At 39.5% G+C, this 72,089-nt stretch overlaps 3 protein-coding genes and 1 long non-coding RNA gene across 7 annotated transcripts; 3 read left to right on the forward strand and 1 right to left on the reverse strand.

Annotated features, from left to right (window-relative positions):
- Window positions 1–11,611: 11,611 nt before the first annotated feature.
- LOC107818711 (uncharacterized) lies at window positions 11,612–21,082 on the forward strand. Of its 4 annotated transcripts, none has more exons than XR_012703214.1 (6): window positions 11,612–12,166; window positions 13,758–13,853; window positions 16,329–16,791; window positions 18,349–19,986; window positions 20,092–20,446; window positions 20,586–21,082. XR_012703214.1 is itself a non-coding variant. In XM_075239707.1 (4 exons), the coding sequence occupies exon 4, from the start codon at window positions 18,745–18,747 to the stop codon at window positions 19,816–19,818; it is 1,074 nt and encodes a 357-aa protein (XP_075095808.1). In that variant the 5' UTR covers window positions 11,612–12,166; window positions 13,758–13,853; window positions 16,329–16,791; window positions 18,354–18,744; the 3' UTR covers window positions 19,819–21,082. The 4 variants fall into 4 exon arrangements, 1 of the variants encoding a protein (XP_075095808.1); XR_012703213.1 differs by having other exon boundaries at window positions 18,354–19,986; XR_012703212.1 differs by having other exon boundaries at window positions 18,354–19,986; window positions 20,092–21,082.
- On the forward strand, window positions 16,352–16,765 carry LOC142161602 (uncharacterized). Its single transcript, XM_075238977.1, has one exon. It carries the CDS (start codon window positions 16,352–16,354, stop codon window positions 16,763–16,765), a length of 414 nt encoding a protein of 137 aa, XP_075095078.1.
- A 16,027-nt stretch (window positions 21,083–37,109) lies between the features above and the next one.
- Window positions 37,110–39,694, forward strand: LOC142173349 (uncharacterized). Its single transcript, XR_012703114.1, has 2 exons — window positions 37,110–38,679; window positions 38,969–39,694. It is a non-coding gene; the product is annotated as an uncharacterized LOC142173349 (long non-coding RNA).
- A 3,356-nt stretch (window positions 39,695–43,050) lies between these two features.
- Window positions 43,051–45,203, reverse strand: LOC107818712 (putative E3 ubiquitin-protein ligase ARI8). The gene has a single exon (XM_016644745.2). It carries the CDS (start codon window positions 45,099–45,101, stop codon window positions 43,566–43,568), a length of 1,536 nt encoding a protein of 511 aa, XP_016500231.1. The 5' UTR covers window positions 45,102–45,203; the 3' UTR covers window positions 43,051–43,565.
- Between the last annotated feature and the right edge of the window lie 26,886 nt (window positions 45,204–72,089).

Here is a 72,089-nt window from a genome sequence, read left to right on the forward strand (position 1 = left end):
ACCCGGGGGTGAACCCACGTCACCCTATCCCACATAGGGCTTGACTACAAAATGCAACTGAAAATCATTAATTTAACCTTAGCCCATAAACCTTGGAGCTTAATTTTCAACCTTTAAAATTTCTTTCAAGACACAAATCTTACATTTACACATCGTAATAATCCGAACAAGTTGTATCAAGCTATAGCCATAACCCCAGATATAATCACATTGCATATTACACAACTCGCATGCTCGTAGCACCATTCCTGATCGCAGTGACTACTCCAAAACCAATCGCATACTAGTATAAACCTATATCGAACCAAACCTCATCCCAAAACCTTCGTACATTGTTGATAATAAAAGAAACACGCAAAATTTCATGACCGCTTACCAGATCAACAAGTCACGGAGCCCTCACACCCCAACCAGAACCATAATCCCCTTCTGAGCCGACTTTCAATATTATACTCCCGAATATACCGAAATCAAATCTGATAGTACCCCTTCTAGGTCCAATGACCTTATATTACTAAACACAATTGTTCCATAGACATGCCTCACCAATATAACTCAGAGCCACAACTCGTGCCATCTGTGCACCAATACGCAACAATTCAAATGTACCTAGTCATGGAAAAAATGACTCAAATGAGAGAACGATCCCGCCAGATTAACAAGTACCTCCACAACGAAAAGCTGAAAATTCATCATACACCGTAGAACTATCACCCGATTCTAACATAAGGTTCATGCCTTAACATAACTCCGCTGCAATGCGTGCCCCCATCCAAACATTGGTCCATATTATCTACCTCGAGTCACCCTGCTCAAAAACAATAACCACGCGCAATCCGACATTAAATACTCAAAGTGCATTACCATAACCATGTAGAAGCAAATGACACAATGCCACACAAACCCGAAAGAACATAATCCATACGCAATCAATCATGCAATACCCAAATGCTCATATTGTTCAAATTCCGCCATAGGCCCACCAATAGAACCGCACCATTTGTGCACATAACCAATGAATCACAACTCCTCGTAGCATAAAGGAGTAACTCATAGATCATTTGAGAACACGAATAAGTTCAACATCAACCGAATGACACATTCCTCAATAATAGCAGTATCGAGCCAACCATTTCGGCTCGGTGTAGAATACACATCTTAATTGGGCCTACCTATGGACCCCCAAATCAACTCGGGTTACCCACAAGTAGATAAAAATTCTTCCGAAAATCCATAATGAGTGAATCATAACACATTCTATCATCTGGCTAGCTCCGGCCACAATTTCACAGTCCACAACCATGAAATAATCTGCTCCTGGGAACTCCCAATCTCCGAATCCATAGAACACGCGAATCACCATATTTGATTCTATCTCCACCGCCCGAATGCCTAACACTTCTCTCATACACGATCATCCCACGAGAAATACTTTAAAAGTTCTTCCATGCCAATTGACAAAATTTGAATATTAGCAGTCTATCAACCATGTGAGTATCGCAATACTAATTTATACATCTGTAAGTAAAAATACAATGCATCTTCTGAAGTCCGCCCCTTTCTCATACAACACCAAGTAGTAATAGTATTTATCTAGTTATTTGAAACCGTCCATGTTGTCCAACATTCGTTACCTTCTCTTCAAGACTGTACTGCCACCTTGTACATGAAAATCTAGCTTTCGTACAACACGTAACATCTATATTGCCATCATGTGAAAAGTACAAGAATCTTATTATCAACTTTGAGTCACCAATAATTTACATACCATTTTAGTTAGAAACCTTTCTATTGCTTCTTTCCATGAGAAAATCACAATACACAACATGTTCTCCACACTGGTAGAAACCATTAAGAATAATTTAGAATCCATTTGCACATAGCCAAGCCCTTAAAACTAAATTCCTCTAACTCGACCAAGCCACGCAGGTCGCCAAGTCCAGGTGTATTTTCACAAAGCACCTGTAGAAAACCCCTATATCATATGCACCCAAGGAACCAATCTTATCCATTACCATACTGATCTAACCTACTACCCAGTTGTCCTATTTTTCTCCGAGTCCCTTCCAAATTTGTCTTCAGATTGATACATCTTCTTGATAAAATACCATGATCTTTAACCACAACTTACCCTACAAACCTTAGCATAGAACCACAACGCCCTACGACCCATAAGCAACCGTATTCTTCTTAAGCACCTTCAAAAATACCACAACTATAATACTCACTCTGAGAATACATTATGTGAATTTGAAATTGTTCTTCTTACCTTCCTTACACAAAAATGTAGAATCCATAGTCATATAGAATTTCTGCAAGTCCAGGCACCATCAAACGCAAATCTCGGACTTTATCCATACACAAGTCCTGAAACATTCTCAATTGCTATATATAATTCTCAAACCCACTGGAATTTTCTCGGGAGTCACCCACTTTGCTCAAATTTAATTGCACAGCCCAAATGGGCCAAAGGACATGTGCCTCATTAGCACAATAACACTCAAAGAAGTAACTCTACTTTAACATCACTTATCAAATTCATACTCCGTGCGCACTACTTCATTCACCCATAACAACTCACTCATCCCACGATTTTCATATACTCATAAGTGCAATATAACCCGTATCCAGAAATTTCCTTATTCGAGTCATTATCGATCCCAACTTCTGCAAGTCATAACTGACCCACCAGTATGCCTCGGCCCAAAACTAAACCTTTACATATAATCATGAAATTGAATTATCAATAGCAGGCTCCCTCACTTGGCTCAATGCCATAGATTAAAACATTCCATAACTCACAATACCAATACTCTATTACTGTCATAATTTCACAGTCAGTTCAACGAAACTTCTTCTCAAACTCATGCAACGCCAACCATAAAAATATCCCAAATCATCCACTAAGCTCGCATTTATTCTCTTGACACTCAAGTCAACTTTATCAGCCAGATTCAAATTCAAATCTCCACTCATACACCCCGTCGGCAGAAAAGAAACTCTCTACTCACATCATAAGGAATACACCTACGTAGATTACTTCGCAGGGGATAACCCACCTGCTTAGCCTCAATCTGGTATCTTGTTATACCCTTTCGCATTCATAATTACTATGCAATCACTTAGTCTATCTGAGTCCAAACTCATTAACTAGACGTGAGAATTTAGTTTTACCCCAAAATTTAACAATGTGAAAGATCCTTCAAAACATTCATACTGGAGAATGTATGCCATATCAATTCGAAAATCAAGCACCCAATGGCCTTTCCTTTACATTTCAAGGAAACACTTCTCGTCATATTCAAATCGTCTTAACACATCCCGCATTTACATCATACTCATCACAAAGCCATTCCGCCGCTCATCAAGCCATAACTTCCACTCATAGGGATATTACCAGACATATGAGTCCAAATGTACAGGTTACAACTGAAGCTACCAAGCCTAAGCTGCAGTCTAAACCTGGCCTCAAGTCCTCCAGACCGGCCTGTCACCAAAACACACAATACACATCTTGAACCTCGTTCATAAAATCATAAGCCGGCGATGCACAGCTGATACCGAGCGCTCATGTGTGCATACGAATACGTGGAAGGAATTCAAAAAGTTATATTTCAAGATGAATCAATTCCGCACGATAAGGAAGGAAAGATGGGAAGTATATATCCTAAATACCCTGTAGCCTCTCGAAGATAAGTATGGACGTTATCATACCGATCCGCAAGACTCTACTAGATACTTAATCATAACCTGTAGAACCTATGAACCTAGAGCTCTAATACCACCTTGTCACGACCCAAAATCCAACTAGTCGTGATGACACCTAACCCAACCCGCTAGGTAAGCCAACTTTCAATTATCCAATTCCAATAACAATTATTAAAGTAATTTAAGTGAATAAACATCTTAATCTTATACTTCCCCCAAGAACTGGTAGTACAAATCATGAGTTTCTAACAATAGAGTATACAAAGCGGAAATAAAATAAATACATAGTCTGTTTGAATAATACATAAACAGAGCTTTTATAAATCTAAGGCTACCCTGAACAAAAAGCAACTACAACAGGAACGCATGTACATCTTCAAGTCCCGCAACCATCGAGCACAACAACAACAACAACCAACATCTGCACGCAATGTGCAGAAGTGTAGTATCAGTACAACCGACCTCATGTACTGAGTAAGTAACAAACCTAGCAGTAGGTTGAAAGTAGTGACGAGCTTCCACCAAGGTAGGGTCCAAAACCAATAGTCCACAACACTCCATAACAACAATAAGCAAATAATACCAGAAGTAACTCAGAGATAAAATGCTCGGCCAAATCATGATTTTAAAAATAATAGTTCTTCATTTCAAATCCATAAGTGAAAACTCAAATCTTTTGCCGGAGTTGCCAAAAATGTGAATAGTTTGAAAACATTAAATTCCTCCCAAAATCTTGTCAAAAATAAATAAGATGTTTCATTTTCCTTCCGGATAACCCATGTAAAAACAAATGCATCACTATGCCTATCGGTAAAAAATGTGTGAAAAATCATGAATGATATGATGTTGTACAACATGATTAAAAATACATCTCTATGCATGTATGACATGTGTGCATGCCAATGTGATGCAACTCAGTGATAAAATCATAAACAGCCCCTCGGGCAGAACATCACTCATATACAGCCCGTCGGGCAAACCTCACAGTCACTCGTGCCACTCGGGCATACCTCACAATCACTCTTGCCGCTCGGGCATACCTCACAATCACTCTTGCTACTCGGGCATACTTCACAATCACTCATGCCTCCCAGTCACTCAGCACTCGGCACTCGCACTCAGTAGGTACCTGCGCTCACTGGGGTGTGTACAGACTCCGGAGGGGCTCCTTCAGCCCAAGCGCTATAATCTGCACGGACAATTCACGTGTTGCACGGACAACTCACGTGCTATAATAATAAAGTATGTTGCAGGCGGGCAGCCCCGATCCACACTTATCCTCATAATCAGGCCCTCGACCGATATCAAACATGCTGCGGCGTGCAGCCCGATCCCATAAATATGCAACATAAATCAGGCCCTCGGCCTTACTCGGTCATAAAACTCTCAAGCCACTCGGGTATCTCAGTAAAACAGGGCATTCGGCCCAAAATATTTATATGCATCAAAATAGAGTCATAAAACTGAGTTATGATATGCAATAAAATAAATATGACTTAGTATGAATTTTCAATTTAACATAATAATTCACAACAATATGACCTTTGTGGGTCCCAATAATAGTGGCACATAGCCTCAACATGATTTTTAATATGCTTTTCAGCTCAATTTCGTTAACACATAAAACCGCATAAAAAATGCCAAGGTTATTTAACTATAAAATTCCACAGAAATAATTATGTCACAATTTCTATATTGCGCTCCCACACGCTCGTCATTTAGCATGTGCGTCACCTCCCAACAATTCACAAAAATACATATATTCAGGATTTATACCCTCAACTCTAAGATTAGAAGAGTTACTTACCTCGAACAAGCCAAATCTAATGTCGAGCAAGCTAAACAATGCTCCAAAAATCCCATTATGCGCGTATCAACTCCCCGAATGGCTCAAATCTACCACAATTAATCTGATTCAGTCCACACAATTCATAGAAATTAATTCCATATTAAAATACTAATATTTTCCACAAAATCCGAAATTACGCCCCAAAAATCACTCGTGGAGCCCACATCTCGAAATCCAATAAAACTCACAAAACACGACAACCCATCCAATTACAAGTTCAACTATACTAATTTCACTCAAATCCGACTCCAAATCGGTATTCAAACTTGAAAAATTCATTTTGTGACATTATAGAAATTTCCTTCTATTTCTCTTGATGATTCAATAATCTTACACCAAAAATGGAGATGAATTCATGAAATATAATCACAAGGGAGTTAAGAACACGTACCCCAAGTTATGTGGAAAATTTTCTCTCCAAAATCGCCCAAACCGAGCTCCAAAATGTCCAAAATGAGAAAAAATCTCGGAACCCTCGTTTTTAAACACTGCCCAGGCATTTCCGCACCTGCGGTGCCTGGGCTCGCACCTACGCATTCGCATTTGCGGACAAAAATGCGCGCATGCGAAAAATAACCGGCCCTCTAAAATCTCGCATCTGCGGCGCTATTCTCGCATATGCGGGCTTCGCAGATGCGCATTCCCCTTCGCACCTGCGATCGCCTCACGCCAGCCTCAGTCCGCATCTGCGCCAACGCCTTCGCACCTGCGGCCTCGCATATGCGGCAAATTCCTCGCACCTGCGAGCACTGCCCAGTCCCACTCCTGGCCGCTTCTGCGGCTTATTTCACGCACATGCGGCTTCGCACATGCGATCAAAATCTCTGCAGGTGCGATCACACCAGTAGGCAGCAGTTCCAACATTTCCTTAAGTCCAAATTTGATCCGTTAACCGTCCGAAACTCACCCGAGGCCAGCGGGACCTCAACCAATTATATCAACAAGTCCCATAACATAACACGGACCTACTTGAGGCCTCAAATCACACCTAACAACATCGAAACGATGAATTATACCCCAATTCAAAATCATTGAACCTTGAAACTTCAAATTCTACAACTTGCACCGAAACACATCAAATCACGTCCGATTGACCTCAAATTTTGCACACAAGTCACATTTCACATTACAGACATATTCTAATTTCCAGAATTGGATTCCAACCCAGATATCAAAAAGTCAACCCCCCGGTCAAACTTCCCAAAAAATCAACTTTCGGCAATTCAAGCCAGATTCCACTACGGACCTCCAAATAATTTTTCGGATACGCTGCTAAGTACAAAATCACCATACGGAGCTATTGGAATTATCAAAACTCTATTCCGGGGTCGTTTACACATAAGTCGATATCCGGTTACTATTTTAACTTAAGCTTTAAACCTTGGAACTAAGTGTTCCAATTCATTCCAAAATCTCACTGGACCCGAATCATTTACCCCGGCAATTCACACAACATCTGTAAAGTATAATTTGAGCAGTAAAAGGGGAAGCTAGGCTGTAATACTCAAAATGACTTGTCGGGTCGTTACAACATACCTGAGCCGATTCTTTTGATAATCTATCTAATACACGTCAATTGCGATAATATGTAACGGTGGGTCGAAGTAGGGAGAAATCCGTATGATATTCTTGAGAAAGATTGTACCGTACTCCCTTAGAATTAAAATTTCACGTTGCGATAACATTAGGTAGACTTCGTATGAAATCTTTGAATCAATTTCGTTGCTATTGCAACATTAGCTTTGCTGAAGCTTTAAGAATGAGAATTCCATCTGTTAGCTAACTTGGCATCCAACTTGCTGGTCTAATTCTAAAGTGGCAAGCATGCCATAACTCATCATCGTTTGATTATTTAGCCAAACGTCTTCTCTAAATGCCACTTTATCAAATGCATTAAGAGTCATCAATTTTTGGAATTAGGGGGCTGCCACTTTAGGCCTTATCCAACTTTTAATTAATCTTCCACTAAAATCATTAATTACCCAATTATCCACCTAATTAAGAATTATCTCAAATTACTTAAAATAGTACTCACTTTTAACACACTTTATGTACTATACTATCATGGTCAGGTGGTACCATATAAAATCAATACATAAACTATTATTTCATTAAATATTATATTTTTTCAATTTCTAATTTTCCTAATCTCGTATAAAGAGTACAAATTTTCGTATGCTTAATTCTTAAAATGGTAAAAAGATAACCTTCTTTTCTAGTAAGAAAATAATTTCTATCTTTATAATAAAGAAAATTTCATAAACTTTCTTATATTATGTGTATAATTTAAAGCATATTCGAAATTAGTAATATTAATAACTATATTATCATATTTTTCAAACTTTTTACAAATATGTTCCACTCAAAATGCCACATCAAATGTATATAACGGTATCAATATTGTTAAACTTATGGGGTATTACAATAACATAGTCACAAATCCTTTATAATCTCATGAATGGTCTTAATCCCTTCAAGCTCATATGGATTACTACGACTTATCCTAATATTAAAGTACGGGATGCAACATCATACTATCCTGAGCCGAGGGTCTATTGGAAACAACATATCAATCCTTACAAGGTATAAGTAAGGTATGCGTACACACCACCCTCCCCAGACCCCACAATGTGGGATAATACTGGGTATGTTGTTGTTGTACTGTTCAGGAAGAACAAAGTCATCGGTGCTTCGATTTAAAATATTTGTATTATTCGATTACAAATTTTGGGAGATGAAATGAATATTTGTGAAATCGAATCTATATTTATTGGAATTTTTCTCTCTGATGAAACAAATTAGTAGTTAAATTAGCCATGGAATTCCTTGCCCCTACATAAATTGATTTAATTTTGTAAATTAGATGAAGGGTGGCCTTTTGTTATGCTGGTGGTTGGCGGTGGCAAGAGAGAAAATGAGGGGGAGGTTACGGGTTGGGTTTGCAGGGAAGGGACTGGAAAGCATTTTGGGAATGTGGGTAAAATATACTTAGTTTTTTTTTTATCTTTTGTTTTTAGTATTTGACACGTGTTAGGAAAATATTGGTGCATGCCCTCACTCCCTAAGGTGAAAGTGGAGTTGGCCTGAAAAACGTGTACCATTATACAAGGGGACTCCTGTATATCTAGTAAAGTGCAGCTTGAGTTTCGACATGCCTGTTTAGATGTATTTTAATTTTTGTTCAAGGATAATATGGACCTTTAACAACAGCTAATGAAACGTGTGCTTTAATCTCAAGATTGGATCGTCACCGCATCAGTTCTTCCACGGGTCCATCCAATTCACAAAACATGTGTCTGTGGTTTTTGTCTTCTGTGTAATTTGAGCTTAACCTAAAGCACGAACAGACTGTTGCAATTCATTCTACTTTCCCTCTCCGTAGTCTCTCTGTGTGCTCTGTTGCTTCTTGGCCACAAGCCCACCTTCATCCTCCCAAATCTTTTTGTTTATTTAAGAGTTAGGCTTCAAGGCAAAGCTTCTGTTCGCTACCAAGTCACGCAAGAAAGGAGGAGAAAAATTGTACGTGATTTGTGAGACAAGTTAACTCGCTACCAACTCATGTTACAAAGGAATCGTCGTAATCTTTGCTTGGGATTCAATCGAGGTAACTTAATTAAAGAACCAAGTTAATCTTTAGTTCTATTTGTGGATAATTGTATTTCTCTAACTGTAATATAGGAATTTTGTCTATGCGATTATCCTTTATTTTGTGTGTTATAAAGTACATTTTAGTGCGACGTTCGTGTTTTATTTACACTTTAGTTGGATCTATTTTTAGAAGTTCAATGTAGAAAAAATACATCATCCCGGGCGATATAAATATGACCTCTCAATAACTATGGGAGAAGGTTGAATCAAGTAGAACACTGGTACTAAACGAAGATGACATCACATGTTTTGATTTCGTGGTCGGGAAAGTTTGTGCCCGTTAAAATAGTAATAGTACTACTAAATGCTCCAAAATTTCTAATGAAATTAAAAAATAGACTAGGTTCAACAGCTCTGCTTTTTACTATATTGCGTTTAACCGTTGAACTTTTTGTGTTTATATCAAATTTGAGAATATTTAATAATAGCAAGCTTAAGGTTGGAATTTCTTGCCTTTTGCACCTTTCTGGAATTGTAAAGTTTTGATTTCTACATTGAAGTTTTGTTTGTGTATTAGTAAAACTGTTTGTAAGTTGTGTGGCGCCAGTACACGATAATTTTGACAGGACTGGTGCGGAGCAACACTGTCATAAAGATCCATTAAAGCCTCAAAAAAAGCAAGTGATGAGACTGCTCCAGCTTCAAGTACCCAAAGTAGAGTAACAACGTAGTAAATATAATTTGATCTTCCCTGCAAATATTGAACCAATTATGGCTAAATTATATCATGTTTACTCTAATTTGTATTTTATTTTCCTTTTTAGACATCATTTTGAGGTATGGTTAAGAATTTAGGTTTCTTGAATACAAGAGGTAGTGCATTGTGCTATGTAGTCCAAATACTCAGGTATTTGTGGAGGCGGCATATATTTATGCCAAATGGAAATGGAATTTCCTCGATTAACTCTTGAGCTTGAGGAAAGCTATATGTTTGAAAAAAACATATTGTTTCTAGATAAGACCTTATATTCTTCGTACTTATGCGAGAGGTAACTGCTAAAATGGTCGAAAATTCCTTTAACTATTCACCTAAAAGTTTTATCATTTCATTTAGCATCAAATATGGGAGTGAAAGAGCGTCTATCTAAAAGAGCAATGAAGAACACATGCATAGCATGCTGCAAATTAAGTAACTAGAGTAGAGAAGATGGACAAGTTGAAAAAAAAGGACAAGTATAAGAACAAACACTTTTGATTACAATCTGATTATGTTCCCTTGAAGGCTATTCCTAATTGTAAATTTTGCGGTGCAAAAAGATTTGAATATAAACCACATGTATTCTGCTGTAATAATGGTTCGATCAAGTTAGTTTCACATGAAATGCCGGTTGAACTGCAAAAATTATATTTAAGAACTACCGAAGAATGTAAACATTTTCAAACATATAGAACATACAATAATATTTTGCATTTACATCACTTGGTGTAAATTATGATAAAGAATTAGCAAAAAAAAATTGTGGTATTTATACATTTAGAGTTCAAGGGAAGATGTACCATTTTATAAATGATTTAGTCCCTCCGAGTGGAATAACAAGAAATTTATAATTATACTTCTATGACAACGATAACGAATTAGCTAACAGAATGGCTTGCTCATAAAAAAAAAAAAATCATGAATCAATAGTCAAAAAAATTGAAAGTCACTACATCAAAGGATAATATATCGAGAAAGTTTTCTGGGGTCATACAACATTTCAATAACTTCTCACTTAAACACAAGGTATCTAAGTGTGAATAAATGATCGTTGTAATGGGATAGAAATATACAAATACAATCATCAAATCAAGGCAATAATGTTACATAACACTTTAACAAAATTAAGACTTGTGAGCACGTAATTTTTGTCTGACGTATAAAATTGTTCCTAAAAAGTCAAAAAATAGTTTTCTACTTGTTTTAGATTTTTATAGGATTGTCAAAGAATTTTTCTTTATTTATTTTTTCTGCAATATATTGCATTTTTGCATTTTTCTTTAGCCTAATTAGGAATAGCTTAAATCACAAAACGTCAAAAAAATATTTTTTTATGTTTTGTCTTGTTGCATTCTAACACTTTAGTTGCATTTTTAGGATTTAATTTCATCGTTAGATGCATTAGTTAAATACATAAAATCACAAATTGTATTCTTAGATTAGTTAATTAGTTGCATTAGTCCATCATTAGGTAAAATAGATAAATAGGCTAGCCATACAAAAATGGGATTTAATTAGATTGTTGAGTCTAAAGTGGTTAATTGTGCAAAGCCTAATAAAGAAGGAAAAGAGTGGCTCTTTAGAGGTTAAATTCGAACGCGGGCCAGTTTTTGGGCCCAGCTCTTACCCAATTTCCCTCCATCTGCCCCAACCCCGATTGCCCAGCCTGCCCGGTCCTTCAAAATGATGCCGTGGAAAACCTAAACGGCGTCATTCCCTTCCCCTCACTCATTATAACTCCATCTTCCCCAAATCCCTTAGAGAGACGGACACCCCCCCCCCCCCCCCAATTACCTAACCCTAGCCGCCCCCCAATTCCCCTTCTCTCTCAAACAAAGTTTAACATATTTGCAAAAAAAAACCCTACTAGCAGCCGCCTCCCCTAACGCCATTTCCTCTGAAGAACCGGATCCCCTCGCTCAAAAAACCATGGGAGCCGCCACCTTCACACACACAATTCCTCACTTTCTTCTCATTTTCTCATACCAAAATCTAGATTCAATCTCTGATTTTCAGATTTGAAAACAAAAACAAAGAACCCCCAAAACAAGAAGAAAAACTAAAACTAAAATAAAATAAAAACAGAATCTAAAGCTGGTTTCGGATTTCATTCAATTGCTGCACGTTTTCTGGGATTTCTCTAAGTGGTTTGAGCTGTTGAAGTTGTTGAATTTGTTGGATCTGCTTGTTTCTGGAGTTTCTGAACTTCATCCTCTACTTTCAAACCATCGTTTAGTCATTTTGGTTATTTTCTTGCAAGCTAGGTATGTTTATACCTCCATGTTACTCTTGTTTGCTCTCTTTTTATGTCATAATTCTGTCCAAATTGCATAGACTTATTATGTGCAATTGTTGAGTTGCGTTTTGAATAGTTTCTTCTGTTAAAATTGTGATACTATTTGTCTTATAATTATGTTTTGTTGTTGGATCTGGCGTATATAGTTGCTGAATTGGTTTGAGACTCTCCCTTTGTTGAACTTTGAAAGTATCAGTGGGTTAGAAAATGAAATATTCAACTGGTTATGGATAGTTTAATGCTTACTGTCATAGCCATTTAAGCTCTAAGATGGGTACTCACTATTTCAAGCAATCAGTATTCATTTTCCATCTTCATGTTACGGTTCATTGTAATTAAATTATGAATGTAGCCAATCTGGTAACTTTGAAATGAACGTGTTGAGCTAACTTTGTGAAAACTGTTGGTGTTATGTGTGTATTGGGCCTGGCCACTTTTACGCCGCGACTGTCCAACCCTGTTAACTGGAGTCCCTTGACTCCAATGCTAAGGCAGTGTTGCTCAAGTGTGGGCATTGCCTGAAATCCACGCGAACTAACCCCATTCGGCCCATTTGTTCTTATCACTATTTTGATCAAAGTCAGTAGTAGCCCACATTAATTAACCAACATCCTTTATACAGATTTTTAATTTCTATTTCAATTCAGGACCCTTTGAAAAAGCCGAGGTTCTATTTGAGTACTAGGTAGGGATAGCCCGTGCCAGCACGGGCCCAATATATTTGATATTTAGCCTTTTTCTTTTTCAATTGCAGCAATGATAGTAAACAAATCGAAATAGATAATCATAATCAAAAGAGTTTTCCATACAACATGAGCATAATCTCATTTTTTTATTTACAATATGTGCAAAAAGGACATAAGAACAATGCCTTTCAACAACCAAGTTTACTGTGTTTTATAGCTTCAATAATACTTCTATTATGTTCGTAACTTAAATCCAAAATCAGCATAAACCAAAGCCCTTGGGAAAGTTTACTGTGTTTTAAGTGTTAGAACAAAATTTTCAAAGGGTCCTGAATTGAAATAGAAATTAAAAATCTGAAAAGCTATAAATAAATAGCCCTCAATTCCTAAGCCCCTCGCCTCGCTGCCAGTGTACACTGCTGCCTCTTATATCTTTGCTCTCTATATGATTATGTGCGGTTTCTTCAATTAAGAAAAATCCTCACCACTTAAAATTGATTGTACTTACAGTTGGTTTTGGGTATTTCACTGTTTGGTTCGTTTCTAGTTTGAGAATCCGGACCATCCCTTGCTTGTGCTTAAGAGTTCTTATTACTGACTGAACTTTGCCTTACTTGACAATTAGCTTGATTTCCTGTAAGAAATTGGGTCCGTCCTTTTAGTTTATGTTGATAAATTAGAATTTTTTCCTTGTTTACCTTCAATTTCCATCAGTTTGTGTTCTTAGATTATTCTTACTGACTTAACTTTGTCTTTTTTTGCCAATTACTAGCTGTATGTTTCAGTTTCCGAATTTGCTTTGGCCTTTTTGACACTAGGGAAGCAAAACGAAATTAACAAAAGCTAGGATTCTTACTTTGTTGTTCACTTCAGTTTCAGACTTCAGTTTTATCGTGACTCCCTATCCTCGTCGTCATTGACTAGTCGTCTAGCGGTCCCAGCCGTGTCTCTTTCTAATCACTCGTCCAGGTAAGATTATGTATTTCACTATTTTTATTTCTTTCGTTTCATCTTTAAAAGGAAGCTTTGTTTATTGTTTACTTTACTGGAAGTTTCGTTCTTTAATTGAAAGAGTTTTGTTTGCTTTCACTCGTGTTGTTTGATTTTTAATCTGCTAAGTTGCTGCTGCTTCTTACTGTTTTTAATGCCTGTTTGTTTATTCTCTTGTTTTATGTTTCTCTGAATAAAAACTCGTATTGTTTTGGCCATTTTCATTTCACGTGCTTTTGTGATTGAATTCTGATTCTACATCGTTTTAAATGAATAATTTTGATGATATTTTTATGGTTGCTAGTTGTTTTCTTTCTTGATCGTTTTAAAAAAAAATGTAACCAAGCCAGGTGTATGTTCTGTCATGTTGCTAAGGACTAAGGTACTAACAGGATATTCCAAGAATTACCTAATACTACTTTTTTTAGAATCAGTAAAATAAAGAATTAAAATATTTTAAAAAATCCAGGTAGAAATATAAGGAACCAGAGCTGGTGTAGTGGTTGATAGGAGTTCTGCCAAACCCAGTAACATTGGCTCGGACTTGTATATATGTTCAAAAATTCACTAAATGAGTACATATACTAGATTTCGAACTTAGTAAATTAAATGGGCTGTGGTAGAATTGCGTACTCGAACCCATAATGTTTAAATACTAGATCCGCCTCCTAAAGGAACACTGTTTTCATGCTCGTCCTCCACCTTGTCACCAGACACTTCCAATAGTAAAAACGTAGTTTTACCCAAGTTGGAGCAGGATCAAAATTTGGGGGAAAAGGATTGGAGATTTGAAAGAATCAAATCTTTTTAATCAAACCTAACTTTACAAACCAAACCGAACTAGTTATTGTTTGGTTCGGGTTTGCAATTTTACGAAATCTGGCAAACAAGCTATCCAATTTTTCTAGAAATGGAACTGAAGATATCGATGAATGCCCCTAACTTCACCTATATCAAGGCATCATCTGCGGGCTATCTTTTTATTTTTATTTTTATAAGTTATAAAATTAGAGTTTTACCGCAAGAAGTAGGCATATGTGAAATTTGTGATAACCTATATTTCTTTGATTTGTGAAGAAACCAAAACCTGGAGAAAAGAGAGAAACACAAAATGGGAGGGATCAGAAATGATCTAACTAACCAGCTTATATGATATATCACACACAATAAAAGTTGATTAGCTTCGATTCAACTATTTTAGATTTAAGCATGGAGCAAAATCATTCTTATACAAATAATTTTAACATAAAGAAAGTGATAGTAGCACAAATCCTTCTTATTATCGAGATCTTTAGTTTAACATGATGATACATTACTTTGATTTGTGATAACCTATATTTCTTTGATTTGTGAAGAAGAAACCAAAACCTGGAGAAAAGAGAGAAACACAAAATGGGAGGGATCAGAAATGATCTAACTAACCAGCTTATATGATATATCACACACAATAAAAGTTGATTAGCTTCGATTCAACTATTTTAGTTTTAAGCATGGAGCAAAATCATTCTTATGCAAATAATTTTAACATAAAGAAAGTGATAGTAGCACAAATCCTTCTTATTATCGAGATCTTTAGTTTAACATGATGATACATTAGGTATTTCTAACTAAAGTTTCTGAAAATTTTCCCAAGGGCTTTGGTTTGTAGTAAGAGCGTCGAGCGTGATGTGCTAGGGTCACGTCATGGCACGTCACGAGTTCAAACTCTGCGGCAAACAAAAAGCTTAGTGTTTAAGTGGAGAATGGTAGAGGGACAGACCCATTATCCACCGAGTTTCATACTGTGCGCCACTAGCACTTGAAGATTTCTTGGTTATTATAACACTTATGTTTAATCCAGCTTTAGAAATGATCCATATAAATTCAGTGATGTCTGGGAAAGCAGAGATAATGCTAGTTTCTAGAGACATTCTTAAAGAACAAATAATAATGAAAAAGACAGAAAAATAATGTAAGTCTCTTGAAAAAGACAGAAAAATATTGTTAGTCTCTTGACTAATCCATGTCAAATTTTGGTCTATGGTAGCCTGGTAGGTGTGTGTGTTGAAACTCAAAACTTAAGGGGTGTATCTAATTTTAGAACATGAGTAAGGTATTTGGAATTTTGGCAAATCTAGAGGGTTGTCCTTGTATTCTGATCTAAATTTGCTAAAGGAGAAAAACGTAATCAGACATTTGGCCATAACTTGCATGGAAAGATGGGAAGGGGCTGTGTTATATTCTTAAACTGAAAACGATAGAAGAGTGACATGCAAACAGATAAGATGTACCTTCTTTAGGGATTCTAAGTATTATCTATTATGCAGTTATCATAGTGAGAGAAATGATAAAATAAAACAAAAACTACATTTACCATTTTTCTTGATTGGGAAAAAAGAGCGCACGAGAAAGTTTACTTTCCTAGATTTTCTTTGTGTCTGGTTATTAGGGCAGTTTGGAAATCTTTGGTTGCAGATATTGTGTCGTAGTGCAAAAGGATGCAGTCTCTGAAAGACATTGTACCGGCTGCATTGAACAATATAAACACAAAATTCATTGTCTTGGAAAAAGGGAGGATAGCTTTGGAAGGGCAACAAAAGATGTGTTTGGCACTGGTGGCGGATGAGACAGCTGCAGTTCACTTTCAGATGTGGGGTGATGAGTGTTATGCTTTTGAGCCTGGGGACATTATCCGGTTAGAAAATGGCATCTTCTCTTATAACCGCAACAACCTACTGATAAGGGCAGGTAAGCGAGGCAAGGCTGAAAAGGTGGGAGAGTTTACCATGGCCTACGTGGAGACACCAAACATGAGTGAGATACGTTGGGCCCCTGATCCCAGCAACTCTAAAATATATGTGCCAGAGGCTGTTATTTCTCCCTTTTCACGAGTGTTTCCACCAATGAGTTGAGTATCGGGCAATCTTCTTTCTAACAGGTGCCCTCCTTTAAACTCTCTTACTAGATGGTCGCATTTTTTCTAACTTGAGCAAAAAAGCATCTCAAAGGTCATATGGCTATAATCAACACCGAAGTAGGGAGTTACCCATTCGATGATTTCATTGGATATGATTTTAATGTGTTAGTCTATTGAGCGCAGATTCTTTTGAAGGGTTTTATGATGCAGTGTACTGATGATTGCGGGGATTGATTTCCAAAGTGTAAAACCTTTAGTTTTTTTCTGATATACCCTGCGCATTATAGAAAGTAATGCCTCTTTTTCTCTATTTGGATTGACCTGAGCCTCAGCCTCTTTTTCTCTGGATTGACCTGAGTCTCATCTTGTGTGTGGTTGTTTGGTTATCAGCTTACTCTGCTTCAATGTTCAAATGAATGAGAAAACATCCTTAAGGGTGTATTTGGTATAACGGAAAATGTTTTCTTGGAAAACAAGTAGTAATCTTATTCATTTTTCGGTGTTTGGTTTCGCAAATTAAGGAAAATAACTTCTCAAGAGTATTCATAAATAATTTAGATACAATATTCATGAAGCCATAAACTTTCGAACCACCTACCTTCCTAACCCATAAATTTGATAAACTTCTGAACCACTAAACTTTCGAACCCGCAAACTTTTGAACCCGTAACCTCTATAATTTCTAAACCTGCAAACTTCCAAACACGTAGACCTATGAACTCATAACTTTGGAACTCGCAAAATTTTGAACCTGTAAACTGAAAAAATGAAAAAACCAGCACTGAAAATATAAGAAAAAAATTGCCGTGGGGTGGGGTGGGGGGTAGCGGTGACGGAAAAGAAAAAAAACTGAAATCTGAAAAAAAACTTTTTGGGGAGGGGGCGGGGTAGGCGAGAGAAGGGGGAGGGATGGGGTTGGGGTTAGATGTGAGAGTAGGTGGAGTAAACTATTTTATGCAACCAAAAAGTGAAAAATGGGAAAATATTTTCCGTCATACCAAACACACCCCAAGCCTGGTAAAGTTTTCCTACCTAGCCCAAAAATGTGAAACATCTAATTTAATGAATTAATGTCACAGCTTTACCTAGATTCACTTCATCGAGCAACATAATGTGAAAATGGAGCCTCAAAAGTTAACTTGTTATATAGCTTGATACTTTGATAGTACTACTATATTTTTTTGCATTATTATTTTTGTACTGATCCATTCAGGTTAATGGATGACTTAAAAGAGTTTTCTATCTTTGATTTATTTCCTTCTTCTCTTATATCTTCTGCGTTATTCCTTTGGCGTTCCCACCCCACTTATTTTCTAGTAAAACCTTCTTTTCCAATTCCCCTCCCCCCCCAAAAAAAATCCGTACAAAGGGAAATGCAAATACACCCCCTCGTCATTGAAACAGATTCACTTGTTCTAAAAAAAATAATTAAAGGAGAGAGTGGGAGGTACCTTGGAGTATTGGGAAAGAAATGAAGAAGATCAAGGACATGAAGGACCATTTCAATGTGACATTTCAGCATGTTCTAAGAGAGGGGAACTCAGTAGCAGATTACTTAGCTAACATTGCCTTTTCTAGTGCAGGTACATTAGAATTCCAACCATTCAATGAATTACCTAGTGCTTGAAAGACACTGATTAATCAAGACAAGAGTCAAATACCTAATCTAAGGATTAGGGTCGCAAGAAACAGAAATACTTTCCATGATTGACAATATTAAACTGGGGCCTAACATGATTAAGGACAGTTTTTACCTCAGCTATCAAATCATTGACCTGCTACACATCCCCACACATCAACATTTGGCTCTGAGGCTCACAAGCTGCAACAGATTGGAAGTTTGGACAAACAGTTGACTCCTTGGCAGTTGTTTTCTGTATTCTGCTATACATATTCAAGGGATGGTGGTCACATGATTTTTCTTTTTTCTTCTATAAAACACTTGGGCTGCTGGTGGTCAACTGCTCGAGGAAGATGGTTAGTTCTACAGCTGCAAGGAATGTTTGCAGCACGGGTTATCATTTTGCAGTTGATACATCAGTAAACAGGATGATACTGTCCAGCTTTGACACGAGGAGTACATCAGGCAATTCTTGGTTGGTTGTGAATGCTTCTGCACAAAACAAATGCTATGGATTTTGGCTAATAAATCTTCTTGGCTGCTGTGGCTACATCACCCAATTGACAACAAGACAGCAGCCACAACATTCATCCAATAATCAAATCCCAAGATTAGCCACTCCTTTCAGAAAAACCAAGAAGCTAAAATCAGAATTTTTAATCATAACATGTTTGCTAATGTCTGCACGTTCTATAGATAGGTTAATGCATCTGCTTGCAATGGATCCATTGGACATCTTGCTACACAATAGGGATTTCTCAGAAAAGATACATAGTGCAGCTGTGATTCTCACCTTCATCATCAACACAGGATATTTCCGCCGAAAAATCATGAAGCACACGAGCAGCAGTTGTTTGACAAACAGAATTTTAAAAATGGGAATCTATCATAATTGGTTCGAATGGCAGCATACACTGGCAATAACAGAACTGGAGATCAACTGGAGAGCATTCAAAATTGGTTCGATCAGGAATTTCTGGAATCCTTCAGCTAGTAATACAGCAGTAACTGGAAAGATACTATACAGCAGTTCAATCAGGAATGCACCAGGGCTTTATTGGTTTACTACAGCTGATCGTGCACAAAATCATCCCAATGTATCTTGTCAACTGATACTTCAATGCTACTGTGATTACATCATCTTCATGACCATCAACATGACAACCAAATCATACAATAAAAGCTGCATTACTGATCCTGTGGTTTGGAAGATACTACATAGCTTCTCAGTGGTATTAGCATGGTATCATGTTCATTCTGGGGGTGGTTTGATGACATACAACGATGACATACCAACAAGGCTGAACCCACAGCATTCCATCGACAATCAACAACCAATATTACTCACTGCTACCAGAACACAAAAGAACCTGGTAGCAGAATTTGTCCTACTAACTTGTTTGCTACTTTTTGCAGGTGGCAGATAGCTTCAGTTGGTTACTGCTTCTGCATGGAATGGATACAATTGACATTGTGCTACAAGTTATTTTTTCTCCAGCAAGAATACATAAGTATTTGCAATTGAGCATCTCCCAATACCAGTGGCGAAGCCAGGAAATTCAACAAGGGTGTTCAAACCTTTGCATTTGGGCTATGTAAGGGTGTTCAAAGTCTATTTTTAATCAATAACAAATAATATTTTACCTTATACGGAGTATAATTTTCTGGCGACCCTTGGTTGCACCCCAATACATCAACAGACAAAATTTCCTTAGAAATATCAGGCTGGAATCGAGCAGGAGCTGTTGGAGAACAGAGAATTCCCAGCAACATGGAACAATACAGTTAAAGCACAACACATTTGGTTTTGGAGTTGTTGAATGTCTGTCTCTGGTTGTGTCAATTCACAGTTGGTATAAATATAATAACATGCACATTGTGGGGGCTGATATATAAATTACAACATCAATACTTCAACATGGTTTCAGTACAAATCGATAAGTACTCATTGAGGCTGCAACTGCATGTATGCTTCTGCGACTACTTCAACAGAGCAATATTACACAGGAAGAACAAGTACTACTGTTTCTGCCCAACACCTCTCAACTGCTTAAGGTATTTTGAAGATATTAACTGTATGTATCTTTTCGAATCAATTCCTAGAGGTATTAGCATGTTACCATACTCATTCTGGGTTTGGTTAGAGAAATTACATCAACAATACTTTAACAAGGCAGCATTCAATACACAACAGGAAGCTCATTGGTCAGAGGCACTTAAATATGGGTTGTTGGTAGAATGTACCACTGAAAAAAGGATCTACAGCAACGAAATCTCAAACACATGAGTCCTGTATCAACAATACTGCTGGAAGTATTCAGCCACAAACTGAAGATGTCCGAAATGCTTTGCTTTGCAAATAGTGTATTTATACATATATACTCCTTTGTATTGCAACAAATGGCGTCTGGTGAGAGCTTTGAAGGCGCTACAACAAATTGTTTGCAATTGGTGTGCTAATTCATTGGCGTTGTCAACATTTGGATATTTCAAATTACTACCTTTGTATTTTAATTTATCTTTAGGCTACTGCTACATTTATTTGGTAGCAATAGCCGTTGGATTTATTTTTCGTATTTTTGGTTGTTTTACTTGAACATTTTGTAACTTTGACCTGATTTGGGATTTATTAAATAATAACGACTACTAGGTGAATAACCTAGTAGTATATTTGCAAAAAAAAAATAAAAATCTAGGGAAATGGTAATGGTGGACAAACTCAACTTTTAGCTACTCGAGCTAGTGTATTTGAAAATGGATCATTGTTATTGTCCTCCAATATTGCCTCTTCTGCCATTGGAGTTCTTTAATTTACTCCAAGAAATCCTTCGTTTCTAAGGGAGTAGTAAGGTGTTATGAAATTTGTATTTCAGTGCGATTACAGGAACTAGCCGAAATAATAAAAAATCTTGGATGAAACATGTCTCCTAGAATCTTACTTATACATGCCAAGTTTACTGTGTTTTATAGCTTCAATAATACTTATATTATGTTCATAACTTAAAATCCAAAATCAGCAGCTTTGGGAACCAATTGTCCCAAAACTAAATTGGATTTTTACATTCCTATATATTATTTGAAACCTTATTACCCTCCCTGCTCAAGTTTCAATTTAATTACAGTCATATACAATTTACCAATTATATACAAATAAAATTTAAATGAGTATCCATTTATATTAGGAATTGAATAAGGAATACCAATTATTTTCTTATTCCTTTATACTTGTTCACTCTCTCTCTTCGTGTCTCTGTCTGCTTTTTCCAGTGTACCCATCGTATAGCTTTCTTTCCAGTAGTGTGATCTTAATAAAAGAATATGATTTCTGGCAGTGAAACTTTCACACTTAATTGGTTATTATAAAATTTAGAGTTCACATAACAAAGATTGCAACTCAAAAGTGTGGATTACAAACATTGAAAAGAATTACTAAATTCAAGATGAAGATATTGTAGTAATTCATCAATGGATTTCTTGCTATATAGAGTTTCCACCATTGACAGTCATTAAACATCTTTGAAGTTTTGAAATTGAATTTGGGTTTTCAAAAATCATTATTTTTTGGATTGAGTGTTTTTGCAAACAATTGGGAATATTGTTTGGAGTTTATATTTCAATTTTGAGGGTGTTTTGGTGAAGATTAGACTTGATTTTGGTTGAATTTCAGATTGAAATTCGAAAAAGAAGAAAGAAGACATGACATTCAATATACTTACGAAATTGTAGTAAAGTTGTAGGTAAATTGTATTTTGTTGTAGTTCTATATATTTTTTTATTTAAATATTGTATGAAAGTTAAAAAATAGTTGTATTATGTATGAATCGTTGTATAAAATTTGTACTTAAGTTATCAATACTATCTTTTTACATAAAGTTGTTGATATGTATCAAAATTGTATTAAGAGAGTGAGTTTTGATTGTAATTTTAGAGAGGAAGAAGCACACACCATACACAAAATATATACAAATCAGATACAAAATATACAAAAGACACATTGTATAAAATTTGTATAATAATTGTATTTAAGTTGTATGATATTGTAGTTGTATTTAACTGGGTAAAAATAATGTATAAAAATTGTAGATAAATTGTAGATTAGTTGTAAATAAGTGTATACTGTATAGTTAGTTGTAATTCAATATTCAAAATGAAATGCAATGTGACTAATTCAATATTACATTCCAAGTCACAATTGACTATAATTTCATTGAGGGTAAAATTTGATTATGTAATTTGATCATATAACTTGTGACTATAATTGTCAAAAATGTCGATAAGTTCAAAATATTTCTGTGCCAATTCTCAGTACTTGTACTGAGTATTGTCATTTGTCTAAGTAATAAGGAGCACTATTTTCAAGTTGGTTACGTGATAGACTTGCATGCTTTCGATGCTTATGATGTAATTTTGATTTCCTCCGCGTTACGAAAGTAATGCATGTTTAAGGAAATAGAAGACACAAAGTGATTCTTCACCTATTCTTTCAAGGGCCCAGTAGAATGCTCCAGTATAAATTTCCTATTATAAGAATAAGGTTTGAAATCAACATGTGTGTGGTGTCCTTTTGGATTATGATGAGTCAAGTAAAACATAAACTAGTCAATTTTAGAAAAATCCCTATTGCAAAGATAAAATAAATTAATTCTTCTTCTGATGTACCAATAGTTGAAAGGTATTAATTGAAGTGGGAATGTCAAAAATTATATTATGCAAAGTACTAACTATGTTTACTCCGCGTACGGCGAAGTTGCTATACTACCATCAACAGAGAATACAACAACAATAACAACATAATATAATTTTATTAGTGGGGTCTGGCGATGAATAGTATATACGCAGACCTTATCCGTACTCTTGATTGAAAGTGGAGGGGGCTCACCGCTGGAGCAACCCACTCTTGTCAAGAAAATCATAAGCAAAAGGGGTATCCGTACAATGTCAAACTGCACCTCTTATTTGGTTTTTAGTTATGAATGTCACTTATATACAGTGGCAATATAAAGTATTCTTACACTATTAATGTAATTTTATGTGCTGTAATAGCTAGGCCACTCGACATGTTTCGCAAATTACTAATCCAGCCATCCAGGCTTATTATAAAATTTACCTTTAATTGAAGTTTAAGCGATTTGATAGGGTAAATTTTTTATATTGCCGTTGCATAATAGTTAAACTCTTTGACGGGTCAGAAATGAATTACGAGCCTGACCAAGCAGCGAGTCGAGCGAGCTTCCCGTGCATGCAATAATGTATAATAAATCTCTCATTTTAATTCAACGCTCTCCAATCGTGCGGGAAGGTTGCGGAAGCTCCACATACAGTTTTGACGCCGAGCATTTTCAGCAATGGGGCTTAGGGATCGATATGATAATTGGTTCAGGTAGGGTGGCTGGCCTAAAACGAAACCTGTAAAAATTAGTGTGTGAGACCGCGATCTACAAACTGGCGCATGAATTGATTATTTAACAAGTTTGTTTTCCTATAGATACAAAATTAGGATAATATTTACCCGCTTTAGCTAGGTTATTCTATGTACAAAAAGTAGTAGAATTGTTTTTATAAAATATATATAAATGCGGTAAAAAATATATAATTTATATATAACTTGTATTCAACTTTTTATTGTACAGAATTCGGTTAAAATGTATAACTTGTATACAATTTTTTATTGTACAAAATTTAGTCAAATACATATAACTTGCATATACTTATTCAAGTTGTATGCATTTTCTATGTCGTTTGTACACTAGACATACAAAATATATATAATTTATTTATGTTTTTCTCGTCGAATTTAATATGAAATTCATATCAAAACCAATTCGAATCTTCATCAAATTCCTTCAAAATTGAGATATAAATTCCAAAGAAAATTCTCGGTCATTTAGAACAATATCCAATCAAAAAAATAAATAAATTCGCAAACCCCAATTTTCAAATTTAAAGCTTCAAAGTTGTTTACCACTAGTTATTAATGTGTGTATATCTTGGGTGCTATCCTCAGTACCCAGTACCCGATAAAGCACCCAAAATTCAATGCCATCCTCAGTGCCTCACACCCAAGATTATGCTTCGAAGCCACTTTTGTTGTAAATATGGTATTAGTAATATTCTGTAATTAGTTAACCTAATTTAGGGTTGCTCCTTATTGCCCTGTATATATAGGACATAACGTAATAATCTCAGAGCCTACCTAAATAATCTCCAATAATCACTCATGGCCGAAGATACATCAATTGAAGGCTGATCTTGCAGAATGCAAACAAAAAGGTATGACTATAGTTGATTACTGTGGAAAAAGCTTGTGAGAGCTTGCAAGTGCGGAACCTGCACTAGTGATCTTGGTACAGTTTTGGAGAAGAAAAGTCAAAAAGGAGAAGGTGCATCTTTTCCTGTTGGGATTGGATGAGACGATGTAAGGGATGTTGCAATCAAACTTATTTTCCCAGGATCCACTGCCAACATTGAATCGAGATTACCTCAAAGATGATTCAGGAAGAATGATCAAAGATATGGCTCGAAGAAGGGATAAGCGTAATGACATGATGGTTTTTCAAGTACAAAGTGCATCATTGTATAAAAATCGGGATGAAGAAAGGATAAGAGTACAATTTCCTCTTCTTGCAAACGACCAAAATACGATGTAGAAAATAATTTTTTGCTTATTGGTGGGAAGACTAACGGTCGCGGTAAGAGACAACATCAGCCACAAAAAGGTAACCCCAATGGAGGATGCGATCGCGGAGGTGTTGTACGGGCAAACGCAGTGCAAGCTGCAGGAGACGGACTAAGTGCACTGACAATGGACGTGGTGAAAATCGGGCTTTAGTAGGAAATAGTGGCAGATTTTGTTTGCAATATTACCAATAGCTAAATTCAAGTGAGAAGATGACAGGTAAGTGTGAAAATACATCTTGGATCATTGATTTAGGGGCATCGAATCATACGACAAGTAGTTTAAAACTTTTAAGTAACTTGCAAAAAATGCCAAGATGCCCCCTAACTTTGCGGAATGGAAACAACGCGGTAGCAATTATAAAGGAACCGCAGGCTTGAAGACAATTTGGTTCTTACAAATATTCTCTATGTTCGAGGCCTATAATGCAACTTAATATATATATCCAAAAATAAAAGTTGAATTTGACAGAAATATAAGACTTAGCTGTAAAATTGAAATAAACGGAAGATATCTTGGTTTCGGGCGCAGAACTACCGGGAGCAATAAGAACAATGCAAATAAGCAAGAAAGTAAAATATTATTTGAGCTTTAGATGAAGTATATTATATGCTTGTCAGAATATCATCTCTTTTCAATGATGATAGAGCTCACTATTTATAGTTACACTAAGGAACAAGGTCCTAGGATCAAGCTCCTCTTTAATGACAATTATGAGGGCCATTGAAGAATGTGTAATGATGGGTAGTAAATACCATATTATTTGTAACAGATCATGCACTTAATGCTATAGAATATCTTCATTGAATATTACCGGATGACAACATTTATTTTATCTTTATGAATATCATTCTCTCCGATGACAAACGAGATCATTGCTTTCGGGTTTAGCTATCTTCTGTCTTCGGTTCCACGTTCACTTTCTCATGCGATCATTAAATATGAATATATTTTACCCCATATAGATAATCCCCCTGCTTTTCGGTGGCATAACTTTGTGTCACCAGGAAGTTAGTACAAATATCTTTTTTGGCGGGAAACTTTCTAACGCCCTCTGAAAAGTTTCTAGCGGTTGATTAGATGCACGTCTCTCTGTATTTAATACCCCGAACACGCGTCATCTCACAATTCAGCATCACTTTTGCCGGTTATCGAGGTAATTATGGCCACGATTTTAGCAGCTTATTCCTTTACTTATACGCATCAAACTTCTTCATTTACATTTCTTAATTCTCCAAACTTTCTCAAAATCTCTTTATTTGACTCGTAATTTATCTCCAGCTTTTCTTTAACCTTCTTCTTTAGCGAAACCTTTACTCCCTTTCTTTCTTGTTGAATTCAGGTCTACCACAGAGCTCAGTTGTCGTCCCCGAGGAGGATGTTTTGGCTAATCCTGGTGACGCGGCAAGGCTGCCGTATGAGGCTTTTACATGAAAAGGTATCTCCGAGTCTGCTTCCGGTGCAAGTGCTTCTTCTCGGAGTCCCCTGTCGGAGAACAAGCAACCAAAAAGAAGGCGTTCCTCCGCGACCGAGGGAAAGAATAAAAAGGCAAAGAGTGCCGCTCCCGAATCGTCCCCGAAAGTTGTGGTGATGAGCTCTCCGCCCGAGCATGCCATAGACACAGTGATGATTGGCGATGATGGAGAAGCTAGCAAGGAGGGGGCTTCTTTACATAGAAGACGATGACCTTTCTCAGCTCAACAGACTGCTCAATCTGTTGAGTTAGTTATACTAACCGAAGATGATGCCTCAGCACTCTCGGGGGAGTATGAGATGGTGGAAAATGCCAACTCCTGCTTCCGAATCCCAATCATCGTGCCCGGTATCGTGAGGCTGAGTACATGGTCTCTACCGTCTTTGGTTGATGAACAAGCAACGACCAGCACTGCGCTTACCGTGTTTTCATCCTTCAACGCCATCAGTTTCATCTCCCTCTACTCCAACTCTGCCTTCACCACCAGCAGCTGCTTCATTATTTCCGTCGGCTGCAACTGCCCGAGAGGAATATGTCCCTTTTCCCCAGTCCCCAGTTTATGGGAACCTAGGGCAAAATTATGCTGCCCCCTCAGAAGATCCCCAAAGGAGGAGGAGCGCCACCCTCTCGATTTCCACTGGATGCAATATGTTGTCCCGGCAGGTGGAACTTGCTAACTACCTGAAGCCCCTCGCTTCAGAGAAAGATTGGGAAAAGATATAAACTCTCTCTCGAGAGTGCTTGTTGAACAATGCCATGTACAACGCGACAACGGTATATTCTTTGTTCCCTACATTATTTCTTCTATCTTTGATATGTAGGATCTTGAACTTGCGTTTTTATTTTGTAGGCCAGCTTCCTTGCTTCTGAGGGTCTTCAGAGGCTGGTTCATGAAAAGGAGGTACTTACCTCTGAGCGGGATCAAACTATTGTTTGCTTCTCAGAACTAGAAGCTCGAGCTGCTGAGGCTGTTGAGTTGGAGTCTCGGTTGCAGCAAAGCGAGCAAGAAGTAATGACCCTTAGCCAGGAGGTTTCCCCATTGTGGGCCAAATTTGAAGAGGCTAGGGCCAAATATGTTGAAATTCATAATGTCATTCTTGCTGCATCCGATCGTGAGGTTGCCTTCGCTGAAAGATTGAATAATTTGGAGGCGACCTTAAACTCCAAAGTTGAAGAGCTTGCTGCTGCTGGGGCGAAGTATGCGCAATTGGAAGAGAAGCATAAGAGGACCATTGAACATAACTAAATTTTTAGCTCCACTATCCGTGATCTTGATGTCAGCCTTCGGTCCATTAGGTATGCGCGGGAAAATCTTTCTGCTGAGGTCAACTAGCTTAAGGAAAAACTTCAGCACCGAGCGGCTTCCCTCATTGTTGAAAAAACATATGCTATGTACAACATGAGGAGAAAAACTTTGTAAGAGGCCAAAATGGGCGTCATTGACTTTGATGCGAAATAGCTAAGGCTCGTGTGCTGGAGTTAGTTGCGAAAATGGGTCTTTCGGCTCGGCCTGATGCTACCGATTCTTCTAGTTCCGGTTCTGAGTTCTCAGGAATTGAAGAGGAACCATAAGGTGATGATGTCGAAGGCCAAAATATCGAGTTGGCACCATATCTACCTGATTCTCCTAGAGGTGTAGATGCTTCTCTTCCTCTGGGTTCCGGAGATGAAGCAACTTAGCTTTTGCTTTCAAACTTTTGTACTTGTGCTGTTTGGCACATTTTTTGTAAATAAAATCACTTTTTCGTTCAAGTATCATATAAGTTTCCCTTTCTACATATTTTCATTTAAATATTTGTGCAACTCTGCTCTTTGCATCTTTTTTTGTTTAAGCATTTGCGTCTAATTGTGCTAGGCTTTGGGTGTATTTCCCCCGAAAGCGTTTGGATTTTATGCACAAGTTCTTCTGAAATCAACCCTTTAACATGAGGCTTTTCATAAGAGAGGGGCCTCTTATGTTTACTATACTCTTGAAGAGGATGTCTCCTGTTCATTACGGCACTAACATTTGAAGTACTTCTTTAACTTTCAAATGATAAAATCAATTCATCGTTCAGACAAGAAACAAGACAGAAATAAAATGACTTTATTTTATTCCTTCAATTTTCAAAAGTACATAAGCATTCGTTGTGCTAAAAAGAAAGAAATTTCTATTTATTGTGGCTAACTTGTACAACTTATTTCTTCGGGGCTGGCTGCGCAGCCCCCAGTCTCGATGATATAATTATATTTTCGGTTTTTGTATTCCGAGTAACGTGGAAGTCATTGTTGCCGTATCCTCGTATCATTCCCCCAGTATTCGAAAGCGAAGAATGCGAATTTGAACACTGGAAGTTTTACATCTTCGAGGATTCCACTAGTGAATTACTAGATAATCTTCAGTTCGATAGCAATTTTCACTCCCCCTTAGGAATTTATGCTATCGAGCCAAAGATTAACTAACAATACCCCGGTGGATTTCACTTGTGAACGATCAGGTAATCTCTGTTCTACACCGAAATTTTACTTCCTGATAGGAACTTTGCTATTGAGCAAATGGCTAGCTATCCGCTTCGTAGTGGTTCTTCGCTTGTGTGCCTTTCCATTTAAAGGTCTTATTGCTGTTGATGAAGCTTCCTTTGTATTATGCTTTCCGTTGCTGTCTTGTTAAAAAACTTGCAAGAAAAACCCAATTGGGACAAAAACTGGACGAAGAAAAAAAGAGTGAAGCACATACTTTCAGTATAAGTGATGTTCACCAGTAATAGTATCTCTTGAGGTGTGCCACGTTCCAGTTTCTTGGCAACTTTTCTCCATCTTGATTCTATAACTTGTATGATCCTTTCTCGGTAACAGCTGAAATCCAGAAGGGGCCTTCCCATGTTGGACCTAGCTTCCTTGCATTGAGCTCCCGGGTGTTCTGAGTTACCTTCCTTAAAACCAAGTCTCCCATATCCTTACGTGCTTCCCTGCATTGTAATATCTTTCTATTCACTGCTTTTGGGCTGCCATCCCTGCGTGCGCCACGTCCATGCGTTCATCGAGCAACTCCAAATTGACTAACATTGTTTCATTGTTTGCTTCTTCGTTTGCCTGGAAATATCTCAAGGTAGGCTCCCATACTTCCACCGGGATAAGGGCTTCTTCTCTGTATACAAGAGAGAAAGGAGTATCCCCCGTACTCGACTTGGCTATTGTTCGGTACCCCTATAGTACACCTGGCAGCTCTTCGGGCCATTTACCTTTAGCTGCTTCCAGTCTCTTTTTGAGACTTTGTATAATCACTTTGTTCGTTGATTCTGCTTCGCTGTTTACGCTCGGATGATAGGGTGATGATGTGATCCTCTTGATTTTCAAGTCTTCGAGGAATTTTGTGACTTTTGTGCCTATAAATTGTGGCCCGTGTCGCAGGCTATTTCTTTTGGTATCCCAAATCTACAAATAATGTTCTCCCACAAGAAATCTACCACCTCACATTCGCCGATGTTCTGGTAAGGACATGCTTCAACCCACTTAAAGAAATAGTCAGTTAAAATCAAAAGAAATCTTACCTTATCGGGGGCCGCTGGTAGTGGTCCGACAATATCCATTTCCCACTTCATGAACGACCATGGTGACAAAACTGAGTGCAATGGCTCTACTGGTTGATGTACCAACGGTGCGTAGCATTGATATTTATCACATCTTTGAACATAAATTTTGGCGTCTTGTTCCATCCGGGGCGAATAATATCCTGCCCTTATTAATTTTAGTACTAAGGAATCTGCGCCTGAATGATTTCCACAAATCCCTTCGTGGATTTCTCGCATAACATAATTAGCTTCGGAGGCTCCCAAACATTGGGCCAATGGGCCTTGGAAAGATTTTTTGTACAATTGACCTCCCTTGAAGCTGTATCGAGCTGCTTTAATATGTAGTGCTCGAGATGCTTTGGGATCTTCAGGCACTTTCCGTGCTCGAGAGAGTCAATAATCTAGTTTCTTCAGTACCAGATTAGATTGGTCGCATTTACCTCATAATAACTATCTGCGTTTAGCACCGAGTGCATAAGCTGCACGATCGTCTTGGAGTCTGATCCTTTCATTTTCATAGACGAACCAAGGTCGGCTAGTGCATCTATTTCTGCATTCTCTTCCCTTGGGATGTGCGTAATTGGCCACTCTTGGAACCGAGCGAGTAGAGCCTGAACCTTTATAATATATTGTTGCATGCATTCTTCTTTGGCTTTGTAGATCCCGCATACCTGATTTACTACCAATTGAGAATCGCACTTGATTTCGATGACCTTAGAATCTAGTCCCCGAGCTAGCTTGAGTCCTGCAATCGAAGCTTCATACTCCGCTTCATTTTTAGTTAAAGGAACGGTTCTTATGGCTTGCCTCAGGGTTTCTCCCGAGGGTGTGATTAATACTATGCTGAGCCCAATCCCTTTCACATTGGAAGCTCCGTCCGCGAACAAGGTCCAAACTCCTAATGTCGATTCCGATACCATTACTGCTTCTTTGGTAGCCAAAGGTAAATGTCTTGGACTGAAATCGGCCACAAAGTCGGCCAAAACCTATGACTTAATTGCAGTCCTGGGTTTGTATTCTATGTCAAATTCACTCATTTCGACGGCACATTTGGCCAGCCTACCTGAGAGTTCAGGTTTATGAAGAATATTCCACAGGGGAAAAGTGGTCACCACAGCTATCAGGTGACATTGGAAATAATCCCTTAGCTTTCGAGCGGCTACTACGAGGCTAAGGCCAATTTTCCAGATGTGGGTAGCGAGTTTCTACTCCCATTAAAATTTTACTAACGTAGGAAATAGGAGATTGCGTACCTTCATTCTCACGGACTAAAACAATACTTACCGCAACCTCCGAGACCATTAAGTATATCGGTAGTTGTTCACCTTCCTCCGATTTTGACAATAACGGAGGACTTGACAAATACCTTTTCAAATCCCTCAAAGCCTGCTGGCACTCCGGGATCCATTCGAAGTTGTTCTTCCTTTTGAGCAACGAGAAGAAGTGATGACATTTCTCTGAAGACCGTGAAATGAATCTGCCCAAAGCAGCCAGTCTCCCTGGAAACCTTTGGACCTCCTTCATGCTCGACAACTGGTCCGGGATGTCTTCGATGGCTTTAATTTTATCGGGATTCACCTCGATCCCCCTTTGTGACACCAGGAATCCCAGAAACTTAAAGAAGCTGACCTCAAACGCACACTTCTCAGGGTTAAGCTTCATATTGTGCTTCCTTAAGATGTCAATAGTCTCTTGCAAATGTTTAAGATGATCACCTGCGTTCAAAGACTTAACAATCATATCATCTATGTAAACTTCCATGGTTTTTCTTATTTGCTTTTCAAACATCTTGTTCACGAGCCGTTGATAAGTGGATCCGGCGTTCTTTAGCCCGAAGGGCATCACATTGTAATAATATATGCCAAAATTCATGATAAAAAAAGTTTTTTCCTGATCCTCCGGATTCATTTTGATTTGGTTGTACCCGGAGTAGTCATCGAGGAAACTTATTAACTCGTGTCCGACCATTGCATCAATCATTTGATCAATGTTTGGCAATGGGAACGAATCTTTTGGGCATACCTTATTTAAGTTCATATAATCTACGCATATGCAAAATTTATTATTCTTCTTAGGAACTACTACTACGTTAGCTAGCCAATCAGGATACTTTACCTCTTGGATTGAACTGATATCAAGCAAGCGGTTTACCTTTTCTTTGATAAATTTGTTTCTGACCTCGGCAACAAGATGTTTTTTCTGTCTTACCGGAGGACGCTGGGATCCAAGCTTAGTTTGTGTACGACCACTTCTGGAAGTATACCTATCATATCAACATGTGACCATGCAAAACAATCGACATTAAATTTAAGGAATTCAATAAAACCAGACCTTAGATCGGGGTGCAGTCCTGTCCCCAAGTGGAACTTCCTTTCTAAGAACTTTTCGAATAATGAGACTTGTTCAAGTTCCTCTGCTATAGATTTTGTTGCGTCCCTCTCTTCTAGTACCTGAAAATACCTTGGTACCTGATAGGATTCTGATGACTTTTCCCGTGGTTGACTTCGCTCGGCTCGGGAGCAGGTGCCGGTTCCCGTAATTGCTATGCCACAGGCTTTTTACCTTTGCTACTGAAGACCAAGATTACATTCATCTCCCTTGCTGCCGGTTGGTTACCTCTTATTTCTTTAACTCCATGGGAGTTGGGGAATTTCAGCAACTGATGATATGTTGATAGTACAACCTTCATCTCGTGAAACCATGGTCTACCCAAGATAATATTGTAGCCCATATAGCCGTCCACTACCTCAAAAAGGGTCGTCTTCATCACCCCCTCGGCATTCGTGGGCAGCATGATCTCTTCTCGGGTTGTTACACTTGCTAGGTTGAACCCGACGATGAGCTTTGTGGCCGAAATGATGCTTCCGGTGAGCTTGGCTTGCTCCAACACCCTCCATTGTATGATGTTGGCCGAACTTCCTGGATCCACCAGAACACGTTTAATTTTAAAATTTAAGGCATTTAGAGAGATTACCAGGGCATCGTTATGCGAAAGCAGTAGTCCATTCGCATCTTTCTCCGTAAAGGTAATGTCATCTTCAGCGACTTCTCGGAGTCTCTTGCTGTGGGTCACTGACGTTTTTTTTGTCGCCGTAAATGTCACCATGTTAATCTCGTTCCCCCCTCCCCCCAAAAACAATCATGTTGATCGTCAGGCACGAGGGATCTTTTCCTGCTTTCGAAGGCTCCGGATTATCACGATTGCGACTGTAGTTGTTTTTAGCCCGATCACTTAAGAATTCCCTAAGATGGCTGTTTTTCAGCAAGGTCGCCACCTCTTCGCGCAGATGCCGACAGTCCCTACTCCGGTGACATTTGTCCTGTAGTATTCACACCACAAGTTAGGATCCCTTTGGTTGGGATCATATCTCATTGGCTTCCGGAACCATGCTTCTTTAATGTTCCTCATAACCGACACCAGCTCCAGTATGCTGACGTTAATGTTGTACTCAGAAAAATTGATATTTCCTTGTCCTGTAATGACTTGTTATTTTGGCCGCGATCAACTCTCTTGTCGGTGGTGAATCTATCTGCCGATCAACAACCTATACAGCGTCCTTCGGCCCGTTCATAGGGTAAAAACTGACCCATTGAAGACTGTCGATCCGAGTCGAAACTGTCTCTTGACTTCTCTTTATTCTTTTCCTAGTCACGACCCTTGGTTGAAGTTGGGAAACCGAGCTGATCATCCTCGATTCTTATCTTGGATTCATATTAGTTGTGAGCATCTACCCTTGTCTTCGCTTGAAATTCGATTAGACTTTCCTTCAGTTTTCGTGAAGCATCAGAGCTTCTCGGAGTCAAACCTTTGGTGAATGCTTTGGCCGCCCATTCGTCCGGTACGAATGATAATAACATCCATTACTTCTGGAATATGGTTACAAACTCCCGCAACAACTCGGACTCTCTTTGCGCAATCCTGAATATATCGGCCTTTCCGGCCTGTACCTTTCTAGTCCCGGCATGAGTCTTGATGAAAGCGTCCGCGAGAATCTCAAAAGAGCCTATGGAATGCTCGGACAAAAGCGAATACCACGTCAGGGCTCCCTTCGTAAGAGTTTTCCCAAATTTCTTTAGCAAAACTGATTCAATCTCGTGGGGAGCTAAATCGTTCCCCTTCACCGCCGATGTATAGGTGGTGATATGCTCCTGAGGATCTAAAGTCCCATCATACTTCGGCATGGCTGACATTTTAAACTACTTCGGGATCAATTCTGGTGCCGCGCTTAGTTTGTATGGCAATTGCGTGCACTTCTTTGTGTCTGGGCCTTTCAACATTGGTGGTGCGCCCGAAATTTGATTCATTTAGGCGTTTACTTCCCTCATAAACAACATGCGTTCGATTTTAAAGGGATCATTCTCGTTGTGGTGACCGGATCCACTCCCCCCAACCCTATTACAGCCGATCTCGCCTCTCGGGGTGTTATTGTCGATCCTCTGCGCTGTTTGATTTGCGGGAGCAACAAGAAGAACTGGACCTCATCCATTCGCGTTGTTGGAAGCGCCAGACAACGCTTGCTTTAGCTCCGTCATGACCTTATCTTGTCATGTGATATGGTCTATAATGGCCTCCTGTTGCTCCTTCAAGATCCTGATTTCTTCAACGACGTGCTCTCCTTCAGCATCATCAGGAGTCGCCTCCCGAGCGTGTCGCGGATATCGGCTACTATGGACCGGCGTGGCATCCTTCCCCTCGTTGCGGGTATCGCTGGTTGAATCCTTGTGCTGAGGCTGATTTCGTTGGGCCTCAATGTTGTGCTGTTGTTAACACCGTTATCTGCCATTTTTAATGATTTTTGCTAAAGACAAAAATTAATTTTGCTAAAGAATGAGGTGAGATAGACGGGATTGCAATGCCTAATGCCAATAATTTTGATGTTTAAGCTCTAACGTTCCAGGAAAATGGAGATAATTGACATTGATGTTTCATATAGAATAACAATAGGATGGTTGACAAGGAAAAGTGTTAACCAAAGTATTATGTGTACCAAAATAAAGGCAGCGCTGATTGACAATGTTATGTAGGAGCAAATATTGTACTGCAAAAGACTAACATAAGCACAACATGAGTGTCGCAGGGAAGCGAATATTGAGATGGTTGTGCGTTCATATAAAATTAGAGAAGATTAGAAATGATCGAATTTGATAGGAGGTGCACCTAATACATTAAGGATAAAATGGGAGAAGATCGCTTAAGATGGTTTTGGTCCTATCCTACGCCAACCTCTAAATGCACCAGTCTATGAATACTAAATCATGATGAATGGAAGTACTAGAAAAGGAAGAGGTAGACCCAAAGATCACATAGTGAGAACTTGGCTAAAACAAACTAACACGCTCGGAACACATTCAGAGATAAACTGAAATGTTTTTTTTTAGGCAATACATATTAGTTGAGATTAATTTTGAGTCATATAGTACGTTTATGTTAGGTCTTAAATTGAATTGAATGGTCATTATTAAAGTTTGAAACTTATTTAATGATTTGGTTTTCAACTTCTTAAATTGTTTTCCAAGTGTTAAAGCGTTAACGATGTATCGAAGCCAAATAGGTTACAGTGAATTGAAAGAAATATATTGAGACCACAAGTGCCATTTTCACTTGGAATTGACTATGGAATTTTTACCGATTTATACTACATTATAGACTTATTTATCGTTCATAGTAAGGTTATTACTTAATTATATTAGCATATATAATTTATCATTTATATATAAAATAATATATTAGACTCCCATATTACCCATTTTAGGCTTCATTCTTCTCTATGTTTCTTCTATGTATAGATATTCTCTCTCAGTTCCTCTTCGATTCGGTTTTGCAGATGAACATACTCGGATCTTTGAAGAACGGTGAAGAAAAATGATCCAACTGATTCAAAGCCATAGAATACATATGTGAAGCACCAACATAAATGGGTTACCAGAAGTTTTTTTGATGAATAAACAAGACATTGTCTACACGAGTGACGTTTGGAACTAATTTGAAGCTGATTGACGGTATAATTGAAACTAAACTGAATTATACCGTGCATACATGAGCTTAAACTTTATTGATAACCATTAGAAAGCTTAAAAGCTTTGAATTCAAAAATCGAAATTTGCGAATGATTGATTTATATCCTTTGTTTGGATGGGGTGATTGATTTATATCCTTTGTTTGGATGGGGTGTTGTTGCAAATGATTGAAAATATTCTTAATTTTGAAAGAATTTGGTGAAGATTCGAGGTAGTTTTGGTTAGAATTTCAGATTGAAACTCGAAGAAGAAAGACATTAACAAATTGTATATATTTTGTATGTCGGATGTAGAAACGCCATACGAAATATATACAACTAACATACTTGTATACAACTTGCATATAAATTATATGTAAATTATAGTTTTTGACCGAATTTTATACAAAACATTTGTAATTAATACTTTGGAAAACCTTATCTATTTGGTTAAATGATTATCCAACGCTTTTATGGAAAATGATATTGCATTGCTCTTGAATGGGTAGAATGTTATTGTGATTTGCTCGATATTAGTTTAAGGCATTGGGTGCCGATCACACATGCAACAAAAGTGGACAGAAAAAAGGAAAAGAAGGGGTGGGGGGGTGAGGTTCTTGTCAAGCGGTGCTATTTTTTATTGGCTATCTGTTTAACCCAAAACTAATATCAGGACAAAAAAATTTAATATTTATTTTTAGTGAGGTCACTAACAAGCGGTTTAAATCAGAGCTAAGTTGAATAACCCATTTTGCTAGGCCAAATAAGCAATAAAAATCTATAATAATGCGAATAAAGCAAATAAGCAACGGAAAAAATGATCTTATTGAGATTGTTTATGAGCCACAATGCTTCAAAGTAAAGATTAATTTCCTAGCTTGACAAGAGCGAAATACAATAGATTATAATAATGAGTAAGTAGAGCGGAGTTAGCCTCAATTACAAGTGAGGGAAGTGAATGTATTTATATCCTAAACCTAACATTCATATCCCTAATTAAACTCCCACACGTTGCTTTAGGTGGCTATTGGTTACCGAAATACTCGTCGGTTGTGGGATAAGCGTCAGGTATAATGGATATAAATAGATTCTGAATATTTCAGAGATGGTTGAAGACCAAGCAAGACTCCGGATCACAGCTGCACCAATGTATCCCCGGGGTCATCCTCTAGTGCTTCACTGGGGCACTGGTTCCGTTTCCCCGAAAGGAGTTGTCGGTCGAAGATACATCTCACGGGGGCAGATTTTCACTGTTCAATCATCCCCGGGGTGACAATGATCCTAGGCAACATCGTGTCTCCATGTAAATTATCCACGTATCAAAGCCAGATTTTACCAATATAAATCATCCCTATTTTCTGCACCATCCTCGAGAATTGTCTAAGAAGTGGTGTGATCTTTTGGCGTATTTCAGAAGAACTTTTAGGCGGGATTTATCACGCAACTGTGATTGTTTTTGAATTTGAAAGGACGTCCAGTCACTTCCATTTAAGGCTTCGGACACATGGATCTCTTCAACGGGTTCTAACACCACAACGGTTACCAAGGTCATGATGATCGTGTCTATAAGTGCCGACCCTTTCCTTTGTCTTTACTACTTTTTGCTTGAATTTCTTTTATGAAAATTCTCTTGCAACTCCATTGTCGTTTCTAAGAAACCTTCGACATTTCGATTTCTTATTTTCCCTTACCTTTTCATCATCACTTCCAATGACTTCTCAAAATACTTTAGTCTGAGCTCATTAGGTGGCCTCCATTATCGAGACTACAATAATTTCTTCTTTATCGACGATTACTGTGGCGGTGGAGGATACGATGGTGGAAGAGTCATTCGCCTTTACTAGGAAAGGCAGGGCTACAAAATCTACTAGGATAGCGAGAGTGGGGTCATCAGCCCTGGTCGACGAAGGTGGACTTCTCCAGGCTGCTACTGCCGCAACAGAGTTGATGTCGGTCCTTTCCAAGAAAGGCAAGGTCGCCAGAAGATCTAGCGAAGGCAATAAAGAGCACAACAAGCCAAAAAATGGCTGAGGTTCTCCCGAAAACGATCAATTTTATTGATCCCTGCATTCCTTAGAGCAGTTCTCCGGAAAAAGGATTGAGACTTTACCGCTGGATTTACAGGAAAAGCACCTTACGACAATTTTGAAAGGTTGTGCCTGGGAAGTTAAGATTCGGGTCTTCCTGCTTGAAGCAAATGAGGACATAACCACCTACCCGAAGGGTTTCACGTTTGTGTTCACCTACCCATTCACCCTCATATTTAAGCCGTCCATGGATCCGATGGTAAAGGACCTCTATAAGGCATACAATATTTGCTTGGGTCAACTAGGACCAGCTCTGTGGAGATAAGTGGAATGCCTGAGGTTTCTTGTCGAAACGGTGCGAGAAGTTTTACTTTCAAGCATCTCATCCAAATTTAGTGCCACAAGCTTTACAAGGGGTCGATGATAACGTTGGGGCACCCGCGCCCTTCTTGTTAATACAGAGGATGATTTCAACCACAAATAGTATGGGAGATTTGTTAAAGTACCAACCTGGGACATTTTGAGCGAAGGGACCTCCCCTTCCCCGAAAGTGGAATATCAAACGTAAGTTCTTCCTCTTTTTCTTATTTTTTATTTCATCTTTTTAGATTAAGATCTTCTAGCCTTTATAATAGATAGCATCTCGGAATTTTGTCACTGGCCCTCTACCATATATAAAGGAGTGGGTCGACAAAATTTTGAAGTCAGCGACCATGGAAGTGAGAACATGGAAAGCGATCTCTATCATCAAAGGATAGGAATAAAAGAATCATGGTGCAGATATTTCAACCACAAAGTACTCTAAATTCTCTTTTTCGTTGAGATATCTGACACTCTCATTTTGCTTTTGCAGGTACCGAGCATAGAAGATCATCAGTACGGATTGAGGTCCTGGATCTTGAGATCCCCCAGGATTTTGTCCAATAGTCATCCTTGCCGAAGAGAAAAGCCGGAAAAGAGGGGCCTTATGCCCCTAAACCCAAGAAGCAGAAGAAAAAGAAGAGTTCTAAATAGGGGACTTAGGAGAAAAATAATCCTCGGGTCCTGCCTTCAATTACACTTTCCTGACTCCGAGATGAGCCCGAGGCAAATGAACTTCTCTCTCATTTTGATCCTTGTACCATTCTCGTCGAGGATGATGACAAGTTGTAGTCACTCCCAAAGCAAAGAGTTAGAAAAGAGCAAATGGTGCTAGAAGGAGAAGCTACGACACCCATGCACGAAAGATTTGGTGAGTTGGTTGAAGCCCTTCTAGATGGGCTACAACTTCTGAAACATAATTCTGCTGTGTTCGAGGTAGACTCATACTGCGTTTCCTGACCTAATTTACCCCCATGCCCCGAACCTAAATATTTTACTACCCCGAAGAGGCAGGTGTTGGTAGAAATACCTTCAAATGTAAATGTCTTCCGGAGACCCAAGAAGATTTACCCCATGGTTCAAAGGTTTTATTGGTCCTATGGAACAATAATACATAGATAGGGCTTCGATGGAAAATCTAGCAAAGCATGTGTGTACTCGGTGTCCAAGATATAGTCCCAAACACCTTCTTTCTTATTGATTATAGTTTTTTCTCGTTTTTCTAACATCCCATTTTTTTAAAAATCAACTCGGAAGCAACAAAGCAAGGCTATCTCCGAGAGAAAGGCCATGGAGGACCGCTGTTAGGAGCTATTTGAGGAAGTAAACGAGCTAATGGGGACTCTGGAAACTGAGGTAGAGAAGAACAAATTCAAGGACTAGTGGTCCTATGTTTATTCGGAGTTGAAGACGACTTCAATCATTTTTTCGTTGCATGGGTCTGGAATAGGTTCACACTAGATCCTAGAGTCTCGGCGCTTGGGCTCATCTCGCCTATGAACTACTTTGGTCTGACGATTGTATTTGGTCATCTCCTTTCCTTCAAAAGTATTGATATATCATCTTCTATTTGAAGCTTAGTGTTGTACCTGTGGTACACATCATTCCATATTTTGGTCAAAAATTCCCGTAGGCTCTCTTTCAAGTTCTTTGAGATCGGTTTCAAGTTTCTTGTGAAAGCTACGACGATCCAATTATCAGAACCTCATGAAGTAGCATATTCTCCCTTTGAGATCGATCTATAAAGTCTCTGAGTGACTCCGTTCTTCCTTGTAGGACTTTGAAGATGTCTTCCGCTTGCTTCTCTACTTTTGCGATCCGGAGTGTGCTTTGATGAAGGCATATGCAAGTTCAGCAAAAGAACTAATGGAATTTTTAGGTACACTAATCCGATTTCTTCCTTCGTGAGGTCATTCCTTAATTTTGACCACGGTCGTGCAATCCATGACGTGGTCGCGCACATCGTAGGTTTCATCGTATTTCAGGATGTCTAGCATTTTGAACTTCTTAAGTATTAGCAACAGGGTCACGCTTGGTTTCCACGGTTGTTGAGAGTACTGGTTTATATCGATTCCCTTGATTATAGGTGGAACTCCTGTTCTCGGCCCTCTCATTCTATTCCTTAACTTGTTGATGCATATTTAGTGTTAAACTCTGTAATTCAACATTTTTAGATGTACCCGACTCTCGGACCTCAGAATTATCAGGAATATCAGAAGCCTTCAATAATAAGTTAGGAGTATTCGTGGCCGGAGCCGCTCCTATTTGCGGGATTGGTGTGATATTACTGTTATTACTCCCAGTAAATTTATTAAATATTACACCTATTGAGCATTCAAACTCTGTAGTTGAGCCATAAAAGACATTAAGGTTTCTTCTAAATTGGGTTGATACAAGGAATTCCTTCGAGGTGACGCCCCTCGGGAATCTTGTAGTGAGATTTCGCCACTTTGTTCGGTGAAGTTGTGGGTTGACTAGTCCATATGGGAGGGCAAGCCTTTATGTTGTAGCACGTTTGTTGAGTGGAGCTCCTTTACTGAATGTTGCATCTTTACTAACCAACATCTCCTTACCCGTAGGGGGGCCTGCTTTCATTGGGGATTTACGGAGTCCCCAGATTGTTCACTAAGTTGAGGTGCCTTGCTTTGATTAGTTGGCTGAGAACTTTCTTCTATCATTCTGATTTACAAAATAGAAAGGAAATTGATAAATGAGTGAGAGACAAGCCTTTTAATAAGAACAAACAACTAGAGCTTTGGATCAAACGCTCAATTGCTAGGGCCCTATGACGGACACCAAACTGTTTAACTCAAAAATAATTTCAGGATAAAATAATTAAATTTATTTTCAATGAGGTCACTAACAATCGATTTAAATCAGAGGTAAGTTGTATAACTCATTTTGTTAGGCTAAATAAGCAATAAACGACGATAATAATGCGACTAAAGTAAATAAGCAAAGGAAAGAATAATCTTATTGAGATTGTTTAGAAGCCACAATACTGAAAAGTAAAGATTGATTATCCAGCTTGACAAGAGCGAAATACAGTAGCTTATAACAAGAGCGGAATCAACTTCAATTATAAGTGAAGAAAGTGAAGATATTTATAGCCTAAGCCTAACGTTCATATCCCTAATTTAACTTTCACATGTTGCTATGGGTGGTTATTAGTTACCGAGATACTCGTTAGTTGTGAGATTAGCATTAGGTATAGTGAATATGAGAGGATCCCGAATATTACGGCGACATTTAAAAACCAAGCAAGACACCGGATCATAGCTGCACCAATGGATGCCCGAGGTCGTCCTCGTAGTGCTTCACCGGGGCACTGCTTCTGTCTCCCTGCAAAGAAGCTATCGATCAAAGATACTTCTCATGAGTGCAGACTTCTGATGTTCATTCATCCCCGGAGTGACACTTATCCCGTGCACTGTCGCGTCGCCATGTAAACTATACACGTGTCAAAGCCAGATTTTATCAATACACTATAGGTTGCAAGTTTAGTTTTAGGGATAATAGATGCAAATTTGACTGAAAAACTGTATATGTGTTTCCTAAATTTTAAAAAAACAATTGCTATGCATTGTCAGCCCCTGTTCTTTAATCTTTGTGTACTGAAAAATAAATGTTTTTGAAAAAAGAAGCTGTTGGACTAAAATCATTGATAACTTTTCGCGGACGTCAAAGATCTACTAGGCCACATGAGTGATGAGACTTTCTAGTTGCCCCAAATGTTACGCCCATAGGAATAACATTGTGAATGTTACACTTGTTACCCATTAAATTTGAGTAAACTTCAAATATAAATGTACACTGCCCCACGATTGAACGACGATCCTAGCTCAGTCTTTGAGAATTTCCTTTTGGTTATCAATACAAAATGTTTATTAGATGTAAGAAATAGATTAGAAAAACAAAACTAAAAGATAATAGAAAAATATGAAAAACACATTGTCAGTATTGGTTCTATAATGAGTCATCTTGGTAAATTTCATTTAACTTCTTTTTCTTTTTGGTTCGGGAAATAGTACGCACTTCATCTTTAAATAGGATAATGAATCCCCTTGAACGTTAAAATCAACGACAAAAATAAGATGGGTCATTACATGTATTTTCAAGAATGTTAAAAAACGACATTAATTATGGCACTATTATACATTCTTCTCGAAAATTTTAAAAAAAGAGAAGTATTCAAAGATACCAAAAAACCAACGGCAAACAATGACATAGATCATTACAAATATTTTCAAATGTTAAAGAAACTACCTTCAACTATGATGGCCTATTATACATTCTTCTCGAAATTGTTAAACATTATTCAAAGATACTTAATATGACTAAATTTCTTTTACTTTCCTACTATTTTTAGGTAAGAAACTAGTACATCATTCATCTTTTGCATGGAATAACCCTCTGATTTTTTTTTTTTTTTTGAAATTTCATATTATCACCTATAGACTACAACTGACATTTGAAATTGTAACCTTTATTTTCAATAATTATCCAATCCATTTTAGCGTTGATTTAAGACAAATGGATTCACTATCACATTTCAAACCTTAAAGGTTAAGGTAATTAAGTGAAATCAACTCAAACTTTTATTCACACAATGTAATAATCTTAAATTTATAAATTTAGATTATCACATCGGGATAGACTGCTTATATCACACTCACTTGGGGATGTGGCCCTTCCCCGCTCTTATGTAAACATGGAATACTTTGTGCAACGAGGTGCCCTGAATTATCTTAGATGCTAACACAAAATAACTTCCTTTGTACTTTAAGGAAAATAAAAAAAGGAGTGAGACCTCAAAACAACAATTTGAGGCTACAATATGAACCAAAAAGAGCAACACGAGAGAATCCACCTGCCATGTCCAACGTAGCCTGACTTTGCCTTAATTGTCTGTCGGCCTCACAATTCTGCCTCCTGTATCCTGCTGAGTAGTTAGTTTGCACACACCTTAATTAATTCATCAGTTATATGCATTTTTTATTAGCATGTAGACCTCAATTCATAGAATAATTTTGCCCACCAAAACTGGTATTCACTACTCCATCTCTTTGGTTTAGGCACAAAAGACAATCTTATTTTGCATTAAGAGAATCCACATCTTCAAGACCATTCTCAAGTGCTCTAACTAAATTCTCAAAGTAATTCTTAGTCACACTAGTCAAACCCGTAAGCTTTCTACGGAAATCATAAAATGCTTTGGAATCACTTTCTTCAACATTCAAATAAATCTCCAGTTCCTTCTCTGCACAATGGTGAAGTCTCTCCAAACCAGTTTCTGCCTGTCCTTGCAAGTACTCGAAAAACCGCCTTTTCGTTTGCTCCTCATTAGGAAAGTAAAATCCATAAGCATAAGTCCATTTTAACACTCTCCTACACTCAACAATCTGATTCCAAGCATCTAAAATGAACTTCAATTGTGTCTCTGGGATTCTCTGCAATTTACTCAGCTCCTTAACATTCACTTCATCCATTCTCCTCAAATCCTCTACAGCTTTTCGCCTCGACTTCTCATTTGCAGCCCATCTCTCGTAATAATGCGTGTATTTCACAATAGATTGCCTTGCCATTTCTTTCTTTTTCTCATCTTCAGTCTCCGGCTTGTACTTGTTACACGGATTATAGCCATGAGTTGACCAAGAATTAAGGCACAGCCAACAAAACTGATACTTGCAAGGGTCTCTACATGTCATTCGCATACACCCTTCGTTCTTTTCAATTGGGCGTTTGCATTTGGGACAAGGTTTTGTGTAAGCCAAAATCCAATTAGTATTTTCCGATTCTGCTCTGTTCTTCTCCTTCCATTTCCTCACTGTTTCACAATTAACGGGTCGATGAGCTTCATCCGTACAATTCCAACAAAAACAATGTGAACAGTTACACATAACATCGCAATTATCACTCCCTATATCAAATTCAACGGCGAAATTACATCCCGGAGCAGGACACCACTTAATTTTCCTGTTTTGCTCAACGTAAGAACGAAAAAGAAATCCATAATACTTCTTTTTATCAACATCGGATGCTAAAAGATCGATCATATCCTGTGTGACAGCAACTTTACAAGATGGTTCAGGACATCGCAAATTTAAACATCCAGAACCATCAGATAGGGAATTACTAATATACCCTCGCCAACATTCAACGCAAAAAGGATGACCACAAGCAGACGCCAAAATTCCATCGGATGAATAATCCTCAAAGCAAATTACACAAATTACTGAATTTAATTCCGGAGATTGAATGATTTTATTATTTATTTTCAAGCCAATAGCTTCTCGAACTTTCGATTCATCAGCGAACCATTCCTCGTGAACTTTACTCACACTCCAATTATACCGTCGGAGCAAAGCAGATGCTTCAATTTTGGAAATTGAGAGAACTGAGAAAACCTTAGAGATATCATCGTCCATGAGACGACGAATATCATCGTCGGACAAAACGACGTAGTTTTTCTTAGCGCAAAGATCATCGGAGTCATCAGGATCATTACCAATGAAATCGTCGTCATCGGCGTCGCTGACGCCGTCGGAAGCGTCTCCGTCGCCGTAGAAATCATCGCCGGCGGATTCTACGTCACTGTCCTCGTACATGTCGCCGTCGGACTCCATGATCGAGAGAGAAGAATTGAAAGTGGGAGCTGAGTGAAAGTATATTGTTTTACGGAACAGACTCTTAACCCTAAAATACTGTTTTTAAGAGGGTTGAAATCCCGTATAGTGATTGGAATTGGGTTAGGATAATCTTAACTCTTAAGTATTAAATTTAGAAGTTGATAAATATAAAAATAAATCAATTTTACAACATTATTTGAATTAGTAGTTGTGTATGGGTAAAATCGGGGTCGCGGAAGAGAGAATGAAAGAGAAGCACGAATCTACAAAATTATTGTTGAGGTCGGGAACTCCTCGTACCGAGATCGAGGAAGAACGAATGATGTATTTGAGATCGGACACGACAAAGTAATGTACCCCGGATCAAGTACGACTCCTGGACCTCGGGAGACGAGGTAAACGGTTATGCATGACGGATAGGGGTCGTGATATTCGCATCTAAAATCGAATTTTACAGCGTGAATCCCGTCGGTATCAATCATGGATAAACAATTATAGGGAAAATTAGATTTTTATTTTTTTTAGACTTGCGTTAGGGTTGAAATTCTCCTATTAGATGAAGGAGATTTTTTTTAGTCCAACACATTATAACACGCAATCCAAGGCAATAAAAAATTTATTTTTGTCCTCTAGCTACTGTTCAAGGCATTGTTTGTTTGTTCTATTCTTTACTTACGATTGAGCTTCTACCGAGGGTCCGATCAAAGACGAATTCTACCGTTTAATCTAAGAATAGGCTTGGTCATCATCTTGCAATTAGTTTAATTGTTTATTTTGTCTTTAATTCATCTATCTGTTATTCTTAATAATTCGTATTAAATTAAACCATGTATCCTTTAAACCGCATACAAATTTAATTGTTACTCATTTTTGGGGTAAACAGTTTGGGCCCACCGTGGGTCTAAGGATAATAGTGGTGATTTGGTACGAATCTCTATAACACACCCTATTTTACGCTTGTTCTTTAAATCTTAATTCCAAGCCAGCCTGAAAATGTCAAACTCTCGGTCTGCTCACTTGAATGTTGACGCTGAGTCAGGACATCACGACGAAAATGATAATGTGTTGCCCAGTAATGATCTGCTTCCTGCCGATCCCAACGGTGTCCCAGCCACCGACATGATCGATGCTAACTCGCATGTGGCCATGAACATCAATTTGCCAACTGATTCCGGAAACAGTGTTCGCGGGGGACCACGACCAACAGCTCGAGAAGCGCCCGAAGGTGAAGGTGATGGGGTGAGCCTACGACTGATTTTCGAAATGTTGCAAGCTCAACAAGCGGTTATAGCACAGCTGCAGAATCAAAGCCACGCCCCCAATAGGGTCGAGCCTGGACAATCCTAGGAAAGCACTCGAAGAGACGATTAAACTACCGAGAGACAAACTATCGAGAGACCGGGTGAAGCCGAGCCCGGGGTAATTTCAGAGGTAATGAAGATGTCACAACCCAAATCGATAGGCCGCGACGGGTGCCCGAATCATACGTGTCAAACATCCTTAAACCTGCGTTTAAGTTATAGACGTGAATAACATACATGAGGGAAATCTATCCAAAAGACATATGTACATATACATGCGGAATATAGTGGGCGAGCCGGCAAGGCTGCTATAGACAACTAAATACCCAAAACTGAAAGCCGACAAGATCACATATTATCCAACTATACATAACTGTCTACAGACCTCTAATAGAAATACAACTGTACAAAGATGGGACTGAGCCACGTCATACCCATATATATATATACAAGCATATCGTACCAAAATCAAAAGCAGCTCCGGATCAAGTGGAGCACGCCAACTCTCGCTGATCAAGGATCCTAAAAAGGGGAACCGTCGGCTTGCCTATCCGCACCAGCGGGCATGAAATATAGGCCCCGGGAAATAGGGCGTCAGTACGAATAATGTACTGAGTATGTAAGGCATGAAAATCAGTACACAAAAGACATAGATGAAACATGGAATAAAGAAATCCATCTGTAAGTCTGAATAACTTTGTAATTTTTGAAACATTTATAATGTCATGCACGTGCATATAAATGTCGTGTCATGCATAGGTATAGGTGTACATAACATCATCAAGCCTATGAGGGCATCTCATCATATCGTCTCGGCCACTGTGGGTAACATCATCAACATATACCAATTGATCAAGTGGTGGTGCGTATATAACACCGTAATTTGTTTTCCCATATCCCACACATATATATATACATATACATATAAATACACGTATATAACGCCATCTGGTCATGAGTCAATGTACATGTATAAATGAATGAAGTGCATGAAAATATGTTAATAATCTCAATATTCCTTTCGGATAAAATTTTGTCAACTGCGTATTATTCTAAGACCCATGAACAGAAGATATAATAATATGTCACATGGGGAATCAAGGACACAGAGACCCCTAGTATTTCTATGAATAGAGTCGTTTATGAAAATTGTGCGTTTGCTCGTTTCTTCTGTATAATTTGGATCATGCCAAAAAGAAAGAAGGGATAGCCTTAACATACCTGGAGTAGGGAAAAATCCGTATGATATTCTTGGAAAAGGTTACACCGTACTCTTTTAGAACCGCAAAATTTTTACGTTGTTAAGCTTCTAATAATTCTTCGTTGGATTTGGTTGAAGAAATCTCGTTGTTAATGTCTTTGTAGGAACTTGAATTGTAAGAATTGCTAACGTTCTGTTATGAAGTGAAGTATTGCTAAGTTATGATATGAAGTCTTTTGTATTCAAAAAATAGAAATGAAAGGTTTTGTACTTACCACCTTACTTACAAGTCTTTGTATTTAAATCATAAGAAAAGAGGTGTCTTTGTTCTTGACATGTTACTTGCCACCTAACCAAAGATAACTAATAGTCATGTTCTCAAGAAGTGGCTTGCTGCCACGTTTTGGGAGGTTTTTTTTAATCTTTATCTTATAATTTATTAATTAACTAGGTAATGTCCCGTTACCCGATAATTAATCAATTACCCGCATAATTAAGAATTATCTCACATTACTTAAAGTTCTACTCATTTTTAATATACCTTATACATCATACTATCACGGTCATATGGTACCTTGTATGGTACTAGTCCATAAATATCGAGTATTATAGCTCAGATCGTATTTTATCCCCAAATCGGCAACCTTTAACGAAACTCATTTTCTTTAATTCATGTATCTTTTGCTCTTCATGGCACTTACTTATCGCTTGTTATAAATAGCATAAATACGTTAACCTCAAGATAATCTCATCCCCGAGTCTACGTCGATTAACTGAAGGCGAAACTTTAACATACGAAAACGCGAGATGTAACATCCTTCCCCCTTAGAAACATTCGTCCTCGAATGTTTAACTTCCCGGGATCTATATAACTTTGGTCGAGTCGCCTTTGTAACAATACTACTACCAACTCTTCCTGTAGAACTCAATAATTCAACACCACATAGGACTACAATCATCAATAATGACAATGGCCTTACACGACCAATGACAATAACTTACATAAGAATCCATACACATACCTTAAGGTTGTGATGTCTCAGTCGGACCCTTCTCTGGAGGAGGAATTAAGTACGGATATCTAGACTTCATGTCTTCCTCGGCCTCCCAAGTCATTTCTTCCACATTGTTGTTTCTCCAAAGTACTTTTACCGAAGCTACGTCTTTAGTTCTCAATCTCTGAACCTGTCTGTCTAATATGGCAATGGGAGTTTTTTCATATGATAGCTGCTCTGTGACCTGAACGTCGTCAACTGACACGATTATGGAAGGATCTACGATACATTTACGGAGCATAGACACATGAAAGACTGGATGTACAGATTCCAAGTCCGAAGGCAAGTCTAACTCATATGCTACCTGGCCTACCTTGCGTATGACCCTATATGGTCCGATGTACTGAGGGATAAGTTTTCCTTTCTTACCGAACCTCATGACACCTTTCATTGGTGATACCTTTAGGAATACCTAGTAATTAATCTGAAACTCCAAGTCTCGCCGTCAATTATCCGCATAAGACTTCTAACGGCTTTGAGCTGCTAATAGCCTTTCCTGTATAAGCTTAATTTTCTCGATTGCCCATTGTACAAATTCTGGTCCTACTAACGTAGTTTTCCCCAACATCGAACCACCCTATAGGCGACCTACACTTCCGCCCGTAAAGAGCTTCGTATGGAGCCATCTGAATACTGGAATGGTAGCTATTATTATATGCGAACTCAATAAGCGGCATACGATCATCCCAGCTACCCTTGAAGTCTATCACACAAGCTCGTAACATATCCTCAAGTGTCTGAATAGTACGCTCAGCTTGTCCGTCTGTCTGGGGATAAAATGTTGTACTAAGACTTACCTGAGTCCTTAATCCTGTAAATTGAGCTCCTCGATCCGAGATAATAGAGATAGGGACACCATGCAGTCGTACTATCTCCTTAATATAAAGCCTTGCATAATCCTCTGCGGAATATGTAGTCCTAACGGGCAGAAGATGGGCTAATTTTGTAAGTCTATCAACAATTACCCATATAGGATCGAACTTACGCTGGGTACGAGGTAAGCCTACGATGAAATCCATATTAATTACTTTCCATTTCCAAGTCGGAATCTCCATAGCCTGCAATAATCCACCGGCTTTTGATGCTCAATTTTAACCTGCTGCCAGTTAGGGCGCTGAGCAACAAACTCTGCTATATCTTTTTTCATTCCGTCCTACCAATATACCTCCATGATATCATGATACATCTTTGTTTCTCCTGGATGGATAGAATAACGAGAATGGTGAGTTTCTCCCATAACCTGCCGACGCAGCCCTGCAACATTAAGGACACATAATTATCCTCGATATCTGAGGACCCCATCTTTTGTAATCTCAAACGGTGTCTTCTCCTTATGAGGGGTGGTATCCCTATAATGAACTAACATATGATCCTCGTACTGGCGTTCCTTCACTTCAGTTACTAACGAGGATGTTGCCGTATCCTGAATAGTAATTCCAATATCACCTGAGTCTAGTAATCGAACTCAAAGACTAGCTAGCTGATGAATCTCATGGGCTATTCCCCTCTTCTCTAGTTGTAAATATGATAGACTACCCATAGATCTATGGCTGAGGGCATCGGCTACCACGTTCGCCTTCCTCGGATGGTATAAAATATCAACGTCATAATCTTTACGTAGCTCCAACCACCTCATTTGACGTAAATTCAATTCCTTTTGCTTGAAGATATACTGAAGGCTCTTATGATCCATATAGATATCAACATGAATGCCATACAAGTAGTGTCTCCACATCTTTAGTGCATGAATTAATGCGGCTAACTCTAAATCGTGGGTCGGGTAATTCTTCTCGTGCTTTCCCAGTTGTCTAGAAGCATAAGCTACAACCTTACCATGCTGCATCAGTACATAACCCAACCCAACGCCCGAGGCATCACAATATATAATATAACCATCGGTCCCTTCTGGGAGCGTTAGAACCGGTGCTGAAGTTAATCTGTCCTTCAATGCCTGGAAACTCCGTTTGCAAGCATCAGTCCACTGAAACTTATCTCCCTTTTGAGTCAACTTACATGGGTATTCTAATCTTTTACAATTCATGAAATTCCTCCTTTTAAAAGCCCAAACGTCATCCTTTATCTATCACAATTACGCCCTTATTCCACTACCATGGCATCATTCCATCTCTTCTAAATGCTGCTAGTCTTAAACTCCTTTGAGTTCACTCAGGCTATACTTAGATTTCTATGACTTAGAGAAACCATTAGATCTCTTATTTTCATGGGCTTAATCCCAAGGACTTATCTATTCCCGTCACCTTCTCACTCACCTTTTCTTATCCTTATTCTTGTCTTCATAAAACCTTGTCGCTCTACCATACTTTAGCTTGCGATACACATATCTATTTATACTTATTCACAACCTTCCTTCAACTTGTTTGCACCATAGATTTCCTTATGTTATTCTGGAACATCAAGCGAGACATCACATCGTCACACTACTTTTGTCAAAGGTGCTGAAAGAGAAGAAAATCCCTTTACAAGTTTCCTGTAATAACCTGCCAAACCGAGAAAGCTACGAACCTCCGTCGGTGTCGTGGGTGTAGGTCAAGTCTTTACTTACTCAATATTTTGTGTATTAACCGGAATACCTTCACTTGAAATTGTATGCCCAAGAAAAGCTACAGCATTCACATTTAGAGAATTTTATATACAACTTCCCTTTTTGTAGAACTTTGAGCACAATATGCAAATGATCTGCGTGCTCAGTCTCTTAATGAGAGTACACCAATATATCATCAAATAATACAATCACGAATAGATCTAGAAAGGGTCTGAACACTCAGTTTATTAAGTCCATGAATACTGCTGGGGCATTAGTCAAACTGAATGACATGATACGAAATTCAAGTGCCCATATCTGGTCCTGAATGCTATCTGCGGGATATCTTTCTCCTTATCCCTTACCTGAGGGTACCCGGACCTCACGTCTATCTTCGAGAAATACTTGACACCTTGCAACTGACCAAATAAATCATCAATCCTCGGGAGGGGGTACTTATTCTTGATTGTCACCTTATTCAACTATCTACAATCAATATGCATCCGCAAGTAACCATCTTTGATCTACACTTGATGTTAGCATAATAAAAAGCCAACCAATCCATACCCATTATAATATCAAGTTCTACCCAACCGAACACCACATACCTTATCCTTGTTTTTTATCAAATCTATCACGGGCCATTACGGGTGACATCCATATATATAAGTAACAATATTAAGACTTAACTCGCATAACTAATTTAGAAAAAGGTTTAGATACATAGGGGTCGACAAGGCCGTAGACATATCATACCCAAAACTATATACATGATACTGTTTGCAAAACTTCTAAGTAGATATAACCATAATATATACAAGTCGGGACGGGGCTCCCTACGTCCTCATAAAACAACCTAACACATTCAGAACCCTGACTTGGTAATACTCCAAGAAGAGGTGGAACTCACCAACCAAAAACTGACATCTGGAGGAAGTCTACAGTAGAGGGTCATTGCCTCGTCCTATATGAGAACCTCGATCAGACACACTTCGAAGCGGAACCTTTGTATCCTTATCAGTTACCTTCCTTCTCTTGGCCCGACTACTATCCTCTTCCTCTGCATATACCATAACATACACTGACAAACCATGATTGACGGACTCCCAAGACTGTGGACTATCTGGAACCTCAGAAGAGCCGGTGTCCGCAAATACCTTGACATAGTTTTGAGCCTGAGGGAACCCGGTTGTGCCAATCCATGCACCACTCCCCTTATACCCTGATCAATGGGTCTTGATAATGAAACTAAGGGCCTTGGTGAGGTCGGAACTCCCCTCACCTCATCTGCTGCCGGAGAAATCGAAACTACTTGAACGGATGACTCATATGGATCCTCAGATGGATCCTTCTCGATAGAACCCATGATCTCCGATGGATCTGACTCCATAGTGTAACTTATATCTCCTTCTAACACCTTTGTAGCCTTCTGACTCGTATTAGCGGCTGTAGTCTTTGGAGGCATCGTTGAAAACATATCGTTAGGAACATGAATTTTTATAACGCGCGATCTAAGATAAGAAAAGAGGATAACATCCTATATGTCCTGTAGCCTCTTGTCTATAAGTGTGGTGTAAAACACACCCATAAACAAGACTCTACTAGACACGATCTGTAGACAACCCTAGGACAGAACTGCTCTGATACCACTTTTGTCACAACCCAAACCGATGGGCCGTGACGGGTGCCCGAATCCTACGTGTCGAACATCCTTAAGCATGCGTTTAAGTTATAGACGTGAATAACATATGTGAGGGAAATCTATCCAAAAGACATATGTATATATACATGCGGAATAAAGTGGGCGAGCCGGCAAGGCTGCTATAGACAACTAAATACCCAAAATTGAAAGCCGACAAGGCCACATATTATCCAACTATACATAACTGTCTACATACCTCTAATAGAAATACAAATATACAAAGACGGGACTGATCCACGTCATACCCATATATATATATATATATACAAGCATATCGTACCAAAATCAAAAGTAGCTCCGGATCAAATGGAGCACGCCAACTCTCGCTGATCAGGCATCCTAAAAAGGGGAACCGTCGGCTTGCCTATCTGCACCTGTGGGCATGAAACGCAGGCCCCGGGAAATAGGGTGTCAGTACGAATAATGAATTGAGTATGTAAGGCATGAAAATCAGTACACAAAAGACATAGATGAAACATGAAATAAAGAAATCCATCTGTAAGTCTGAATAACTTTGTAATTTTTGAAACATTTATAATGTCATGCACGTGCATATAAATGTCGTGTCATGCATAGGTATAGGTGTACATAACATCATCAAGCCTCTGAGGGCATCCCATCATATCGTCTCGACCACTGTGGGTAACATCATCAACATATACCAACTGATCTGGTGGTGGTGCGTATATAACGCCGTAACCTTTTTTCCCATATCCCATATACATATATATACATATACATATAAATACGCGTATATAACGCCATCTGGTCATGGGACAATGTACATGTATAAATGAATGAAGTGCATGAAAATATGCTTATAATCTCAATATTCCTTTTGGACAAACTTTTGTCAACTGCGTATTATTCTGAGACCCATGAACAGAAGATATAATAATATGTCACATGGGGAATCAAGGACACAGAGACCCCTAGTATTTCTATGAATAGAATCGTTTATGAAAACTGTGCGTTTGCTCCTTTCTTCTGTATAATTTGGATCATGCCAAAAAGAAAGAAGGGATAGCCTTAACATACCTGGAGTAGGAAAAAATCCGTATGATATTCTTGAAAAAGGTTGCACCATACTCTTTTAGAACCGCAAAATTTTTACGCTGTTAAGCTTCTAATAATTCTTCGTTGGATTTGGTTGAAGAAATTTCGTTGTTAATGTCTTTGTAGGAACTTGAATTGTAAGAATTGCTAACGTTCTGTCATGAAGTGAAGTGTTGCTAAGTTCTGATATAAAGTCTTTTGTATTCAAAAAATAAAAATGAAAGGTTTTGTACTTACCAGCTTACTTACAAGTCTTTGTATTTAAATCATAAGAAAAAAGGTGTCTTTGTTCTTGACATGTTACTTGCCACCTAACCAAAGATAACTAATAGTCATGTTCTCAAGAAGTGGCTTGCTGCCACGTTTTGGGAGGGGTGTTTTAATCTTTATCTTATAATTTATTAATTAATCATGTAATGTTCCGTTAACCGATAATTAACCAATTACCCGCATAATTAAGAATTGTCTCACATTACTTAAAGTTCTACTCATTTTTAATATACCTTATACATCATACTATCACAGTCATATGGTACCTTGTATGGTACTAGTCCATAAATATCGAGTATTATAACTCGGATCGTATTTTATCCCAAAATCGGCAACCTTTAACGAAACTCATTTTCTTTAATTCGTGTATCCTTTACCCTTCATGGTACTTACTTATCACTTGTTATAAATAACATAAATATGTTAATCTCAAGATAATCTCATCCCCGAGTCTACGTCGATTAATTGAAGGTGAAACTTTAACATACAAAAATACGAGATATAACAGAAGATGCTCGAAGCATTGAAAAAACGAGTGATGTCAGGTGAGAAGGTAGAAACATACAACTCCAGGGTGGAAACATACAACTCCATGGTCGATCGGATCCCAGGAGCACCTCCGATATTGAAGTGACCGGACTCTAAAATTTTTATCCAGAAGCCCTTTTCTCTGAGCGCGGCACTGAAGCCGATCACAAAGAGGTTTCGTATGCCCGACATTCCCAAATACAATGTGACCACGGATCCAAATGAGAATGTAACCTCCTATTCATGCGCGATCAAAGGGAACGATTTGGAAGATGACGAAATCGAGTCGGTGCTGCTGAAAATGTTTGGTGAAACTTTATCCAAGGGAGCAATGATATGGTATCACAACTTGCCTCCAAATTCCATTGACTCGTTCGCTATGCTTGTAGATACTTTCGTAAAGGCCCATGCCGGAGCCATCAAGGTTGAGACCAGAAATTCAGATCTTTTCAAGGTCAAACACAGGGATAATGAGATGCTCAGGGAGTTCGTGTCAAGATTCCAGATGGAACGGATGGACCTGCCACCAGTTGCAGACGATTGGTCCGTTCAGGCATTTACTCAGGGGCTCAACCCCCGAAGTTCCGTGGCCTCTCAATAGCTAAAACAAAATTTGGTAGAGTACCCGGTGGTAACCAGGGACGATGTCCACAATAGATACCAGTCGAAGATCAGGGTCGAGGACGACCAACTCGGGGCCCCTTCTGGATCTGTTTACCCCATCAAGACCTATGATAGGTTTAAGAGAGCCATTGATCAGGATCTGAGACCGGCCCGAGATCGATATCAACCATACAACTCGGATCGAAGGGGAAACGGATCCGGGCATCACTCAATAAGGAACGAGAGGAGAAACGATCGAGGGCCTAGTGGTTGGGGCTTAATGAGCAAGAACAACCACTCAGGAGTAGGGAGGTACCAACATTATCAGAGTATAACTTCAATGTAGACGCTGCAAGCATCGTGTCGGCCATAGGGCGCATCAAAGAGACCAAGTGGCCCCAACCATTGCAGTCTGACCTAGCCCGGAGAGACCCTAACTTGATTGTCTAAGAGAAGATATTGCTTGACTGTTCAATAATGGACACCTCCAAGAATTCCTTAGTGAGCGAGCCAAAACCCACTTCAGAAACAGGGAAACCAATAAACAAGTCGAACAAGAGGAACCTCAGCACGTGATCAACATGATTATTGGGGGAGTCGAAGTCCCTCAAGGGTCAATGATAAAATGCACTAAAGTACATATTACGAGGGGAAAACACAACTGGGATTACGTTTCGAAGGGAGCTATTTCGTTCAACTACGAAGATCTCGAGGGCATCATAGAACCTCACAGCGATGCACTAGTAATATCTGTACTTATCAATAAATCTCGGGTTAAATGTGTGCTAATTGATCCAGGTAACTCGACCAACATCATCAGATCGAGGGTCGTAGAGCTATTGGGATTACAGGATCAAATCATACCGGCAGTCCAGCTATTAAATGGATTCAACATGGCATGTAAGACCACTAGAGGAGAGATAACTTTGTCGGTAAACACTGCCAAGATGATACAAGAAATGAAATTCTACGTGATCGAAGGGTGTATGAGGTACAACGCTATATTTGGAAGGTCATGGGTCCATAACATGAGAGCGATACCTTCGACCTTACACCATGCACTGAAATTTCCCTCACCGGGGGGAGTCAAAACGGTCTACAGAGAACAGCCGACTGCGAAGGAAATGTTTGTTGTCAATAAAGTTATCCTGATGCCTGCAGTTTCAACATAGAGGAGCACGGAGCTGGCCAAAAAAAATGATATTAAATAGCAATCACTGATATAGGCCTCAACCAAACCGGAGAAACAAGAAGCACAAGGAGCCGATGAGGACGATTACAGGGTCCCAAGATCATTTATAGCTCCCGATGACACAGATGCCACAAAATCAACGGTCGAAGAGTTGGAGCAAGTTATATTGATCGAGCATCTAACGGATCGAAAGGTATACCTGGGCACGGGGTTAACCCCCCGAGCTAAGGAAAAAACTTATTAATTTTCTTAAAGCTAATGCCGACTGTTTTGCTTGGTCCGATCTTGACATGACAAGGATCCCACCGGAGGTAACCACTCACAAGTTGAGTTTAGACCCGAAGTTATATCCGGTTAAGTAGAAGAGAAGGCTACAGTCTGAGATCAAACACGCATTCATCAAGGATGAGGTGTCCAAACTTCTAAAAATAGGATACACCCGGGAAGTTAAATACCTGGATTGGTTAGCTAACACAGTAGTAGTACCTAAAAAAGGAAATAAACTAAGGATGTGTATGGATTATAAAGATTTAAACAAAGCATGCTCGAAGGATTCTTTCCCTTTGCCTAACATCGATCGAATGATCGATGCGACGGCGGGGCACGAGAAACTCAATTTTCTCGACGCCTACTCCAGGTACAACCAAATTTGGATGGACCCGGACGATAAAAAAATGACTTCTTTCATAACAAAACTCGACACCTACTGCTATAACATAATGTCATTCGGATTAAAGAACATCGGTGCCACATACCAACGCCTAGTAAACCGGATGTTCAAAGAATAAATAGGGAAACCAATGGAAGTTTATATTGACAATATATTGGTCAAGTCCCTACGAGCAAATACTATTAAAACATTTGTAGGAAACCATCGACATACTAAGGAAGTACAACATGAAGCTAAACCCGGAGAAATGTGCATTTGGGGTCGGTTCAGGCAAATTCCTCGGGTTCATGGTATCTAATCGGGGGATAGAGATCAACCCCGACAAAATAAAGGCCATAGAGGATATCACTGTAGTCGACAATGTCAAGGCAGTTCAAAGACTGACTGAGTGTATAGCCGGATTGGGCCGGTTCATCTCGAGGTCATCGAACAAGAGCCATCAGTTTTTCTCACTATTGAAAAAGAAGAGTAATTTTTCTTGGACCCCGGAATGCCAGCAAGCTTTGGAGGAACTCAACCGATACCTATCGAGCCCCTATTTGCTGCACACTCCGAAGGAAGACGAATAGTTATACCTCTATTTGGCGGTTTCCGTGGTGGCGGTAAGTGGTGTCTTAGTACATGAAGGTACGCAATTTCCTATTTACTATGTTAGTAGAACCCTAGGAGATGCCAAAATAAGGTATCCTCACCTAGAAAAGTTAGTGCTCACCTTGCTAAGCGCTTTCAGGAAACTAAAATCGTACTTTCAATGCCACCCCAAATGTGTCGTAACCTCTTACCCACTGAGGAATATCATGCATAAGCCCGAGCTCTCGGGTCGGCTGGGCAAATGGTCCGTGGATGGTACCTCCAATGCAAAGGGGTCCGGGCTCGGTATCGTGGTAAAACTGCCTGCGAGTAGCATTATTAGACAACCTATTAGAACTGTAAAATTGACTAACAATGAAGCCAAGTATGAAGCCATGATTGCAGGTCTGGAACTGGCCAAGAGCCTCGGGGCCGAAGTGATCAAAGTCAAATGTGACTCCCTCTTCGTCGTAAATCAAGTCAACGGAACGTTTAGAGTAAAAGAGGAATGGATACGGAGGTACTTGGACAAGTTGTAGGTAACCCTGCACCAATTCAAGGTATGGACTCTGCAGCATATACCTCGAGATCAAAATAGTGAGGCTGATGCACTGGCCAACTTGGGGTCATCCGTCGACTCCAATGAATTCAGTTCGGGGACAGTGGTGCAGCTGATGAACTCGGTGGTAGAAAAAGGTCATGCCAAAGTAAACTCGACAAGTTTGACTTGGGATTGGAGAAACTAATACATAGACAACCTGAAGACAAGAAAATTACTATCAGATCCCAAGGAATCGAGAGCCTTGTGCACCAAAGCTGCCAGATTTAGCTTAGTCGAAGAGCATTATTCAGAAGATCTTTCTTCGGCCCACTGGCTAGATGCTTAGGTCTAGGAGAGACCGAATACGCCATGAGAGAAATTCATGAGGGCTTTTGCGGGAACCATTCGGGGGCAGAATCCTAGGTTCGTAAGCTAATCAGAGTCAGCTACTACTGGAATAAAATGGAGAAGGATGCGAAAGACTTCACACGACAACGAGTGCCAAAGACACGCACCGATGATTCATCAACCGGGAGAGATGCTCCACCTTGTCCTATCACCGTTGTCATTTATGAAGTGGGGAATGAATATCATCGGTCCCTTGCCATGGGCACCCGGTAAGGTTCAATACATACTAGTCATAACCGACTATTTTTCTAAATGGGTCGAGCCTCATGCGTTCGAGAAGGTCCGGGAGAAATAAGTCATCGACTTCATCTGGGATCACATAATATATCAATTTGGGATACCGGCCAAGATCATTTGCGATAACGTAAAATAGTTTGTCGGTAGCAAGGTAAGTAAGATTTTGAAGACCACAAGATTAAGAAGATATTACCAACGTCCTATCACCCTAGTGGGAATGGACAAGTATAATCTACGAACAAAACTACATTCCAAAACCTAAAAAAGAGATTGACCGGTTTCGAAGGGAAAGTGGAAGTAAATCTTGCTCGAAGTCGTGTGGGCATATCGTATGACTTCGAAGTTGAGTACCGGGGCGACCTCGTTCTCTATAGTTTACGGAGCAGAAGCCTTAATACCAGTTGAGGTAGGGGAACCAAGCCTCAGGTTCCAGTATGCTACCAAAGTGTCAAACGGCAAGGCCATGACCACGAGCCTAGAATTATTGGACGAAAGGCAAGAAGCCACCCTGGTCCGGTTGGCCGCCCAAAAGCAACGAGTAGGGAGGCACTACAACCGAAGAGCCAACCTTTGACATTTTCAAGTTGGGGAGTTGGTACTGAGAAAGGTAACACCACACACCAGGAACCCAAATGAAGGGAAACTGGGCCCAAATTAGGAAAGACTGTATAAAATTGCCAGAGTAACCGGCAAAGGCTCGTATAAGCTTGAATCGGGAAACGGTGTACAACTACCGAATAACTAGAATGTGGAACTCTTAAAGCGGTACTACTACTAAGGTACGAACCCAATTCTTTTTTTTTTATTATTTCGGACTAACTTATACAGGTACTCGGCCAAGGGCAAACATGACTATTAGGACTGAAAGAACATGTTGTACTCTTTTTCCCTTGAGCCGTTTTTGTCCCGGAGTGGGTTTTTCGGCAAGTTTTTTAACGAGACAACAGTAAAATATGCTACCTTAGTTGTGAAAACCGGTCTTAAATCGAAATCGTTAATCGTTTACATCGAGCCAACAATATACGAGCCCTAAAAAATTCAGCCTCAAATACTAGGGGCCATGACCCTCAGGTTAAGATCCTTAGAAAGGGAAAATTTTGTACGTAAAAAACCAAAGTTTGGTGATTAGGATTCGTTGTAAGGGTCAAACGGTCAAACGAACCGTGCCCATGTAGCCCACTCCAGCCACGATACTAGGCTTATACACCTCCGATTATGTACCTTACATATAAAATAATGAAAGGAAACTTTGCTTCCCTCATACTTTATTATTACACATTTCGCATTTCGCTTCGTCGATGCTTCACAACGGATCCTAAAACCTAAAGCCCATGGGCTACCCCGACTCGAAGACTGTCATTTGATAAAAAATCGGATGACCCGGGCCATCGAATCTTGAAGGAACCTAGCCTACTAGGCAGTGCCTGAATACGAAAGGCTATGACTACCATAAAATGGCTCGGAGACGTCTTGAATCCGTACTCAGAAAGTAAGACCCTTACATATAATTAAAACCTATTAAAAGGTTACCCTCGGCAAAAATATCATCGTATACGACTAAAACACTTAAGCATCTTAAAGGCCTTTAATTTTATCAAAATCTCGAAGCCATGAGTAATCCAGAGTTGCCATCGAAATTGGTCTCCATTCGGGCCTCCAAAGAACGGATGCCCCATATTACGTTTGATTCTATGCTAAGGCATTAAGAACGATACACAAACAAAAAGTTGCAAATAGATGCTGAAAAGTAAAAACATGGTATTGCCAAAGGGAAAATTTGATACATTTTAAAAAACATTTACAAAGACACGATAAAATGGCCTCAGAATAAGCAAGAAAGAAAATATACAAGGGAAAGCCAAAAGAGAAGTAAGGAACCTATGCCTAATCTTGATTTGGGCTCGACTCAGCACCCGAACCTCCGGAATCGTCGGAGCCTTTGGGACCTTCGGGCTTCCTTTGCCTAGGCGTCGAGCCTCTTGGCTTCTTCCATCTCGACCGATAGGCCAAAACCTTGGTTGTGAATCTCCTCGAGGGTCTCTATTGGGGATAGACACTTTACATACTCAGTCTTCGTCTTTAAGTAGTCCTCGACAACCTCCACATCGACTTTATACTGAGCCAACATTTTTTCAACCTCGGAGGAATCGACCGAGATCACCTCTAATTTGGACTTCAGTGCAGTATGTTCCTAGCCAAGGTAATCTCGTTCCAAGGCGGCTGAAGCCAGTCGTGCCCGTAGTTCGTCATTTAGCCAAGACCACTTGTTGGCTTTGTCCTTTGCCACCCGGAGCTGGTCCTTGAACGATTCTAGCTCCTCTTTTGTGGCCTCCTTTTCCGAAGCCAGAATGTACATTCTTCCCTTCATTGCCTCGGTTGTGGTCTTGACCTCATCCATCTCGGCCCGAAGCTGGTCGGTCAAGTCTATCTTCTCTTAGACCTGCGAAGTTGCATCGTTAGTCACCACAAGTAGCTTTTTGTTTTTAGCCTCAAATATCTTTACCTTCTCGACCACTTTGCCATGCTCCCATTTCAAAGATGAGGCCTCCTTCTATGCTTTTTTCGGCTCGGCTTGAAAAATTGGGAGGTCCTTGAGAGCCCCGTCTTGTTATTCACTGAAAACTCTATACATGTCCTTCTTCCCGAATTGCTCTTTGAGCTCGAACTCGAGCTGGCTGATTTCCAAGAGAGATCGAAGGAATATTTCATAATGAAGCATCGAAGCCTGAAAAACAATGAGGTCGTTAGAATATGCTAAAACTAAGTAAAATTTGCAAAGGATACAGAGAATATACGTCTTACCCAGTTGAATGCCCGTTGCGCCTCGTCAAAGAGGCTCGATGTACCTTCTTCGTTCATCTTCATCTAGTCCTCCTCGGTCACCAAGAAACGAAGATAGCTAGCCATACCCACCGAAGCGGACAATGCCCGGGAGTCTGTCGGGATAGTAAGAACGACTGTTCTTTTGCGGTCGGGATACACACTCGGGGCAGGGAACTCATTCACTAGCTTGGGGCTTGAGTTCAGCTCACCCTCTCCAGATGACATATTCTTTTTTGGGACCTCCAGGTGACTAAGCCCGGAGTAGTCCTCTAACGCACTCATGTCCATCCGTCAAAGAACATGTTGAGGGCATCATCCGGGCCTAGTGTTGTCTGGCTTTATTTCTCTTTATCGGCTAGAGCCTCTTCAAACATTGACTTTGTGTGGGACAGCATCTACGAGATGTAAATGACATCGGCTACCTCCTTTGGGGCAGGAGCGGCTTCTCAGGAGGTCATGGCTTCCGATCCTACTTCTGGTTCCCGAGCTAGAGGGGAATCGACCCCTCGGCCATCTTCCTTGGTCGTCGCCCACTCTCCATCTTCGATGGTCGAATCATGCACAATGAACTCAAGGTCGTCATCCTCTGGGTAATCCCTGAGCCAGAAGAGGGAATCAGGGCCCGGTACCCTATCTTTGTTGTTCGTTTTGTTTCTTTTTCGGATCCAGACAATGACCCTCTTCTTCTTCACCCCGACGTCTAGGGAGCTAGAGGATGTCCTCTTTCTCTTTTTCTCCTCCTTTATGGTAGCTCCAGGCTGTCCCGAAGCAGAGGGTTCCGCAAGCAAGGACGAGGCCTCGTCCCCATCCAATGGCCGAAGCTCGGTGATCTTGGTCAAGCCCGTGAAAGGGAAAAAGACTTAGCAAATATAAAAGTTAAGTATGTAAATGTAATTATTCGGGTAGAGGACTCACCGCGGGAACGACCCTCCCACTTGACCATCGAGAGCTTGCGCCATTTGAGCTCGAAGTAAGACATTTGTTTGCAAATCCCCTCGATCCACTCCTTGAAGCGGGGGATTACATTGGAGACTTGGGCGACCGCTGCATGACAGTAGATGCTTGAAATTAGAAAAAGAACAAAAGGAAATAGCAAGCACTCGAGAAGGAGAAGACTTACGAGATGAGTTCCAATTTTCAGGGAACGGTATAAATTCGGGGGGAATGCGGTCTTCGGTTTTCACCTGAATGAACCTCCCCTGCCAACCTTGTGCTTGATCTTCATCGATACTCAAGAATAGAGCTTTAGTTTCTCGACGAACAAGCTTAATCAGCCCCCTAGGAAGATTCGGGGACTGTAGAGACAAAGCAGGTGGTCGAAGGTAAACCGAGGTGCTTCGGTGTTGTTTATGAAGTGGCGGATGAGGATTACGATCCTCCAGAAATAAGGGTGAATCTGCCCACGGCAAACCTCGTACCTTTTGCAGTAGCCGAGGATTATAGGGTCCACCGGGGCGAGAGTGAAGGGGTAACTGTAAATACTTAAATACCTCTCCACGTGGATAGTAATGTCCTCATTAGACCCGGGAACGACCACCTCCTTGCCCTCCCAGTTGCAGTCCACCCGGACTGTAGGGAGTATATCTTCGGTGATGGAGGATATATACCTCCATATCCCCTCGCTTCGGTCTTGCTTACTGGAAGCCTTCTCGGCTTTGAAGTCGTTTTCAATGGAACAACCCCCAGGAACAAAACTCTTAAAAAGAGGCTCTGGGACCACCTCAGGAACAGACCCCTCGTCATCCGTGGTCGGGTTGGAAGTCGAAGGGGCAATTTATAGAGGCATATATTTGGAAGTTTTTGCCATAGAATTCTGGAAAATATGAATATTTGAAGAAAACTATGAAGGTTTGAAGTTGGAGATGAAAATATGAAGATGGGGATGAAGATATGAAGATCTGATTTGAAGATGAAGATATGAAGATCTGGAAAGCAACGTATGAAGATCTGAATAGTTTAGAGTTAAGTGAAGAATTCGAGGGTAAATCAAACAGCTCTGAAATCGAAAAGTAAAAAAGGGTCAGAGTTTTTATAGAGGGAAAGAGTAATCAGTGAGTGACATTTTGCATTCGAGGATAGTCAATCAGTGGCCGACACGTGTTTGAAGTCTGAACGACGTGACTGATGGGATGTTTTGCTGACCCGTCAACCCGTTGTAACGTACGAAAGAAGAAACCAGGGTTAATTCATCGCTTCCCGATGCTTCGATAAACCTACTCTCCAAAAAATGAGGGGACTATCTATGTACGCGTAAAATCGGGGGCAAAGGTTTCCCCTGATTCCCCGGAGAGATAACGAAAGGGAAGCACGAATCGACAAAATTATTATTGAGGTCGGGAACTCCTCATACTGAGACCCAGGAAGAACGAATGATCTATCTGAGATTGGACACGGCAAAGAAATATACCCCGGATCAAGTATGGCTCCTGGACCTCAGGAGACGAGGTAAACGGTTATGCATGATGGATAGGGGTCGTAATATTCGCCCTCAACTGGATTTTACGGCGCGAATCCCGTTCAGTATCAATAATGGATCAACAATTATCGGGAAAACTAGATTTCTTTTTTAGACTTGTATTAGGGTTGAAATTCTCCTACTATATAAAGGGGAAAATTTTCTTTTGTCCAACACATTGTAACACGAAATCCAAGCAATAAAAAGTTTACTTTTGTCCTCTAGCTACTGTTCAAGCATTGTTTGTTTGTTCTATTCTTTTGTAATGCCCCGATTGGTCGTTTTGAGCTTTAGCGCATCATTTGGTGGTTTGAGGCCCTGAGCAACTTCACTTTAGGTATTATTACTTATACGCGTGGTCGGAATTTAATTTCGGGAAGTTCAGAGTGGATTTGGAAAGAAAATTCTAATTTCGGAAGTCTTAAGTTGGAGGAGTTGACTAAAGTGTGATTTTTGAGTAAAAGACCTCAAAATCAAGATTTGAAGGTTCAACAGGTTCGTATGATGATTTTGAACTTGGGCGTATGTCCGGATCGGGTTTTGGATGACCCGGGAGCGTATCGGCGCCTATTATGAAAGTTGGCATTTTGGAAGAACTTCATAAATTTGAGTTGAAGTGCATTTCAATGTTATCAATGTCCGTTTGGTATTCCGAGCCTGGGAACAACTCCGTATGCTAATTCTGGTATAAGGAGCGCGTCCGTTTGGAATTTGGATGATTTTTGAGTAGTTTGACCGGGAGTGAACTTTTTGATATCGGGATCGGATTCCGATTCCGGAAAATGGAGTAGGTCCATAATGTTAATTATGACCTGTGTGCACAATTTGAGATTAATCGGACGTGATTTGATAGGTTTCAACATCTATTGTAGGAGTTTGAAGTTCCAAAGTTCATTAAGTTTTAATTGGAGGGTGATTCGTAGTTTTGATGTTGTTTGGCATGATTCGAGGCCTCGACTAAGTTCGTGATGTGTTTTGGCACGTGTTGGTATATTTGGGTGAGGTCCCGAGGGCCTCGGGTGTATTCCGGATGGTTAACGGATCGAGTTTGGACTTGGAAGAAGTGCTGAGGCAACTGATATCTGGTACAATCGTACCTGCATGAAAAGGGTCGCAGGTGCGAGCCCGCAGGTGCGGCGATGTGGTCGCAGAAGAAAATTTGGACAGAGCTGGGATGGCTGCAGATGCAAGGTTGTTTCCGCATCTGCGAGCCCACAGATGCGAGGAAAGCTCCGCAGAAGCGGAATGCGAGCTGGCAGCTGGAGTCGCAGAAGCGAAAGGTCTCCGCATGTGCTAGACCGTAGGGGAACGTTTGGCATCGCAGGTGTGGAGCTGTGTTGGGTAGAGGGTATGTAAAGGTATGAGGTTTTGTCCGCACCTACGAGACCGCATATGCGGTAAAGCGGCTGCAGGTGCGAGAGGTCGCTGGGCAGTGTGCTCTTTTAAGAGCGAGATTTGGCCTATTTTCTTTCATTTTCTCTTGTTTGGTCGATTTTTGGAGAGGTTCAAGTGGAGTTTTTTTATCATCAATGGCAAGGTAAGTTATCCCCACCTATTTTGAGTTAAACACATGGTTTTTATATGGATTCAAGCGTGGAAATTGGTATAAATTGTGGGATTTTGATAGAAAACCTAGAATTGGTAATTCTGTATTTTGACCACGAATTTGGGCATGAAATTTGAAATAAATCATATACTTGGGTTCGTGAAGTTATGGGTAATGGTTATCTTCGAAAATTTTTGGAATCCGGGGATGTGGGCCCGAGGGTTGCTTTTTCGAGTGGAGTTGGAAATTATTGTCAATTGAATTATAAAGAGTGTTAGAGTATATATTTATGGATTTGCACATTTATTGATTATTTTTGGAGCGACGGGCATCTATTTGAGTTGTTCGAGAGGCTTTGGAGCCGTTTATGAAAATACGGAGCGAGGTAAGTCTCCTTTCTAACCTTGTAAGAGGGAATTAACCCCATAGGTAAAGCAAATCATTATGTGCTCTATTTGTGGGGGCTACGTACGCACGAGGTGACGAGAGTCCGTGTGTAGATACTATTATGCTATGTCCGGGTAGTCTAGGACCCATATCATGTTGTACTTGCGATGTCTGCGCCCAACTTGTTAATTTAATTGTTTAAAACATTTAGAAACTTGATAAAAGAATTTTAAAAAGCTTAAACTTTTTTTACTTGACCGTTAAATGAGAATTTGTAATTTCTTGGAATATTTTCCCCTTAATAAATCTTGAATTGCTTGCTTAATGTGTTTTTCTCTTTTGTGGAGCGGAACGAACGCCTCTGTTGCAGATAGATGCATCTATGGTTCGTGCTGTTCGACCTTCGGCAATGCACAATTTAAATATTTATATTGGATCGGGCCGTACGACCTCGACATAATTTGCGCATGATTAAATTGTTTGCTTTGGAATTTATGATAATTGATATGGTTTCGTTGGCCTGAGATAGAAAATGATGAGCGATGAAAAAAAATTGGAAATTTCTTATTAACAAAAGAATTGTTTACTTATTTCATGATATTGAGCTTACAGCCGTTCTACGTAATCCATGCTTAATTATATCATTGGTATTATATTTATAGGCCGTAGTAAGTGTCTGAGTCGACCCCTCGTCACTACTTCTTCGAGGTTAGGTGGGATACTACTGGGTACACGTTGATTTACGTACTCATACTACACTTGCTGCACATTTCGTGCCGGTACATATATATCTAGTGGCCTTGTGGGCGCAAAGGCGAGGTTATTGCTGGGATTTAGGTGAGCTGCATTCTATACTACGATCAGCAGCCAGCAGAGTCTCCTTCAAAGTATTTATATTTCTCCTATCCAAATTTGTATTCCGGACATATGTTGTATTTTATTTTACATTCCTAGTTGATGCTGATGCACTTGTGACATCGAGTTTTGAAGTGATTATGGGTTGTCCTGCATTGACATTGTTAAAAATACTATTATTTACTCTGTAAATTTCATCTTTTACTTTTTAATTGAAGGAAATATGATTTCAAAAATATTAAAATGAGAACCAAATTAAGTATTTAATTTTGGCTTGCCTGACAGCGGTATCCGACGCCATCACAACCTTTAATGGAATTTGGGTCGTGACATCTTTACTCACGATCGAGCATGTACCGAGAGTCCGACCGAGGAAGAATTTTACTTTTTAATCTAAGAACGGGCTTGGTTATCATCTTGCAATTTGTTTGATCGTTTATTTTGTCTTTAATTCATCTATATGTTATTCTTAATAATTAGTATTGAATTAAACCACATATTCTTAAAATCGTGTACAAATTTAATTGTTACTCATTTTTGGAGTAAACAGTATTAACAATTAATGATGTCACATTCTTATTTTAAATTAATACCAATGATAAATCGAAGATAATTAGTCCTCGAGATATGTTGGAAAAATATAAAAAAATACTTTACATAAAATTGACCGGTTATAGTAAAATATCAATACTAGGGACACAATTAACAAAATGGAGCAACATATATTTGAAATTTTTGGCTTTACATAAACAAATCCGTTGAAGAAAAATGAGAATTTGAAAATCAAAGAAAAAACTAATTTAAGAAGAAAAACGAGAGGTTAAAGATTTCAACAACAAAAACAACAACAAACCTAGTGTAATCTCATAAGTGGGATCTAGAGAGGATAGTATGTACGCAGACCTTATCCCTATCTTTAAGAAGGCAAATATGTTATTTCCGGTAGACCCTCGGCTCAGGAACGATATAAGGAAGGGCAAAAACAGGCACACCAATCAGAAAACCGAAGCAGAAATACAAAACTAATACTAGATACTGCGGATCGGTACGGAGACGTATGTACCTATCTTCGAGAGGCTACCGGACTAATAGGAGCATTTCCCTTCTTGATTTCTCATCATGCGATTTGATTCCTTTGAGGCTTATGCCTTCATTTCCTTCCTATTCAATCTTATGTGACATGAAACGCTTGTTATAAATTTGGAATCGAGGAATTTTAATGGCACTACTAATGTAGAGCAAGATGTTTCTCCCTGCGTATTCGATTGAGCTAATGTCGTCGCCTTGTGGAAGGATGTTCTTCCATCTCAGCTCAGTAGCTGTATTTCTGATGGTTTTGGGGCTATGCACCAATTGCTATGATGTTCATGAGTTGTTATCATACAATATTAAAGTAATAGTAGGATGTTTATCTACGTGTAGGGGCAGCGGATGAATTGAAAGGAGGTTTTTCTCCATGCATGATTCAGAGGTTCAGAGTTTTATTTCCGGCGGAGGGAAATGCAATCAGACTAAGAATGCTCAGGTTGGATTGATGGAGTAATGAGACTTGGTATTTTCAAGTATGGTGGAATCTTCATCCAAGATGTGGTGTCGTCGTCTTGATTGAATGTGTTACGTTTGCCGGTGTTATGGCCTTCTTCAAATCGCCTTTGAGGCAGAGTATTGTGAATGTTGCCAAGGAAGCGGATGTCAGATGTCGCAGTGTGTTGTGGTTCAGAATCGAATCAGTAATCCTAATATTGATAGCTCAAGGAAGATAATATCCGGGGAGGTTTAGAGTTGGCGGCGATCTGTTGGTTCGGGTGCTATAGAGATGAATTTTGAGTTAAGGAAACAACTGGGCAACGAAGGATAAGGAAGGACATGTGGGAGGTGTCTTGCGGTGGTTAAACCTCTAGGAGGCCAAGTGTAAGGAAACATAAGTCGAGTAGTTGCGTAAAAGAGAGGGTTTGACCAAAGTGGGAGAGTGGCAGAGTAGCATACGGGTTCTGTGGTAGGATGACTATATGCCTTGGGGGAAGTTAGAGTGATTTGGGATTCATGGTGGACAGTGACTAGGTCTACAGGCTTAATTTGGAATATTGGCTGCTATATTGAGGAAGATTGGGTGTGACAGGAGGGAGTTACTTAATATGAAGAAGTTACAACATGACTTGGATTGGAATGTATTGTCTCACCTTTAGTTGATGTCCATAAGGAGTGAACGGACTTGTATCGCTGGTGAATGAGCACGGTCTCAGGATGGTTTACTAATTTTTAAGGAATTGTGGTGTTGCAGATGCAGGGCTGAATTTGTGTGCCCAATGTAGATGGGCTACGTGAGTTGATTCTTGAGGAGGCCCGTAGTTCGCGGTATTCCATTCATTCGGGTGCTGTAAAGATGTATCAGGACCTGAGGAAGCACTATTGGTGGAGGAGGTTGAAGAAAGATATAATGGGGTTTGTAGCTTGGTGCTTAAATTGTCAGCAGGTGAAGTACAAACATAAGAGGCCGTGCGGATTACTTCAGAGGCTTGAGATTCCAGAGTGGAAATGAGAGCGTATCACCATGGACTTCGTAGTTGGGCTTTCACAGACTTCGAGGAAGTTTGATGCTTTTTGGGTGATTGTGGATCGATTGACCAAGTCCGCGTATTTCATTCCAATCGGGACTACCTATTCTTCGGAGCAATTGGCTGAGATCTACACCTGTGAGATTGTTTGACTTTATTGTGTGTCGGTGTCCATCATCTCAGATCGGGGCACCCAGTTTACATCACATTTTTGGAGAGAATTATAGTGAGAGTTAGGCACACGGGTTGAATTAAGTACATCATTCCACCCTCAGATGTGCAGATAGTCCGAGTGCACTATTTAGATATTGGAGGATATGCTACGTGCTTATGTCATAGATTTAGGGGGTTCTTGGGATCAGTTTCTGTTACTTGCATAGTTTACCTACAACAATAACTACCAATAGAGTATTCAGATGGCTCCGTATGAGGCTTTGTATGGGAGACAGTGTCAGTCTCTAATTGGTTGGTTTGAGTTGGGCGAGGCTAAGCTATTAGGTACTGACTTGGTTCACGATGCTTTGGACAAGGTTAAGTTGATTCAGGATCGGCTTCGCACGACACAGTTTAGATAGAAGAGTTATGCCGATCGGAAGGTTCGTGATGTTGATTATGTGGTGGGAGAAAAGGTATTACTCAGAGTGTCACCCATGACGGGTGTTATGAGCTTCGAGAAGAAGGGAAAGTTGAGCCCTCGGTATATTGGGCCTTTTGGGTGCTTGACAGGATTGGAGAGGTGGTTTACAAGCTTGTATTGCCACCTAGTCTATCGAGTGTCCATCTAGTGCTTCATGTTTCCATGCTTCGAAAGTATTGTGTCGATCCATCTCATGATTTATACTTCAATACAGTTCAATTAAATGGGGATTTGACTTATGAGGTGGAGCCGGTGGCTATTTTGGATCGACGGGTTCAAATGTTGAGTTTAAAGAACATAACTTCAGTAAAGGTGCGGTGGAAATGTCATCTAGTCGAGGAGGCTACTTGGGAGTCCGAGCGGGAGATGCGGAGCATATATCCACGCATATTTGAGACTCCAGGTATGATTCTAGACCCGTTCAAGGACGAACATTTGTTTAAGATGGGGAGAATGTAACGACCCGACCATTCATTTTAAGTGTTATAGCTTTGTTCCCCCATTTATTTCTTATATTGTGCTCATTTGTTGTTATGTGACTCGCCGGGGTGGTTGGTTTGGTTCCGGGGATGTTTCGAAATGAGTGAGGACACTTAGTCCCATGATTTGGAAGGCTAAGTTGAAAGAGTTGATCGGTTGTTGACTTGTTTATAAATGACTCCGGAATGAAGTTTTGATGGTTCCAATAGCTTCGTAGGGTGATTTTGGACTTGGGAGTGTGTCTGTTTAGTGATTTGGGGGTCCGTAGGTGATTTTGAGTTGAATTGGCAAAAATTAGAAAAATAGAAGTTTAGAGAATTGGGAAGTTTGACCGAGAGTTGACTTTGGAGATACCGGGCTCGGATTTTTGTTCCGAAAGTTAGAATAGGTTTTTTGCGTCATTTATGACTTGTGTGCAAAATTTGAGGTCAATCAGAGTTGATTTGATAGGTGCCAGCATTGATTGTAGAAGTTTGGAAATTCATTATTTTCAATAGGCTTGAATTGGGGTGTGATTCACGTTTTTATGTTGTTTGATGTGATTTAAGGTTTCAAGCGAATTTGTATCGTGTTTTTGGAGGTGTTGGTATGTTTGGATGGGGTCCCAGTGGCTTCGGGTTTGATTCAGATTGAATTCGAGTTGAGAATTACAGTTAGGAAAAATGTTGGAGCTTTAGTTCTGGTGCAATCGCACATGCGAGGGATTTTCCGCAGGTGCGATGCAGCAGAAGCGGCTCAGGGATCACATATGCATGTTTGGCTAGGCTGCTGGTGGGTCGCAGGTGCGAGGGCTATGCTGCATGCGTGTTGTGTTCCGTAGAAGCGGAGATGGGTAGTGTGGCTAGGATCGCAAAAGCGATAGGTTGTCCGCAGATGCGGTCCCGCAGGTGCGAAGAGGGGACCACAGGTGCACATGGTTGGGGGTCTAGTGTTCTTCACAGAAGCAACGTTTTCTCCGCAAAAGCAGGATCGCAAGTGCGACCACTGGCGTCGCTGGTGCGAAATACCTAGGCAGCTTGGATTTGGCTTTATTCATTTTTGGACTTTGGAAGCTTGGATTGAGGCAAGTTTTGAAGAGTTTATCGCTAGATTTGGAGAGGTAAGCAACTTTTGGTTGTTTTTATCTAATTATATTGATTACCCATTGAATGTTCCCTATATATTGGGTGTTTTTGACCCATGTATTGGAGAGTAATAATTGGAAATTTGAGTGACGATTTGGTGTCGGAATTTTATAATTTTGGTATGGTTGGACTCGTGGTTGAATGAGTATTCTGATTTTGTTACTTTTGTTAGATTCCGATACGTGGGCCTAGGGTTGACCTTTTGAGTTGACTTTTTATCTTTTGTTAAAGAACTTAGCTTATACAT

This window comes from Nicotiana tabacum, chromosome 19 (genome assembly GCF_000715075.1).
Source record: "Nicotiana tabacum cultivar K326 chromosome 19, ASM71507v2, whole genome shotgun sequence".
NCBI classification, from domain to species: Eukaryota; Viridiplantae; Streptophyta; class Magnoliopsida; order Solanales; family Solanaceae; genus Nicotiana; species Nicotiana tabacum.

Bases quoted from the DNA above. Each gene is read 5' to 3' on its own strand.
- LOC142161602 (XM_075238977.1), top strand. From the start codon at position 16,352: ATGCAGTCTCTGAAAGACATTGTACCGGCTGCATTGAACAATATAAAC.
- LOC107818711 (XM_075239707.1), top strand. From the start codon at position 18,745: ATGGTTAGTTCTACAGCTGCAAGGAATGTTTGCAGCACGGGTTATCAT.
- LOC107818712 (XM_016644745.2), bottom strand. From the start codon at position 45,101: ATGGAGTCCGACGGCGACATGTACGAGGACAGTGACGTAGAATCCGCC.